This window comes from Tenrec ecaudatus, chromosome X (genome assembly GCF_050624435.1).
Source record: "Tenrec ecaudatus isolate mTenEca1 chromosome X, mTenEca1.hap1, whole genome shotgun sequence".
NCBI lineage: Eukaryota > Metazoa > Chordata > Mammalia > Afrosoricida > Tenrecidae > Tenrec > Tenrec ecaudatus.
In genome coordinates, this window is record NC_134548.1 from 60,985,811 (window position 1) to 61,057,899 (window position 72,089).

Sequence of the window (72,089 nt, forward strand, 5' to 3'; positions counted from 1 at the left end):
GAGAGGGAAGCTTGTTGTCCTATCTAGACTGCTGATGCTTCCTAGATCAGAGGATTTTCTTTTTTATCCCTCTGGCCAGTTAGAATGAAATTGTCTCCCACAGTCTCTGGGCTACAGCTCAGTGCTGTTTAAGGCTGACACTGCTACAGCGGGTCTTTGTTATGGTAAAAGCTGCCAGGCCCTGTGGCTGAGTTCTGGCATTCCTTAGCTAGGTTGCTTCTTATGCTGATTTATGTTAAGGGACTCCCCTATGTGGTGCTTGGAGCTGAGCAACCAGACTTGGGTTTGAGTTTTAAACCAATCATTTATGTTTCACCCTTAAAAAAAATTCTACTTGTGATGTGCTCAGATTTGGTGGCTGTCAAGCTGACCCCCAGAGGGGGAGATCCAGCTTATCAGGGGGGTTGTTTACTAGTCGGCCAATTGGAACTAAATTTGCTCCCTGGACTCCCGACTTTCTGCCTTTTTCTCCCACACCATGATCTTCCTAAGGTAATAATATATTTTTTCTTCTACTCTAAATTATAGCTACCCACCACCAACCCCTGACCGTGAGCTCAAGGCATCCAACCGCATGGAGAGCTCAGTGTGGGGTTCCCCTCGTGTCTGAGATTCTGCCCCCTCTCAGGGCGTCCACCTGCAGGGATCCCTGCTCCAGGCAAGGGCATATCTGGCGCCTGCCACTTCGTCAAAATTATAGTGCTTTAAAGCATGCTTGGTTTGCTTTGTGAGTGGAAATCCCACAAAAGAAGGGGTTCAGGAGAAACCCTGTTACCCTAGTTCTAATTTCAGAACTCCACCTCCCCGTTTCCTTCACCTAATTTCCTATTTTTCTGGTCTGGCAGCAGGAGCTCCAGATAGATGGGTCCTATCTGGTCGCCATTTTCTCTGAATCCCTCCATCTATTTTTTTTACACTCTTAAAAAGTACAAAACATTTACTCTACAAGCGCAAACAGATTTTCAAAAGCAGGGAAAAACCTGAACGTTCAGTACATGGTTCAATCGTCTTTTCATCTCTGCACCCTAACTATGCTGAGCTCCATGGAACTGCATGGAGGGGAGCTATTCTGGCGTCATCGAGCCAAGTGAGTGTTTTGAATTACCTCAAGTGAATATTTGACTGGAAAGCATAGGGTGTAAAAAAACCCTGAAATCAGATGGTGCACATCTATCACAAAGAACAGGGCCTTGTACTTAAACCTTTTTTCTGAAAATAAGCAGCCATCTAAGTGAGATGTCAACTAAGTCCGCCCAGAACAAGCAGCACAGCCAGTGTGATGCCAGGGTGATAAATAATAGAATCTCAATCTGCAGGTATGAACAAGAATCAGAGCTTAAGTTCGGAACACCCAGTTTGCAAAAGGACTCAAATGCACAGGCGGGGTGAATTCCCTCTGACCACAGTCCATGGACATGAACAGATACAGTTAAGTTCAAATGTAACACCTCATCATTTGATCTCTTCAGACTAATTTTAATTTGGTTCCAGTTTTTAGTATTTTTCACTTTCTGTTCGATTGAGGTTTTTCTCTCTTTTGTCATTGTTAGTTTTTCTTTTCTACTTGTTTCTTGATTTTGTTTTGTATTTTTTTTTAATACATATGAAATCCAGGAGAGGTAAATCCAGAGAGACACTAACAGAATTAACAATCACCTAGGGACAGGCAGGGAAGATTTGGGGGAGTGAGGGGGGGGGGCTAACAAAAATGAATATAAAAGAAGGAAATGATGTAAACCTGATTGTGGTGACGATTACACAAATCTTAATATGACTGAAGTATTGAATGATATATGTGAATTATATGAGAATTAAAATAAAACAAAAGCTGAGGTCAGAGATAGGGCAGCAATTTAGCCCTGAATCTCTTGGTGAAGATTGAATGTCATTTTGTGCCAAGAGCCCATTTTTCCACTCATGAAGTTTGGGGAACCGGCCATGCTCCTTCATCACTTTTCTTACCTCAATAAATGGGTACAGTTCACTCTTCTCCCTTTTCTTCTCTGTCACATACTTTGCAGCAGTCAGGGGAACAGAACTTACAGTCCTGAAAGGGATCCATGAGTGTTAGTCCAGGTAGACTAGAGAAACAAATCCACACTCATATGTGTATAGGAAAGACCTTTATATACAAGAACAGTTGTATATTGAGAAAGCATTCCAGCCCAACCAAGATCAAGTCCATAAGTCCAATATTAGCCCATGTCTGATATCAATCTATAATGTTCTCTTCAGACTCATGAAACACCTTCAATGACCCCAAATGCAGGAAGATCACAGGTCAGTAGTTGCAAAGTCTTCTGCATCCAGTGGTGGTAGAAGCATCTCAGCTTTGGCAGGGTCTCCATGTGGCTCCTCCAGTTCCCAGGGCATGGGTTCTATCAGTGTGGTGCCATGTGTCTTGTTAGTAGGACATCTCTCAGGGAATGAGCAGAAAGATAGTCTGCTGCCTCCAAGGAGGAAATACCAGATTTCCCAGAACCCTGACGGGAAGGCCAGGCCCACAAAGAGGCCTCATTGGCCATAACCCAATAGAGAGACTAGAGTCTACCCCTTCACTCTTAATCCTCTCAAGTCCCAAGTTGACACCAGATTGTATAACTACAACAGACCACCCCTTGTCCATTTGACATTTTCACAAAATTCTTTAGCCGTATATAATTTCAAAACAATAATAGAATCATATCAGTATCTAACAGTATAATATGAAAATGCATACATTTCACTCCGTGCCACCCTCCTTTAAACATAATATTCTGTAAGTGATGAAACAAAAATATCCTATGCTTAACAATTGCAGGTAAGGTACACCCACATATTAATCCTATAATTCTATGAATATATTCCAGTATCTATGAAATCTTGTAAGCTAGCCACTTCACGCCTTTATCTGGCCCATTTTGGCTATCCAGTTTCTCTACTGCCTACTTCCATCAACCCAGTGCTCTGAGGAGACCATCATATTCTTCAATATAAAGAGTCTTCATGCCAGTTGGAACCTTGTGAAGTCCACATCCACAAGAAAGTCAAAGCAGGACAGATCGTCTATACAGTCTGCAGCAGTATATACCAGTGCACAGGCTCAACATTCTTCTCTTCATCTGGTCGGGTTCGGGTCAAGTCAATGTGGGCTCCCTCTCTTGGCCTCACCTCAGTGTCCATTGGTCGCATTGCCTTTAGGCCTTGGCCCCATCACCAATTCTCCACAATTCTAGTCCCCTCAGAGTAGGTCATGGACTTCAAACCAGTCAACCTGCTCTCATCTTCTTCTCTACTGCCTGTAAACCAGGTCCACGAGTGTCAGTGGTCAGAATGAACCCACTGCTCTATTGCTGCTATTCTGCCACTTTCACTCAACAAGCAGATCCAGGTGGTCACCTAGCAATCATTTCAGGCTTCTACAGGCTCCCTTGAATGTTCAGTACTAGAAAGGAGTTTCTTCAGGCTTTGAGATTTTTTCCAGTTTCTGACAAAAACCACTATTCAAAATTCAAATATTACAAAAGTTCCCTTTTAATGCACATGAAGCTCTTCCTCACAGTGGGAGCAGTGCACAGAAACGGACCTTGATGCTGGGCTGCTCTGTGCGTGCTTTGGTCAGTTGGGAGCTGCTGATTCACAGATTCACTTCACGTGGATGAAGATGCTTGTTTGCTTCCCCGTGAGTTTATCGCGCTTCAACAGAGAAGAACCCTGTTCTTGGGTTTTGCCTCTGCCTTGCTCCTAGCACCGCTGGAATAGAAAGATTACAAATGATTTTTTTGTTGTTGTTTTAAAAAACAGAAAAGAAATGCCGTGTACCTGTTAGGTAAGTAGAGGCAGAACTGAGGGTGGTCGCTGTGCATGCCAAACCTCCTCCCCATCACAGACAGTTGAAAGCTGCTTCAGGCTGGAAAGATGCACACATTTAGGTCCTTGTGACAGGAAGCAGGTCAACCTGGGCGGCCCCCATCTAGACCAGGTGGGCTTAATTCAGTCAATGGGGTCAAACAGTACCGTCAGCCATGCCTACCAACAGGGTATGGGTGGGGGCCTCAAACCAGCTGTCATGCAACCCAGCGTGCGTGGGCTGTCCAGTCCGCCCCCACCCCCCACGAGCATATTTGCCTCTTCTATCCTTTATAAAGTCACTTGGATCACAAACTAGGTTTCTGCGTCAATTGGTTCTTGTGTGAAGCCAAGGACAGAGGTACATTTCTCCCAGAGAGAGCCCTCACATAACCAAATCAGATTATAGCCTTCAGTGTTAGTGTTCCAACGAATTTTGGGGGAATATCTCAAGTGTTAGTGGTAAGGACACAACTCAATCCATATTATCTCTTTATTTTGCTCAGCCAGATGCTTGCCCTTTGAGCCTGAATTGTTGCAAGGCTTATTACCCCATCAAGTGTTCCCAGAGCAAGCCCTAAATGGGCAGTAGTCACACACAAGGAAGATTTGCAGGGGACACTGTTAAGAATGATTAATGCTTAAGTGTTCCTTGTCTCCCCAAATGTACCATTTGGCAGAAAATTTGTTAGATCTCTCTCCTGGGAGAGATATACCTCAGCTCTTGAATAACTCTCCTGGTCATAGAAGTCAAATTCCAAGCTTTTCATCCAACATTCATAAAGCTAAATAAATGTTACATAAACCTAAGTTCTCTATCTTGGATAAGACAAAGTAAAACCATGACTTGAGAAGGTTTTCATTGAGGACAGAGACAACTTCAGATATTCTAAGCCTATGAAATTGGTCATGATTCAGGCAACTTGCCAAGGAAGCACGTAATACCTAGGTGGGAGGTGGAATGAATAAGAACTTGCACTAAGATTCCATTCCATCAGGCGCAGCTGGTGACTTTGGAGGCCCAGCAGGCAGTGGGAGAGAGAAGACCAGTGCAGGGGAGGGATGTGATGAGCTGGAGGGTAGAGGGAGGGATTATGTGTTGTCCTGCTGTCACCTCCCACCCCACTGTGACCCTTTAGTGATGTGGGCCCAGGTTTGTGATGCAAGTGGGTTTGAAGCCAGAGGGGACTCAGAGTGCTCAGTTGCCTGAGTGCAACCGCTGTATCCAGTAGATGGAGGAGATTCTCTTTCTGCTGGAACAGAAAAGTGCTTCCTGGCTGACCTACCAATACCCCACCTGGTTCACTGTTTTGACCTTGGGCATCCTGTATGGAGTGGGTTGCTTCTTCCTGGTCCTCCCCTTCCTTCCAAATACTCCACCTGTGCGACCACCCAGGAAAAGGATAAAGGTAAGAAATTCTCAACCCAGCCATAGGAGAGATTGATTTTTCCTTGTTTTATAAATTTTTCCTTTCGTAATTAATTTCCTGATAGGGGAAATCTCAAGAAAGAAGAGACCATCAGCCCTGGCTTTGGAATGTTGATGAGGGCTGGTGCGTCCTTACTCACTGTTAGGACTTTGTTCACTGCATTGGTATCATTTTATCCTTGCCGGCTTATGTTGATTTTCATTATTTCTGTTGGCTTTCCCTGTTTGTGAAGCACAGGAGGCGTGGATGCATCATGATCATGGACACAAGGGTTGACAGAGTTGCAGGTGGAGAGATCTCATGGCAGAGGGAGGGATTGTGAGATCAGCAGTGTGGAGAACTCCCCCATCGGGATGCTAGGGAGTGAAGGGGGATTGATTTCAAGACGAAAAAATGAAGGAGGCCAGAGGGGACAGAGAGCTTTAGACCTGACTGTGATTACACAACTCCTTTTGAAGGCAATTTAACCATGGGGGGGGGGTGTTGTTCTAAAATGGATATGGTAATCATTGATTGTACCATTGCCCTTGATCTGATTGAACGACTGAACTATTGACTCGTATGATATGTAAATCATTTGCCAGTAAGATGAGCATTCAAAAATATTTCTCTTTGAAGATCTCAGACCTCCCATCTCTAGTTGTTATAGAGGGCAATAGGTAAAAATCCCCAATATAGTGACGCAGTGGCTAAGGACTAGATGACTAGACGTTTCAAAGGGCAGCTCTCATCACTGGGTCCTCAGTCTCTTTCCTTGAGCTCCAGTCTCTGGGCCAAGGCTCCTTTTCTGTCTGGGCTAATTGAGAAAGCATGGCTGACCCCGGGGAGGAAGTGGTCAAGGGCTGGCCCAGAGCTTCAGCCTCCATAATCAAAATCTTTCCCACCAGAACACTGAGTGCTGAGAGTGTGTGCTCTCCGTGAGCAGAGGAAGGCTGACGGAAGAAATGCACTCTAGGTCTCACACAGAAGCTGGTTTCTGGGCTTTAGTCATTCCATGGAGATTGTCATTCTTCTAATCACCAGTAAATGCCTGCAGTTTGTCACAAAGAACAGACGCAGGATTGGATTCCAGCCTGACTTCCTCTCTTGTGCCCCAGCCTCAGGTGGAGACAAGGAGAAGCAGCAGGTCAAGGGACAAAGGTGACGCTCTGAAAGGTAAGGTTCTGCCCATTCAACCAAGCTCTGTAAGCTCTCCTGTCCCCTCCTCTGCAGGATGCCAGTGGCAACAGCCCGTCTCTCTCAGGTAATAATCCTGAACAAAAGGATACTGGGGATGGAAACAGAACCCAGATATTTCCCAGATGTACAGGAGGGGCCTAGGATGGGATGAAGGCTGGCCAAGGTAGGACCCAGTAGGGAGCAGTGGGGGTGTCAGGAGCAGATTCTGGTGGATTTGGAGGTGGAACATTGAGGGGTAACAGCGATAAGCTGTGTAACTTTGCCAAGGTTCAGATTGCTCACTGAGACCCCACAGACAATATTGGAAACCGATGCTCCTTGAAATGCCAAAGCACCTCCTGCCCGTGGGAGTAAGCTATCATTTGACCTTGAGCTCTGGAGAGTCCAACGTCCTAAGTGCACAGCCCGTGTGACATTCCTTTCGGTCCTCTGGGAGGGCTGCACCATAACGGTTCTCTTGATTTCCAGTTTTCCGAAGTTTCCTGCAAGAACTACATGGCGCTCAGAACCTGCGTTTGCGTCTTAGGCAGAAGTAAGTAACCTTCCTGCTTCACCGCGGGGTGCATCTTCCAACCAGGGTGCCTGTGTGGCCTCGGGCTGCAGAGCAGCTGGGATGCGCTGGTTTGGGGGACACTTTCAGGGATGGGCAGAGAATGACAGGAGTCCCGGGCAGTGGGGTGGGGCAGGAAGAGCAGGCCATCAAGGCTTGGGGAGGGGCTGAGCTTGCACCGACCCTTGCTAGCCTGCTAGGTCTCTTGCCCCTTCAGTCCTGGCTGTAATCTGGTCCTTCTGTCTCCTGCAGCCACTTGGGAAACCCACTTGACACTGGCAGCTTTGGTCAACAGAAAGCTCAAGCCCTCTCTGGTAGCTGGCGAAATAGAGGTACGGCTGAAGTCCATGTCGGTACGCGCGCCCCACACGGTTCTGCGGCTCATCCATTCTGGACACCTAGGTCTCAGAACTCCACCCTTCCACGGGCCCAGATGTGCATCTCAACTTCTCATGTCTTACCCGCCTTGAGTCAATCACCAGACTGCGCACATTCCCGTGAACCTGACAGTCTTTCACCCACACCACTGGCTCTTCCCTCACCCAGTGTCAAACCCCCGGATTCAAAGGCCTACCTGCAGCCTCCAAGCACTCTCTGGGACTCACCAGCCCCGCACCCCACAGGGACTCATTCTCAGAATGACTTGTTGGCAAGGCCCAGGCAGAGCCCATCTCCACACAACCGCTGCTCCACACCTGCCATGGCAGCCATCACAAGTCAGGATCCCACAGGCCTCCCTACTGCCTCCCCACCCCAGTGTTGGGCAGCTGCCAAGAACTTACAGCTTCCCTCCTTGGAATACTTTGGGTCTCTGAAAGAGCACTCTACCTGGCACCCCCAAGAAGACACCTTTCGGGAAGGACCCACAAAGAGGCAGGGGGAAGTAGGGAGGCCCACCTTGCTCAACCCCAATGTCCACAAGCTGCTGGAAATAGAAATCACAAAGGCAGAGAAATGGAATATTTGGGAAGAAAAAGGAAAGGGTGTATCAGAATACCATCTGCAGGCCTTAAATATGTTGAAGGCACTCGATGGGGAGCAGATCACTGCACCTCCCCAGCCCTTCTGGAATGCCAGCATCAAAGCAGAGCAGATACCCAGCCCTCAGAAGCATTTTCCACAAAAATTCAGTGAGTTTTTCTGGGGTCTACCTTTTCTGCACAGCGAGTCTCTGGCAGCTGCTCTCAGGGTCTCTGGATCCACCCTAGAGTTTCCCACTGTCTTATTTAATGAAATTCCTAATACCTTACCAGCTCAAATGCAAGCTAAAGAGTACCCACTCTTGTTGCAACGTCACTCCTTGCCCTACACTGAAGGCCGATTCCAACTTTTACTTCCAACTGCATGCCAAGCCCAGGCCCCACCGCCGGCTACAGTCCTGACTCCGCCCGGTCCACAGCCCCGTGGCCCACTCGCAGTACCTTTTCCTCCTCCTCACAAGAGTCCCTGTGATGAATCCTGTCTTACCGTCCACACTAAGTCCCAATCACGCATTCCAAATTAACTTCAACAGCTGGAAAGCCGTTTTTTAAAGAAACAACAGGAAAGTGAGAGTTCTTTACCCTTTATGATGCCACGACCCCAGGAAGCTTTTTGTCTTCGCAACCCCACTCATCCCCAGGACAATCAGAAGGTCCAGACCCCAAAGACAGACCCCAAGCTTCCTGGCTGCTTGAAGCAATCGGAGCTCCACCGCCAAGAGAACTTCCCTCAATTGCAGGGGCCCCTCGGCAATGGGACTCTTGAGTCTCTGACACTAAAGCAGCCTCAGGAAAAATGGCCAGGGACTTGTCTGGATATGAAGCAGCCCGAATGCTCCTGCTCCACACCTGGAGACAAGCAGGGGAAGAATGTAATGAAGACGGTGTCCCCAGGAAGATGCACACACCCTGGACCGTCACTTGCGTGCTGCAGAGCCGGTGTCCAGCTGAGGAACAACTCGGTCAATGGACAAGGGAATTACTTGAGGAAAATATCCAAATGTAATCTATCTATCAATGGATCAGGAAACTACTGCCCAAAAGGAACTCCGGGAGCCGACTCAAAGGAGTTAAGTGATTTGAGGATACACAAGGGGATTAACGCAGGAACTTACACCCTAAGGGTTCCAAACAAAATCCTACTGGAAAACACCCTGAATGTCCACATGTGCAGGAAGGTGGAGCAGATTAGAAAGGATCAGATCCCTGGCATTGTTTGCCGTTCATGTCTTGCAACCACGCATGCTCTGTCTATTTCCCTGACCCACCCACATGTTGTCAATGTGGCCTCCTGGGGAGAGCTGGAAGATCTCCTGAACACAACGCAGAGCCTTTCCTTTCTCAGCCCGGGCACTCAACAGGTGCTGGACTCGCATATCGTAAGGCTCCAAATGAGGCAGAGGTGGTGCATGCCCCTCAAAGTCCTTGAGCCCACAAACCTCTGTAGGACAAGAAAAGACAACGCAATGTCCTTTCCACAGTCCACCTGCTTAGCCACCCCTAAGTCTTCAACTAACCCAGTAACTGAGGCTGTCAAGGTCCTGGGAGAACCCTGTCAGGCAGACTGGGGAGAGAGAGTGACCCCAAAGAAATCAAGCCCTACCCTGAAGAGTCCTTTTGCTGATTGCTCCCCTACAGAGGAGCCTGTTCAGGGAACCCCAGCCTACCCCCCACTTGATAATGACAGTGGATGCTCATTGGCCCTCAGGCAGCCGTTTCCAGCCTTCATGCCCAGTATCCTTGGCAGAACCTTCCAGAATGAAAGTGTCCAGAGAGAGAGCCTAGAGCAAACCTCAAATCCAGTACTGACCAGCAAGGGGTCAAGGAAAGAGGGTGCTAGTTGTGCCCCAGGAGGCCCCAGATTGGAAGTGAACTCTGAATGTCCATCTTCAAGAGCCAAAGAGACAGGGTTGGTGGTGGTCAAGAAGTCCTCTTCAATAGAGCTAGACGATAGAGACACTTTCAAAACCAGTGTGCTGGCAAAATCTCAAACCTATCATGTGGACCGGGGGTGCTTCGAGGCTCTAGGATGTAGTAAAAGTTTCCTGCTACCTGGAAAGTGTGCTCCAGTTCCTGAAAAGCCAAGCCTTACAGCACGAGTGTGCAGTGAGATTAAGCTCCAGGTGGAGGTAGAGGCAGAGGGTGGTTCTCCATGCTGTCCTGTTGACGGGCTCCTTCAGGACTGCACCACTGATGTGCTCACTGCCACCAATGTTTTGCCTTCTCAGGTGGTCCATTGCCGCCCCCAGCATTTGTTCACTGGGGATAAGCCAATATGTCAAGGGCCAAGTGGCTTCGTGGTGGCTAGAGCAAGTTACATGGGGCAGCAGAAGCTCAAAAGCCCCAACCTTCAGGACCCCTCGACAAGGAGAAGGAAGGATGCTGTTCCCACTGACAAGAGGGAGACTCATAAATGGCCCAATCCAGAAGAGCATGGAAAAGGATTAGCGGGAAGAGGCATCTCCCAAGTCTGTGGGTTAAGCCAGCCTGTGCAAGACAAGGCATTGGCTGAGTGCCTTGAGATCAAGTCCTCACAGCTCCCACCAGAGAAGGGACAGCTTCCTGCTGAGGGCCACTGCAAAAAATGGAGGAAGCACTTTGTCCAGTGGATTTGCTCCAGCAAAAAATCTACAGGACACGGTGATCCTTTGCAAAAAGGAAAGCCCGTATTACCCTGTGGTCACAGCCTTGGGCCCCTTCAAAGACAACCAGTGTCTCCTAACAAGGTCACGGAGGCTCAGGTGCTCACGACAGATGTTGGCCAAGTCCTAGAGGGGACACCAGGCTGTCATCAGGAGTATCTTGCGTCAACGTTATGTCCACGAAAAGAAACGCAGGCCTCAGTTAATGGATGTTCCTCCAGCTGCAGGGCTCCTCTCTTTGTAGAACACAGGAGAGTGGCAAGTATGAGACCCTGCCTCCACCAGGCGATACCTGACTGCCAGAGCCTTCCCACCACGAGCACCTGTATCAGGGATGTATTCACAAATTTCTGTCCGTTCAGGGGATTCAGTGTCAGAAGCCACACTCAGCCATTGCCCCCCAGGGTGTTTGTGTGCCCAGTCAGCTTGCAGCAGCAGAGGCGGAGGAGGTGGGCTTACTCCAGTTACCCTTACCACTGCCCACGTCACTGTCTTCGAGAATATGTCTTATCTGGCAAATTAGAAGACGCTTCTTCTGCTCTGATTAGTAGGAAAGTATCCATGCCAGCCACTTTAGCCTGTTCTGCACAGGCTAATGGCTTCTCTCAGCCATGATATTCATTGTTCCATAATAGAGATTTTCCCCCTCCTACATTAAAGTGTGACTTCTGTGCTGCATGGCGGGATCTAGAGGGGGTGTCATGTGTGTTAGTCTGTGTAGACTAGAGAAACAAAATTCATACACTCATATTTTATGAGTTTTATATAAAGGTTAAGTGAACATTGAAAAGCATCCCAACCCAGTTCAATCTAAGACCACCAGTCCAATAGTATCCCATGTGTCTGACACCAATCTACAAAGTCCTCCTCACAATCCAAAAACACACGGGGAGACAATGACTGCAGGAGGAAATTGTAGTCCGTGCGCTGGCAGGTTCTCCATGAGGCTGCTGCAGAAACCAGGGCTGCAACAGGGTAGGTCCATGCGGCTTCTCCTCAGGGATCTCCCAGGAAATGAGTCTTTCCAGCTGCTTTAGGGACCTAGCAAATGCATATCCACCCTGGTGGCACTATCAGAGAGCAAGAGACCAGAAAGGCTAGGCTCACAGAGCCATTGATCTCCCTGCCCTTCAATTAACCCCACATGAGTTCATTGACGAGGTTGGCATAATATACCTTTAACTATGTTAGATACTGCGTCTCCTTCTCTGAGTGCTAGCTTTGACTTCTCAAAGGGCAGGGCTCTGGAGGAGGTTTTCAGCAGTGTTTCCCACCCACTTCCATCCCAAGTTCTTCATTTTGCACCTCTTATGATTTATGGTAACACCCCTACTGTGAAAACCTCAGAAGGTCCCAACACAGTGAAGAATGTTCCCTGGTGCCATTACTTTGTCTTCAACGTTATGTGGCTGCAGTTGATAGGTTTTGAGAGGCGCAATCCAGCCAAGAAATTCCATCGCAGGCTCCAGAAGAGGTTTAGACCAAAGTAGCGTCTCATGGTACCAAGCAGGCATGAGACATGTGGCGGCCTGTCTAAGTCCCACATGTGCATTTGATGAAGGCTGCCAAGTTTGGCATGGAGGTTCCGCCTCAATACACCTGTCACAAAATGTGCAATGACATATTTTGCTACCTTTGCCTCTCTCCCAGCCTAGGGTAGCCTCCAGGATGGAAGTCCCAGGTCTGACACATGTGGGTGGGAACTGCTAGGGAGGCTGCCAGCGGGGGACTCTGCTCACCCACTGCACCAAGGGAAAATGCGGTTCACAGCTCACATGCCTTCCTCTGTATATAAACCCGGAGAAGGAGCAACAGCTTAGGCTGAGTGGTACAGGATGAGCGTCTGTGTAATAACCACTAATGGTTAGGCACCATGGACACAGGGTAGGGAAGGATACAGTGAAGAAGAATATGAAGCGTTGGACGTAGCAAAGGGGGCCAAAGAGCATGAGGATCCCCAGAAATGATGCAAGACACAAGCGGAGCTAACACAGGCTTACAAAGGGGAATCGGCCAGGTGCTTCACCCCAGCTTTAGCTAGCTGCCCCCACAGCAGAACTTTATCTCCTACAGAGAGCACTGGGTTGTATAGCAAAGGCACAGCTTTCAAGCAGGGAAGGTTACTTTCTCAATACTATCTTTAGTGGGGCGACAAACTGTTATTTTACTTGATTTCCATCTCCTGACTGGGGGAAGGATGAGTTGATAGCCAGGGTGGGGTAGAGTGGGGATGAGTCAATAACAGGGTGCCAGGACTCAGGAAACATGACCCCAGGCTTTTGGGCTTCACACATGCATACACACACGCGTCCGCGCTCTAGGAATGTTCTCACGAAACATGACCCCAGGCTGGTGGTCTTCACATGCACACACACGCGTGCGCACACACACACATACATGCTCTAGGAATGTTCTCAGCAAACATGACCCCAGGCTGGTGGTCTTCACATACACACACACGCACACACACGCACACACACACACACGCTCTAGGAATGTTCTCAGGAAACATGATCCCAGGCTGGTGGTTTTCACACACACACTCACGCGCACACTCTAGGAATGTTCTCAGGAAACATGACCCCAGGCTGGTGATCTTCACACACACGCACACACACACACACACACACACACACACACGCGTGCACGTGCTCTAGGAATGTTCTCCGGAGAGAGTGGCTTCTAAGGATTGAGTGCTGCAAAGAAAGTCACAACTGGGAGCAGCCTTCCCTTCCCCTAGAGACTCCTGGGAAATCAGGATGTGCATGGAGATTAGACATCACCTGTCTTGATAAGGGAAACCAGTTCAATAGTGGTCAGTGTTTCCTCTGTGCTTCTAACACAGGGTTTTATTTCCTGGGCACCAGATTATAGAAGGAGGCAGGAGGGCCCCCCAAAATATGATTAGTTGATCCGCTAGAGTAAATTCTCATGTGCTTAAAAGAACACCCCTGGTGGGCCAGGGTTTACTGTTTACTGAACTAAACAGTAAAGGATGGCGAGGAAGACATCCACTGAGCCTTGACCTCCATGCCTCAGTCAGGACACCAAGTGTGTGTGTGGGGTGGGTGGGGACTGACACCAATGGTGGAGGAGGGAAGTGGACATAGGCCCCAGAGACTGCTGGTACAGCAGCATGATGTTGTTTCTGGAGTCCTGATTGTGCCAAGGCAGCCTCTGGAGTGACTGTGGCAGTAAAAAATCAGATTCTGGATCTGCAGAGCCTGGATCTGGGGCCTCTTGGGTAGCAGGTAGCTTGGGTGTGTTCCTAGAGAGAGTGAAGAGCTGGACACCGGACTACCCGCTGCTGAACCCTACCGTTCGTGCTAGGTAAGTGCACGGAGATGGAGAGAAGACCCTGAAAGAACAGCAAGGGGTGCATGGACCAAGCCCCTTCCCTTTCCCCTGCCACCAGGTCCTCTTATATGGTGCTGTGAGGTCAAACAAAGGGAAGCCCACTCAGACCTGCAGAGACCTCAGCGAAACAACTGCCCCCCACCCCCCACAATTCAGCAGACATCTCACAAGGACACTCACACATACCCGAGAGAGAAACCTCACACACATACTTCCTTGGAGACTTCCAGAGAGACTCAGAGGCCTCGCACAGAGACTTCATATGAAGTTCTCAGCATCCTTTATGGAGACTTCTCAGAGACCCCACAGGGACCTCACACAAAGCCCTCCCACATAGCTCACTGCCAGCACGGGAGAATTAGCAGCCGCTGTCCACCCCTGAGCTCCTGGAAACTTTCACACATTGTCTGCAGTGCCCCCCATGCTTGTGCATCTTTGTCCTCATAGCCTTGCTTGGGAACAACAGAATCACAAACTGCACGTAGTTGTGTGCAAATTTTTCCCACGGAAACGTTTTCACTAGCCTGAACTCTGAAGTGTAGTTTACAATTGAAATACAAGTAAAACTGCCAACACCAAATGAGAGTGTGATTTTAGATGGTGTGCAGTCAAATGTCGTACGCCACACTTTTACTTTTGCTTCGGACAAATTCTCTAATTGGTGGGGAAGTGACTGACTACTTTGGAAGCAACAGAACAGTCCATCAAATGGGCTTCAGGACTCAAATATATAAATAGACATCTGATCTGAACTCAAACTCATTCCCCAAGGGGCTCATGAAACTAATTTTTTTGGAAGAGTGAAGGAACCCACATGAAAATAACAAAATTTACATCACATTGTGTCTGTCTGGCTTAATTTCTCAATGAAACAGCTGTCATATCTGAAGATATTCAGGGCAACATTCCTTTTACAGCTCTGTCGACATTATAATTAATATGATTTTTCTGTGAAATGTAATATTTCTAAGTTATGCAAAGTCCTAATGTTTATCTACCACAACAAACTGATAATATTTCGAAGGATTAAGAAATAGATGAAGAAATAATAATTAATGAAATACACATTTTCAGGTAGTACCATTTACAATAGCCAAGCGTAAATGAAAATATCTATATCTATACTTGAATAAAAAAACAACAGATTTATATGAGGAAAACTACAGAAATTACAAGAAATCAAGAGTGACCTCAGCAAATGGGATAATATCCCATGCTCCTTGACCAGACGACTCAATGTAGTACAGTTATCAGTTCTACTCAAGGCACTAGACAAGTTTAATTCACTCCTGATAAAATTACCCTCATCTTTCTTCAAAGAATTGCAAAAACACTGATTACTAACTTCATATGGTAAGGGCATAGGTCAGGGGTTGAACCTACAAACTTCTCCTTGGTAGAAAGATAAAACTGTTCTCATAAAAGACTTGTAGGCTGGCTTTGAGTTGGAATTTTGGGGTCATTTAGGATTTTTTTGTGGCATGTGATTTTTAGGGCTTTAAGGTCATTTGGGGTCATTTAATTTTTTTGCGCATTAGGGTGGTTTGGGCTTTAAGGGTGTTTTATAAGGTTTAAGGGAGTTTTTAAGGGATTTAGGGGTGATTTTTTGGAGTGTATAGGTATTTTTTTAGCAGGTAGGGGTGTTTTTAGTGATCTTACAGGGTTTCTTAGAGATTTTAGGGTATTTTAAAATATTTTATGTGTTTTTCCCCAGCATTTTATGTTTTGTTGGGGCTTTCATGTTGTCTTCAGGGCATTTATGTGGTTTTGGAAGTTCATGGTTTGGGGATCTTCTAGGGATATGATTTGGAAGTTCCACATGTTTTGGGAGGCATTTAGTGTGTTATTTGTGGCTTCAGAGTGTTATTTGAATTTTAGGGAATATTATGGCTTTTCGGACATTTTAAGGCTTTTAGGGTGATTTTAGTGTTTAAGGGTGTTTATTAGGCTTATATGTGTTTTTATGGCTTTTAGTGTTTTGTTAAAATTTTAGGATGCTTCTTAAGGCCTTAGAGTGTTTGGGGGGATTAGGTTTTGGTTTTCAGGGCTTTAGGGTTTTGTTGGATTATTTTTTGCTTTCATGGTGAATTCATGTCTATTAGGTTGTTGGACTTTTACAGGGTTTTATAGTGCTTCGGGTTGCTTTGTAGGGATGTTCTTGGGGTTTTAAAAGACTTTTAGCGTGTTTTTAGGGCTTCACGTGTTCTTTATTTTGCGTTTTAAGGCATTTGCATAATATTAGGGCATTTATTATGTTTTGGGGACGTAAGGAGTTTTTTTTAAGACTTATGGTGCATTAGGGTGTTTTAGAAAGGCTTTTACCATGTATTTAATGGTCTTAAGATGTTTTAGAGAGTCTTTTGGGGTGGTCTTAGCATTTTAGAAATATTTTAGACGTTTTAGGGTTTTTAAGGCATTTATAGTGTTTTTACGACTTTTAAGGTGTTTTTAGAACACGCCTGACAGGTACACACTATTTCAATCAGGCTCTGGTTAGTGCCTCTCAATCAATTGGTGACATGGGAGTCTGGATAATGGATTACCTTTACTATGCAGATGAGAAAACTCACTCAAAAAGACACAGGTGTTGACCCACAGGCACACAACTGGTTAACAACAAAGACATATTCACAACCAGTGTTGGGAGCCAGAGCCCTAAGCCCCACATACCTGTCCCCAGCCGAACAGTCAATCTATCCTGAACCATCAAATGATCTGAGCAGATCCTCCCACCCAACTCCCCTTCCCATGCCAAATATTTTATTTCAGAAGGTGGCAGTGAATCTGCAGCTCTGAGAGAGGGACATATCTGATCGGAGCACATGGAGCAGATGAAGGGGGAGGAGGGGAGTGTGGAGCACATCCTGGCACACCAGGACTTGAGGATGATGTTCCCACTCAGAGAATCCAGTCCACATAGAAGACCACATGGCCAGCCCCACGATGAGACAAGACACCCCTCAAAGACCCATAGCCTTAGAGGGGACAACACTGAAGACACAGTGTGGGAAATGCGCCCGAACTAATCCTGCCACACCGAGGCATAACACTAAGGGGGTACAGCAGAAGAGCAAGAAAACGAAGCATCAAGGTCCCCAGGGAATGCCAAAGGATGACTTTGGGGCCAGTACTTGGTACACCAACAGACTGGACTGGAAAACACTCTTAAAGGCCAACAAACTTGGACTATCTAGGTTAACGAACGGTCACTTGGACTATGTAGGTAACCTAACGGGCACTTGGACTGTCTAGGTTACCTAGCGGGCACTTTGACTATCTAGGTTAACTAGCAGACCTTGGACTATGTAGGTTAACTAGCGGGCCCTTGGACTATGTAGGCTAACTAGCGGGCTCTTGGACTATCTAGGTTACCTAGCGGGCACTTGGACTATCTATGTTAACTAGCGGGCACTTGGAATATGTAGGTTAACTAGCGGACACTTGCACTATGTAGGTTACCTAGCAGGCACTTGGACTATCTAGGTTAACTAGCGGGCACTTGGACTATCTAGGTTAACTAGCGTGCACTTGGACTATGTAGGTTCCCTAGTGGGCACTTTGACTCTGTATGTTCCCTACGGACACTTGAACTAGGTAAGTTAACTACCGGGCACTTGGACTATGTAGGTTAAATAGCGGGCCCTTGGACTATCTAGGTTACCTAGCGGGCACTTGGACTATGTAGGTTAACTACCGGGCACTTGCACTATCTAGGTTTCCGAACGGGCATTTGGACTATGTAGGTAACCTAGCGGGCACTTGGAGAGTCTAGGTTACCTAGCGGCACTTGGACTTCTAGGTTAACGAACGGGCACTTGGACTATGTATGTTGCATAGCAGGCAATTGGACTCTCTAGGTTAGGTAACGGGCACTTGAACTATCTAGGTTTCTTAGCGGGCACTTGGACGATCTAGGTTAACTAGAGGGCACTTGGACTATCTAGGTTAACTAGCGTGCACTTGGACTATCTAGGTTTCTTAGCGGGTACTTGGACTATGTAGGTTAACTAGCGGGCCCTTGGACTATGTAGATTAACTAGCGACACTTGGACTATCTACGTTAACTAGCGGGCCCTTGGACTACGTAGATTCCCTAGCGGGCATTTGGACTATATAGATAACCTAGCGGGCATTTTGACTTTGTAGGTTACCTAGCGGCACATGGACTATCTAGGTTACCTAGCTGGCACGTGAACTATCTACGTTATAGCGGGTTCTTGGAGTATGTAGGTTACCTAGCTGGCTGTTGGACTATCTAGGTTACCTAGCGGGCACTTGGACTATCTAGGTTAACTAACGGGCACTTGGACTGTGTAGGTCCCCTAGCGGGCCCTTGGACTATGTAAGTTCCCTACCGGGCACTTGGACTATGTAGGTTCCCTAGCGGGTATTTGGACTATATAGGTTACCTAGCGGGAACTTGGATTATCTAGGTTACATAGCGGGCACTTGGACTATCTAGGTTAACGAACGGGCACTTAGACTATGTAGGTAACCTAGCGGGCACTTGGACAGTCTAGGTTACCTAGCTGGCACTTAGACTATGTAGGTCAACTAGCAGGCCCTTGGACTATCAAGGTTAGCTAACGGGCACTTAGATTATGTAGGTTACCTAGCGGGCACTTGGAGTATGTAGGCTAACTAGGGGGCCCTTGGATGATCTAGGTTACCTAGCGGGTAACTGAACTATCTAGGTTAACTAGCGGGCACTTGCTCTATCTCGGTTACCTAGTGGGCACTTGGACTATGTAAGTTCCCTAGCGGGCACTTGGACTGTCTATTTTAACTAGCGGGCACTTGGAATATGTAGGTTAACTAGCGGACACTTGCACTATGTAGGTTACCTAGCAGGCACTTGGACTATCTAGGTTAACTAGCGGGCACTTGGACTATCTAGGTTAACTAGCGTGCACTTGGACTATGTAGGTTCCTTAGCGTGCCCTTGGACTATCTAGGTTACGTAGCGGGCACTTGGACTATCTAGGTTACCTAGCGGGCACTTGGACTATGTAGGTTAACTAGAGGACACTTGGACTATCTAGGTTAACTAGCGGGCACTTGGACTATGTAGGTTAACTAGAAGGCACTTGGACAATCTAGGTTAACTAGCGGGCACTTGGACTATCAAAGTTAACAACTGAGCTCTTGGACTATGTAGGTTACCTAGCGGGCACTGGGACAATATAGGTTACCTAGCGGGCACTTTGACTATGTAGCTTACCTAGTGGGCACTTGGACTATCTAGGTTAACGAACGGACACTTGGAATATGCAGGTAACCTAGCGGGCACTTGGACGGTCTAGGTTTCCTAGCGGGCACTTGGACTTCTAGGTTAACGAACGGGCTCTTGGACTATGTAGGTTGCCTAGCGGGCACTTGGACTATCTAGGTTAGGTAACGGGCACTTGGACTATCTATGTTACCTAGTGGGAACTTGTACAATGTAAGTTACCTAGCGGGCACTTGGATTATCTAGGTTACCTAACGGGCACTTTGACTATCTAGGTTACATAGCGGGCACTTGGACTATGTAGGTTAACTAGTGAGCACTTGGACTCTAAGTTACCTAGCGGGCACTTGGACTATCTAGGTTACCTAGCGGGCACTTGGACTATCTAGGTTACCTAACGGGCCCTTGGACTATGTAGGTTTCCCAGCGGGCACTTGGACTATCTAGGTTAACGAACGGGCACTTGGACTATGTAGGTAACCTAGCGGGCACTTGGACAGTCTAGGTTACCTAGAGGGCACTTGGACTATCTAGGTTAACGAACGGGCACTTGGACTATGTAGGTTACCTAGCGGGCACTTGGACTATGTAGGATCCCTATCGGACATTTGGACTACTTAGGTTAACTAGCGGGCACTTGGACTATCTAGGTTACCTAGCTGGCACTTGAACTATCTACGTTGCCTAGCGGGTTCTTGGAGTATGTAGGTTACCTAGCGGGCTGTTGGATTATCTAGGTTACCTAGCGGGCACGTGGACTATGTAGGCTCCCTAGCGGGCCCTTGGACTATGTAAGTTCCCTAGCGGGCACATGGACTATGTGGGTTTCCTGGCGGGCATTTGGACTATCTAGGTTACCTAACTGGCACTTGGACTATGTAGGTTCCCTAGCGGGCACTTGGATTATGTTGGTTCCCTATCGGGCAGTTGGACTATGTAGGTTAACTAGAGGGTATTTGGACTATGTAAGTTACCTAGCGGGCACTTGGGCTATGTAGGTTCCCTATCGGGCACTTGGAGAATGTAGGTTAACTAGGGGCACTAGGACTATGTAGGTTACCTATCGGGCACTTGGAGAATGTAGGTTAACTAGGGGCACTAGGACTATGTAGGTTACCTAGCGGGCCCTTGGACTATCTAGGTTACCTAGCGGGCATTTGGATTATGTAGGCTCCCTAGCGGGAATTTGGACTATATAGATTACCTAGCGGGCAATTAGACTTTGTAGGTTATCTAGCGGGCACTTTGACTATCTAGGTTACCTAGCTAGCACTTGAACTATCTACGTTACATAGCGGTTACTTGGAGTATGTTGGTTACCTACCGGGCTGTTGGACTATCTAGGTTACCTAGCCAGTACTTGGACTATCTAGGTTAACTAACGGGCACTTGGACTATGTAGGTTCCCTATCGGGCCCTTGGACTATGTAAGTTCCCTAGAGGGCACTTGGACTATGTGGGTTCCCTAGCGGGCATTAGGACTATCTGGGTTACCTAACGGGCACTTGGACTGTGTAGGTTAACTAGCGGGCTTTGGACTATGTAGGTTACCTAGCGGACACTTGGACTATGTAGGTTCCCTATCGTTCACTTGGAGAATGTAGGTTAACTAAGGGGCACTAGGACAATGTAGGTTACCTAGCGGGCCTTGGGACTATCTAGGTTACCTAGGGGGAACTTGGACTATGTAGGTTTACTATTGGGCACTTGGACTATCTATGTTACCTAGCAGGCACTTGGACTATGTAGGTTAACTAGCGGGCACTTGGACTATCTAGGTTACCTAGCAGGCACTTGGACTATGTACGTTTCCTAGCGGGTACTTGGACTATCTATGTTAACTAGCGGGCACTTGGACTATGTAGATTCCCTATCGGGCACTTGGACTATGTAGGTAACCTAGTGGTCACTTGAACTGTCTAGGTTACCTAGCGGGCATTTGGACTATGTAGGTTAACTAGCGAGCTCTTGGACTATCTAGGTTAACTAGCGGGCACTTGGACTATTAGGGTCCCTAGCGGGCATTTGGACTATATAGGTTACCTAGCGGGCACTTGGACTATGTAGGTTAACTAGCGGACACTTCGACTATCTAGGTTAGCTAACGGGCAATTGGACTATCTAGGTTACCTAGCGGGCACTTGGACTATGTAGGTTCCCTAGCGGGCACTTGGACTATTTAGGTTACCTAGCAGGCACTTTGACTATCTAGGTTAACTAACGGGCACTTGGACTATGGAAAGAAGTGCCTAATGGTCACCAGGACCCATGGTTAATCCAGGCGTGGTCATCTGATTCCAATCGATCAGACCTAGCTATAAATCACTTATATGTCTGGGTAATTAAAAGCAAATATAAATTTTCAAAAAAAATAACGTTGCATGGGATAGAAAGAGAATACATAACAACATCAGACATAAATATGCCTCAAGACAAACTCATTGTGCACATCCAGAATACATAATGGCTCTTGCTAAGATGCATTTCCCACTAGACCCTACCCCAAGCCAGTAAAAGCCAGAAACTCTACAGTAAACTGTGGATTGTACTACTCTGAAATGGGAGCTGTGTCTCTAGACCTAATTTGGGGCTGTTCGTGCTGAGGACTCACCAATACCTGCTGCAGTGACAACAGTCCAGGTGAGAATAAGGAAATCTGGATGACAGCCAGGATATAGGAGCACTGAGACCTCAAATTGCTTCTAGGCGAGCATGGCCTAATGGGCTTCCATTTATGCACCTCTGGCAGGAGGAGTTTGTTCTGGAAAGTAATGGTTTCTAAGGAAGTATTTCTTAAACTTTCACATGCATGCACTTACCCAGGTTCCTGGAAATCGGGCTGGGGGGCAGATTCTGATTTTGTGGGTTCAGGGTGGGGGGTCTAGGATCCAGCAGTTCTAGAGGCCCTGGTACTCTTGGGCTGTTAACCACAAGGACAGTAGTCCTAAACCACCAGCCACTCCTTGGGAGAAATATGAGGCTGTAGACTCCGGGCAAGAGTGACAGTCTGGGAAACCCACAAGGGCAGTTCTACCCTGTCCTGTAGGGTCACTATGAGTCAGCATCAACTCGATGGCATTAGCATGGGAGAAGCTAATGCTGATGTTGCTGGTTCCTTGACCTATCATACTTTGAGTGGCAAAGTCCCAAGGGCCTTCCCGGATGTGATGGCCAAAAGCAGTAGTGTTCACCCTTGGTCATACTTTGGAATCCCTTAGGAGCTTTCAAGCCTCCCATTGGCCTGGCGCCATCCCAGACCAATGAAGCAAGACTTAGTGGAAGCAGGATTCAGGTCACGGTCAGTGAGAAAGCCCCCTTGGCAATGCCAACGTACAGCCAGTGCAGAGTCGAACTGGTCGACGACTCCACATGACTCCATATACTTTGGTGAAGCCAGCTGTTTGGGCAAGGTTTTCAGAGTTACCACCCATGTAGACTTGTTGGTGATAGTGCATTAAATAGAGCACATGCAGTGCATTGCATGAGTGTCCTATGTCATGCAACCACACCAGGGGTATGTTGAGCCAATTTCTCTGGGAGACCAAGGGTGTTGGCTCCATCCTGAACGTTGGCAGGGTAATGGACTGACACAGAGGAAACTCATTCTCTTTGTGGTGGTGCACTAATGGGTTCTTCACAGAAGGCCAAGTCCATGGCTGCAGATGCTCACGGGGCTGAGGGAGCAGGTCAAATCCTAAGTCCGAGGTGGGTGTTTGCATATTTACATGCCCTCACTGCCATCAAGTCCATTCCAACTCACAGGCCCATGGGACTGAGTAAAATGGCCCCCGTGGGTTTCTGAGACTGTGATTCTTTAGAGGAGTAGAAAATCTCCTCTTTCTCCAGAGGAGCGGTTGGTCATTCAAACTGCTGACCTTGAGATTAACAGTCCAACTCCTGACCACTCTTGCCGTCAGAATTCTATTTATTTACACAAGTATATATATATCCTTTCCCAAAAGAACTCCACATTTTCAAATCATTCTTGACACTCATGGCCTTTTTTCCTTTATAGCCATGCCTTTGGTTGAAACACAGATATAAGAGAAATATTTATCTACTTATAGGGGTACAAAAGTAGCTTTGGTGGCATAGTGTTTGCATGTTGGGCTGCTAACACCAAAGTCAGCACTTTGAAACCACCAGCCACTCCGTGGGAAGAAGAGTCTGTCTACTCCCATAAAGAGTTACAGTCTCAGAAACTCACAGGGACAGATCTACTCTGCCTCATAGGGTCACTATGAGTCAGCATCACCTCCCTGGCAGTGAGGTAGATTTTGGTTTCATAGAGATACAAGTCAGTCCTGAGCTGCTAAAGACAAGGTTGGCAGTTTGAACCCACCAGCTGCAGAGAAAGAGGAGGCTTTCTATTCCCATAAGGAGCTACAGTTTCAGAAATACCCACAGGGGAAATTTTAACCTCTCCTGTAGGATCAATATGAGTCAGAATCAACTTATCGGTGGTGAGCAAGTGGAGGGGACCCTAAACAGGTTCCGGTGGACCTTAAGAGTTCTACTAATTGTGCATGCTCTGTAAAATGTAAACCAAGATTTTACTTTTGCAAACATTATTTTTTCTAAACACGTCTAACTGTGAAACTATACTCGCATGCGGGTCTTTGAACCTGGTCAGTGGTCTGGGGAAGTGAAGGGGCCTGACATCCTTTGTTGTTGTTAGTGCTGTCCAGTCATTCTGACATCACAGGGACCTTCTTTGCAACACAAGGCAGCACTGCCCGGTCCTTTGCCAGCCTCAGGGGTAGTATGCTGGAGCCCATGGTTTCAGCTACCGTGTCCTCCAGTTCACCAAGGAGTTTCCTCTTTGTGCTGCTTACTAAACCCGTTTCTAAGGAGTCCATTCCAACTCACGGTGACGCCGTGTGGGTCAGCACCACGGGACCCCACATAATGCCTTATACCATATATATATATATATATATATATATATATATATATATATATTGTGCATAATGCCTTATACCTGGTCCCTTTGGCACCTTGTGATCGCACAGGCTGGTGTGCTTATTCCATGTGGGCTTTTTTGCTTCTGAGCCAGATGGCCGTTTGCTCACCTTCAAGCCTTTAAGACCCCAGACACTATCTCTTTTGATAGCCTCTGGCCTTTACTTTGGGGTCTTCGGTCCCTGCAGAGTGGACACATGCCTGCTGTGCGGGTATGGGACGTGTCGGAGCGCAGCCTGGTGGCGGAGCTTCAGGAGCATAAGTATGGCATGGCATGTGTGGCCTTCTCATCCAGTGCCAAGTACATTGTCTCAGTGGGCTACCAGCATGACATGATCGTCAATGTCTGGGCCTGGAAGGTGAGTGGGCTGCTGGCCTCAGGACAGGCGGGGCCGGGAGGGGAGCCAAGAAACTGCTGACCGGTGGCCTTTACTTCCGCCTGCTGGCCTCAGTCCCTTTCTAGAGAACTCTGAGCAGAAAGGAGCAACTGGGTATCTAGGATGCTGAAGAAGGGGCAGAAGGAGAGGTCAAGTTCACAGCTTGTCTAACCTTCAGTGTGTAAGTTTCTTTTCCCTCAGCTCCTAGAAGCAGAGCCTTGATTTCCCTTGACTTTCTCTCCAGAAAAACATTGTAGTGGCTTCCAACAAGGTGTCCAGTCAGGTGACAGCAGTATCCTTCTCTGAGGACTGCAGCTACTTTGTCACTGCAGGCAACCGGCACATCAAGTTCTGGTACTTCGATGACAGCAAGCCCTCAAAGGTGAGGCAGCAAGTAGCCACTAGGGTGGGGTCTGCCCAGATATGTTCCACCTGCGCCCCCTTCTGCATGCTCAAAAGCCCCTTGGAAGTCTCAGCTGGGCCAGGTGCTATGTCAATATGCAAGGGAAGCCTTCTCCCTCCCTCCCCAGGGCCTGCTTTCCAGGGGGTAGCCTGCAGGGTGTGTGGGTGGCACCTGTGGTGGGTCTCCACAGGTGAATGCCACTGTACCCCTGCTGGGCCGCTCCGGGCTGCTGGGGGAACCTGCGGAACAACCTGTTCACTGATGTAGCCTGTGGCCGCGGGAAGAAGAGTGACAGCACCTTCTGTATCACATCCTCAGGGCAGCTGTGCGAGTTCAGTGACCCGGAGACTGTTGGACAAGTGGGTGGAGCTGAGTGTAAGTGAATGCTTTGTCGGCACCCTCCCGTCTGTCACCTCCGGGCTCCAGGGCACCTGAGTCTGCATGCACGCTGGGGGAGGCCCCAGGCGGAGGAAGGTGTTTGGGAACCTCTCTGCTTGCTCGCCCTCTCTGTCTCTGCCTCTTCCTCTGCTTTCCTCTTCTGCTCAGCACACAGACAGCATCACAGTAAGTGTGCTGGCCCTGTCCGCTGCCTCTGCTGCCTTTCTCTGGGCCGGCCTTTTCTGGGTGTGTCTTTGCCCAAACCTCAGGTGCCTTATAAGGAAGGCTTGCTGACTCCTTCCCCCTAATTGCACGGGGCTGTGGGCCCTCTGGCCAGCTGCTGTTAGAGGGAGGGGCATTGAGGGGCTCTGCCCAGGGCAGCTGGCCTGCCTTGCGCTTGTCCTTGCCTCTTGGCTCATGGCTGTTGAGGTGTCCGGTGAAGGAGTGGACAGACGCCCTTGCTGACTGTGGCTTCTGTGCTCACAGACCACAGTGGCCCACTGCATCTCGGTGAGCCAGGACTACATCTTCTGCGGCTGTGCTGACGGCACCGTGTGCCTTTTCAACCCCTTCAACCTGCACTTCCTCAGCACGCTGCCCCGGCCCCATGCCCTGGGGACAGACATTGCCAGCATCACAGAGGCCAGGTGAGCGGTGTGGGTGGGCCCCTGAGTCCTGTCAGAGCCCCACTCTGTGCCAGGCCGTCCCTGGCATGCTGCAAGGAGAGGAGGGCACACATAGACCTCTGGGAAGACCCTTGCAGTCAAGCACAGGTGGGTCTTTTAGCATTTGTTGCTCACTGTGGGCAACCGTGGTAATCTGAGTCTGCAGTGTGGTAAAGCATTGTCCTGTAAACACCACAGCTAGGACAGACGGGCAGTTCCTTAGGGTTTCTGAGAGAGGCTGGAAACCTGACGGAGCAGGCCTTTCTCCCTCAGGGTGGTCCTGGGTAGCAGCTAAGGTAGGAGGGTCTTATTGTAGCCTCGGGCCTTGGGTTGGGTGATTGCAGGAAGTGAAGTTTTGCTCTGGTTTCAGTGCTGTCAGGAAGCGGGGCAGTTCTGCAGTTGGGTATATTAATTTCTCATTCAGGGAAGGAGTGGGCTAAATCTGCAAATGGCAGGAAATGATATATGACCATGACTGGTTTGCACAGTGCCCTTCCTTTTCGTCTGACGTGAGTCTAGAAGGGCCTGACATCTGCTTGGCTGCATCACGGCCACACACTGTCCCCGCCTGATGTTGGGGGCTATGAAATAGCTTGTGTTCTTTTGCAGAGCCCCATGGCAAGGAATGCCAGGCCAGCCGCTGCGTTCTTTCTCCAGTGACTGCTGGCCAACCTGCTGCTCCTCCCTTTAGTGCCCCTTTTCATTAGCGCTAACTCACCAGTTTGCCCTGTCTGCCCTGGACACCCTGACCCCCTCTTTCCTCAGTCGCCTTTTCGCTGGAGTGGCCAATGCGAAGTATCGGGACACCATCACCTTGACCTTTGATCCTGCAAATCCGTGGCTGTCTTGTGTGTACAATGACCATAGTACTTATGTCTGGGGTGTGAAGGGCCCCAAGAAAGTGGGCAAGGTGTATTCAGCTCTGTATCATTCCTCCTGCGTCTGGAGTGTAGAGGTACGTGGGCCAGGTCTGCTGAGACTGACCGTGTTTCCTGGCCTACCATTAGGAGCTGGGGTTCCTCAAGTGTGGAATTTGTTTCCTCCAGCACCCTTGCTCCCCAAGCTGTGCCCCTGGGTCCCTTCGTATCTGTTAATTGGCTCTGAGGATGGGAGGGGATTTTAGTGCTGACTCATCTCAGACGTTTTTCAGTATGCCCCTGTGCAGTCTTAGCTTGGCCTCTTTGGACATGTTCCTGAACTTGACCAAACCTTAGTTTCTGCAATTGTGAAATGACATACCTGATGCATTTGATTTTTACGAACAGGAGACAATGTAAGTGGGAGATTTAGAATGCCTAGTACTTACTAGGTGCTTGGTTAATGTATATTCCTTTACTTGTTAAAGACAAGAGCTAATCATTATGACTTGCTTGCTATGGGACAAGCCGTTGCCTCCAGGGGACAGGATGGGGGAACTTTAGGCCCCCAAGGACAGAGGTTCAGGAGGGTTTAGCTGAAAAGGGTTGGGGACAAAATTTATTATCTCCAAGGGAAAGATACTAACTTGACAATGAAGAAACGGCAAAACCCACCCTTAGCCAAGTCATTAAGGTTAACATCCCGTGGCAGCAGCATGAATCTGGTGAGAGGGTACACTGAGAGGTTTCAAAATGTTCCCAGAAAATGTTATGACTCTTAAGAACTCCCAATAAAATGTTGAACAACAACAACCAACGTTGATGGAAAGTTTCTTTTAGTTCTGTTTTTCCATGCAGCCTCCTCCTAGCATTGTGTCTGGTATTCTTGACCCAAATGTATAAGGAACTTAGGATAGTCATGAGGAAACATCAGGCAACCTTCATTTGAGGTACACCTGCCAGAGTAACTTATCACACTCTCCCAGGTGTCAGGGTAGGAAAGACAAGCAAAGACTGAAAGCCGTTCTAGACTGGGACAGATGACACCCATGTGCCGTGGGGGCTCCTGGGATCCTGGAGCAGAAGAAGTACATTCGTGGGATAAACAAACAAACTCATTGGCATTGGGTTGATTCCAACTCAGAGCAACCCCCGCTGGTGACATTTAAATAAAGTCTAATAATGTTGTACCAGTGTGACCTCCGTGGTCCTTATCACTGTGTACTGTAGTGCATAAAACATTAATACGAAGGGAGACCAGGTGAGAGAGTTGAATGTGACATATCTTGACTCATTTTTCTAAAGGTTCAACCCAAAAGGTAAAGTAAAACAGCTCTTGATGGAGAGGAAAAGGTGGAAGGGGATGGGTGATGATTCTTTCCCCCCGCTGCCTGGCACTGAACGGCCTCTCCTCTCTTCTCATTTTGCAGGGTCCACGAATTGCAGTTCCTGAGTGAAATGCTGAAGGTGGAGGCCCATGAGTCAGAGATTCTGTGCCTGGAGTACTCGAAGCCAGACACAGGTACCTGGCCCTGGCCTGGAATGGCCTTGAGTGAGCCCCTCCAGTCTGGCCAGAGCCACTGATACTTGTCCTGCCTCTTGACTATGGGGCTGATCGTTCTTTTGGCTACCAAAAGAGTTAGTGATCCTTCTTGATGTCTCTGAAGGCTTCTTGTTGTTTCTGAAGGCTTTGGGGAGGACTGCATCTCAACTCTGCCCGACTCCATGGCTCATGTGGCTTAAGGATGTGGGGCTCAGTTTCTCTGGGTGCTCTTTGCTGGGCACTCATGTTGGGCTGCGATCCACAAGCTCAGCAGTTTGAAACTACCAGCCGCTCTGCAGGAGAAAGGTGGGCCTTTCTACTCCTGTAAACAGTTACAGTCTCAGAAGCCCATAGGGGGTATTCACTATGAGTCAGCATTAACTTGATAGCAGCAGATTTGATTTTTGTAAAGTCTTTTTAAAGCCAACCAAAAGCTGAATCAGTGAAGAAGATCTGCTTTAGACATTGTGCTCTTTTAAAGAATAATCTGTCTGTGATCAGATTGACACAGGAACTTGGAAGGTTAGGTGAAAAGTTTAAGGGGCAGTGAGCTTATGTGTGTGATGGAAATTTGGAATTGGAAAAGGACAGTGAGAATGGCTACATAATTTCAGAAATATAATGAATGTTAGCAAATTGTACATGTAGAAATGATCGAATTGGTATATATTTTTGTGTGCATTGTTTTAGATCAGGGAGAAGACTCGAAGTTCAAATATAATTTACAGAGACCCCCTTGTTAAATCTTGAATGGGACAAAGTCCAGAAAAAACAAATCATCTGGTTGAGGGAGACCGTAAGCATGAGGCCATAATGGGGACTGAAGGATTCACAACAGCTCGGTCACATGGAAAACAAAGGAAGCCCCTTTAAAAGTCAAGTTCCCAGCAGATCAGACCATCACAGTTGGAAATGTGACTACAGAAATGGGAAAGGGACCATGATTGGAGTAAATACATTATTGCAGACTAGAAAAGTTTACAGGACTGGTTCAGGGCCCTCCAACCATCTTGGTCAGGGCATGAACGTGCAACCTCAGTACCCCAATTCCCATCAAGGGCATACTCAGGCAAGTTCTTGAGGGCTAGACTACTCCTCACCAGGCTGGCCAGAGGAGTGGGTGGAAGCAAACAAACTCTGCCTGAGGGCAAAGCATTTTACGTTGCTAGTTCAGAGTCATGGAGCTCTAGTGCCATAGAAGGTTATGGGTTGGGCGGCTAACCACAAGGTTTCACTCTTCAAAACCACCAGCCAGCTCCAGGGAAGAAAGATGAGGCTTTCTACTCCAATAAAAATATATAGTCTGGAGATAAAAAGCCCCAATGTAAGTTAACTGGGTTGATTCCTACTAGAGGGATAATGTGTGTGGGCCAGATGCTTGCAAGGTCCCTCAAGGCAATGCTGCCAGACTGCAGTCTCTGCTCCCTGCTGGTGGAGACAATGGATTGCTTTTCTCTAAAACTTGGAACCATTAGCTTGGTTCCAGTAGGTGGAGTTCACACCCTACTGATAATGGTTCATATGGAGATCCAGAAAACAGGTCAAAGTTAAGCTGCCATTCTAAATGTAGGATCCGCCCATTTTGTCACCTGTATACCCCCAATCCCTCCTCTTCCTATTGCATGTATGCCCCTAGACCACCCCTTCTCACCGCTGTATAACATAGTCCAAGTCCTTCCTGTGATGTATGTCTTTACCCTCCCGTTTCCAATTCCCCTTGTCCTCCTTCCCTTCCCCCTCTCTCCATGTGGACCACCAAGTGGGGCTGAGGCGAGCAATGCTACCATGATATGTGTGTGACTGCATTATTGTAAGATCTCTTCTATCTCTCATGCTCCCAATGACTTTAATATTTATATCTCAACCCTTTATGTTTCCAGGGCTTTCAATGACATTAGGCATCTTTTCAATGTTTATGAATCATGCTTATGAACCTCTCTTCTGTTAGTTGTCTGTGTGTATGCATTGCCTGTATTAAAAACATATAGAACCGAGCAATTTGTCTGGAAAAATAATTTATAGAAACTTTATGTTAGATTGCCATGCGTTTTGCATAGCCAATTGTTCTTTTAAAACACTTTTCTTGTCATTGTGATACCATGCTAAAAGGTAAAAACATCTGTATATAGTCAAATAGCTTTATCTTTCCTTTAAAGACATGAACCTTCGTGTCTTGCTTAAAGTTTCCACCTCACTAAAGCTAAATTGCTACCCTCGAAAATAAATCCCTCTAAGTTTTTAATGCTTTGAATATTTTATCGCTCTAATCCTCCTGGAGTTTATTTTTGAATGTAGTATGCTCCTTCCTTTGATTTCTTGTAAATTCAGCCAATTCAACCACTCATTAACCAAAGTATTCCTTTACCACTGGATTGTTTTGCCACCTTTGCTTTGCATAGCATATAGTTCTAAATTATATCCCAGACTACTGAATTATTTGCCAGAGTGGCTTTACTAATTGTACACTGGCATCACAACACGCGGGAGCTTCGGAAAGATCGTGGGAGAAAGGAATGAAAAGAGAAGATAATTTCCCATGAATTTTTGAAGCTTCCTCGTACAGGTGCTTTACAGTAAGTCGACATTAGGGTTTATAATCAATAAAAAATGCAACTGTGATCCAAGAATGAGGGGCGTGACATTTCCTGGTTGAGACAAAAGCGAACAGGCGAGCAGAATACGAAAAGAATTGGTTAACCGATGAAACTGCAGCCAAGTGTTAGCTGTTATCACAAAAATGAACACACAGAATATTCTTGAACTTGGAAGTGGGAACTTCAGCCTTTCAACGGCCATCGACGGTGCGGGGCAACATCCCCGCACTCCTACGCTCAGGAAGGGGGTTCTGGGGTCTGCGGCGCCGCGGGGCACAAGTGGGGCGAAGGGCTGCGAGGGAACGCCAAGGCAGAGGGGTCCCCGCGAGGCGGCTGCGGGCCGCTCCAGAAGGCAGGGGTCCGGGGGCTCTGCGGTCCCTCAGGACCCTCCAGGAGAGGCTCCAGAAAGGCAGCTGGAGGCCCCGGCCGGCCGTGCAGCTCGCTGGGAGGCGCGGGCGCACGTGCTCCGCTGGTCCGGGCGGCGGGGGCGGCTGAACGGGCCCTGGCCGTGGGCGGCGGGCGGCGGGCGGGCGCAGTGCGGCGCCGGGCAGGCGGGAGGTGACCGCGCGGGGCGGTCGCGGCGGCTGGGGCTACTGACGGCACACGGATCCGGAGCGCACTGCGCGGGGCGGGGCGCCGCGCAGGTGAGAGCGGCAGCGGACCCGGATGCGGCGCGGCTGAGGGCGGCCGAGGGCGGGGGGTCGCGGCGGCTAGCTCTTGGAGATCCCGGCCGGAGGCTCCGGCGCCGGTGCTGCGCTTCCTGCCGGCTCGAAGAACGAGCCCGAGCCTGGCCGCCCTCGGGATGCCTTGCTGAGGCTCCGCTGGACGTCCCCAACAGGGGGCGGGCGGGGCGGGGCGCATTGGGGCGCCTCCTGAGGGCGCCTCAGCGGAGAGCGGCGTTGGCACCGGGGAGTCTACGCGGGCGGCCCAACCCGCCTGCCACTCAGGTGTCTTTTTGCACGGAAGTGAGTTTTAGGAGCGGGAAACCTGTGGTGGGCGTGACTGACGTGTTTTTAAATCATTTTCTATACATTTAAAGCTGTAAAGGCAAAACTTCATGATCCAATTAATATAGCCAAAAATTCAGGCTTGATAGAAACATTTAGAATCCAGCCACTGGGGGTAAAGTCCCCTTATTCCCATCTGTTATTGGAGGAAGGTATGAGAGAGATTGGATACTGCGGTGGGAAGAAATAGAGCCAAATAGGAATGTCTGCTTCTATAGGGAGAATGTATCAGCCATGCGCTCACTTTAAGGCAGCACAGCTTTAAGGGAGAATCTGTGGAAATGATAGATTACCGCAGGAACATGAACTAGGAGTATATCTCCAACTAACAGAGTGGTGGTCTTCCAGCCATGGAACATTAGTCTCCCAGATTCCCTCTGTACCAGTCAGGGAATAAATCCCAGTATTATTTCCCTTGGTGCTAGTATCCCACATTTCCCCTCTCTGCATTATGTTTAAGATTCAATAGTGTCACGGAGGCAACATGGTCTCTTTTCATATCTATTAGCTTCCTATAGAAGTGACATGAGACTGCAAGCATCACAATTATGATAAAAAACACAGTCAGACTGGAACTTAAGCTATGTGAAGTACTTTGCCCCCAAGCTCGCGGGTCCAACCCTTCCATTGCTACTCCTCAATTGCTTAATCACATCAGAGCCAGGAGAAGCCTCAAGCTTGTCTTTGAATGTATAGAAAATATCCTTTTTAAGCTGATCAATATCTAATGAAATGTTTCCCTTAAACCCTTGCAAATGTTTCCTAATCAAATTCCAATCATGCAATGTCTTATTATAAGGATAAGTGGTTATACAGAAATCAGTTACATTCCAATCACATTATAGCATTGACAAATTCAAAATCTTGACCTTTCAGCAAAGCAGTCTGCAGTAATATTCCAGTCACATTGTATAAAATGTTCAGTTATGATAGCATCCCAGAGTGTCTCTTAGACAGCGTCAGCAATGGAAGAAATATCTCAGCAGTCAGCAGTCGCCATTCTCAGGAATCTTCGAGGTCTTCTTGCCGTTTTGAATAACTTCAATAACAGTGACCCGCTTTCTTCTGGGCCTTGCTGGCTGAAGAGAAATCCACCTATCTCCTTTGCCTGTGAAAATATAAAGAAATAGCCCCTCTCTTTGGGGTATCATTAACCTGAAAAAAGGATTTATGATTAATATTGGTTGGCCTCTCCATCTCTTCCTTGTCCATCTTTCTCCAAAGGTGGTTGCGTCCTTTTAAAGGGAGTCCATCAGTTTTATTCTGTAAAAAACATACATGCATAGCCTTTTCTCCAGGTGAATGGACCTGGATCCCAAACACAGTTTCCATCATCCTCAGATTTCTTAGGATCAATTTTCTCTGTAGAATTGAAAACGTGTTTATCTTCCCTAATTTTATTACAAGCTTTTAGTAAGGAGAAAAATTTTTTAGTTAAAATGAGTAAATGAACTTTGTCACACATAAGATTCCTCTTCTCCTCCTTCTGTTTTAACAATTTAAATAGTAAAGCATTGCTAGATCTTGAACCAGTAAAAGTACTAGTTAGATAACCTTCATTGTTATGTAAATACTGGCTCCCATCCCTCAGAGAATTAAGAGAGCTAACTAATTGGGAGAACTTCTTATCATACTTTGAAAGACTGAAAAAATTCTTAATAAATTTGTTCAGCTGATCTTGAAGTAACTTACCAAGCAGACATTTTTTCTCCAGGCTTACCAATAAGGTTATAGGCTCAATTGAGCCGTTTTGCCTTTCAGGCTTCTCACACTGTATGATTTTACCTTGCAATATTCTGTCTTGGTTAACTTCACTCATTCCCTCTATGCTGGCTTTAGGGGAAGTTAATGGGAGGGCCTTAGGCCCCCCTGAATGCCCTAAGGAAATGACCCGGCATCCACAGTTAACAAACCTTTTTCCTTCCATTTCTAATTCCATGTGGGGGCGCTGTTTCTCCACAACAGCAGTCCAGAAGACTGCTTGATTTATAGGGTGGTCAAACTTCTCAAGTACTCTTTCCTGATAGGTATAAATTTTTACTCTAGAAATGCAAGGAAGGGAAAATTGGCTTAAGCGATCCTACATTTTTACAAACCATGGTATATCAGAACTCATTACTGCCTTAATTTCTTCTTCACAATCCTGACCAATAACTCCAGCAACACCTTGAGAATTTATGTTGGACTTTCTTTTTTTTTTTTTTTTGGACTTTCTTAATAAACTTCCTATAGTTCTTTTAGGTAGTGGACCCCAATTACTGCTCTTCGTTTCTGATTCAATCACAGTTTTGGGCTTTTTCTTACAACTCTTATCAACTCCAGTATCAATTTTAATTTCTTGAGTACTAAGGTTAAATCTTCCTGATAGAAACTGTATTAATCTTTCAATAAGAGGTCCCTGCTTTTGAGGATCAAGCTCCTGTGAAGGCTTCTGAGCCATCTCTTGGTTATTCAAACCAACTGCAGTGAGAACAGAGACTAGGTTTTTGCCTCTTTGGCTAGGTCTGTTCTCCTGCTGTGAGGCTGCTAGATAAAGGCGATTTCTCTCAAAGATCTTCTTTGCTCCAGTAGGCAGACACCTTGCCTACCACGCTCTGCTATGAGGGCTCTGCATCAAGCTTCTTCCACTATTTTCCCGCCGGGAAGTCTTTGCTAATGGCGACCCTTCACTGTTGATTTTTGAACGACATTGGCTCGCCCAATGAGTTCCCTTCCTACAATGGAGGCAGAGTTCAGGTTCGTTTAAACCCGATCTCCATGGTCCTGGCCCATGCTCTGACATTGGCCGCAGCCTGCTCTGCCTACACTCTTTTGAAGATGACTTGTCTTCCCACAACTAAAGCACTTTCTTCCAGGTCTGATATAGTTTGCCAATGAAGCTGCCATGAGGTCTGCCTTGTATTCCTCTGCCTCTACATTCCTGCATATCCTAAAATAACCCAGCAAAGTGCCCTGTTCGCTGTAGGGATGCAAGGCATTTTTACAGTGCTTATTAGAGAAATCATAAGATAGCTTGTGCACTAGGTCTCTTACTGCCTGAACATTCTTCACACATTTGGAAATAGCATCTTCCAGTCGGGACACAAAGTCAGCGTAACGCTCATCATATTCTGTTGTCTTATAGCCCTGTAACGCGGCGTTCTCTCTTCTGATGGAATTATCTTTTCCCAGGCCCTTAAGCAAACCTCATGTATCTGTCCTATTGTCTGTTCAGTAAACTGTAGTTGAGACTCAACTGTAATATAATTTGCATCCCCTAGCAATTGATGAATTCCTATATCTATCCCATCCTCAGCATTCTTCCCAGCTCTTGCAAGGGCTGCTTCCTTCCATAGCATTTGATATCACAAGCATTCTGAAGAGTAAAGACAAATTCTCACTAAAGCTTTCCAATCTGTAGGGGTCCAGCTGTCAGACTCTGCTAGAGCCCTTATCATGCTAATTACAAAATGTGAGTCTGGGCCCTAGTCATTGATTGCCTGCTTGAGATCTTTTAGCAACTTAAAAGGCAAAGGCACTGTGAATTCCTTTTGGTTCTAACAGGATAAGACATCTTGCATTCTAAATCTTCTTCTGCAATCCCTCTTCCTACTCTGGAGAGTAAAGGTGCTTTCCTATACTTTGCTTCTTTACGTCTATTCTCTGAGCTACTCTTTTCAATCTGGATATCTTGGAGTTCCACTTCCTGAACTTCACCTTCTGTGCTAGCTCTCCTAGTTTGCATTTCTTTGGAGCTAATCTCTCTACCTTCAGGGCTGGCTTGCTTGATTGTTTTACAATCTCTGGCCTTTCTTACACTAAATTCCAGCAGGAGAGCAGTTGCTTTTACTATGTCCCCTTCTGACTCAGGCTCATTCTTTTAGCTCTGCCTAAAATCTTCTCATCTGCCTGAAACCCGTTCTCACTGCTTCTCATCTGATTTAAATTTGGGCATCTTAGACGTTGCCTGTTCTGCTTCTTGGCTTTCTCTACCTTTGAAAGCAAGGGAGCTTCCTGGGATTGTTTAATAGCCATGCTTTGGATCTTGCAATCCACTGCCTCTAGTACTGTATCACCTTTAAACCTTCGGAGTCTGCAGTCTCGCGAGAGCATACAGGCTTTGGCAATGAGGTTCTGTTCTAGAATTGGAGGCTTTAGATAACAAACCAATCCCTGCCTTTTCAGTTTTTCCTAAAGTTTCATAACCTAAATCATGCTTATTCACAGACACTTTAGCTTGCTTTTCTAGATTTGAATAGACACAAGACTTCTCACTAGACTGTTCATCCTTATTCTCTTCCCCTCCTGCAAAAGTTTTAAAACCATCTTAACTTGTACCCACAGAGACCACTTCTCCATAGGGATACTCTCCCCATCTCTGTGCTTCCTTTAAGTTGACAATGACCTCCTCCCAGGTCTCTAAATCAAAAGTTCCTTCCTCTGAGAACCATGAATTATACCTTTTTACTACTTTTAGAAAACATTGTATCTTTTTCTTCGTTACTTTTACACCTTGTCTTTTCAGTAAGTAGAGAGCATGGTACCATAAGTTTCAGGTTTACTTTTACCTTGCTCCCATTATCCTCTTTAAAATTCTAATTCACTATTTCCACTACTTCTCTGTCAATCCCCACACCGGATCCTCACTTCGCACAATTTTCAAATTCACTCTACGTACCAATGGGGCCATATAATTGTTATATGGGATATAACTCATATTGTCCCACGTTGTGCGCCATTTGTCTGGGGAAGCCCGCCTTGTGCTGGGGCTCCAGCCTCCAGCCCAGTCCTTGAGCCTCCTGCCTGGTCTCCATCCCACCTCCCTTCGTCCACACTGAGCGTGGACCTGGCTGGTAAGATCATGGCCATCCAGGAGGTGAGCATGCTACCATGAATTGTGTCTGACTGCATTATTGTAATGTCTCTTCTATCGCTCATGCTCCCGGTGACTTTAATATAATATTTATATATCTCAACCATACAATTGTGCTTATTGAACCCAAGATTACTGGTGGGGGGCTGGCACCCCAACTCATACCACAGTACATACCATTTGTCTAGTTCTTCAATGCTTCCTCTCCCGCTCACTCCCTCCAACTATCATGACCTCAGCTCTACCTTACAAAGCCGGCTAGACCAGAGCATGTACACTGGTACAGATAAGAACTCTCAACACACAGAATCCAGGACAGATAAACCCTTCAGGAACAGTAATGGAAGTAGTGATAACATGAGGGTAGGGATGAGATAGAGGGAACTGATAGCAATGATTGATGTATTAACGCTCACACCCCAGGGGGACAAGCAACAGAAACATTGGTGAAGTGAGACCTTGGACATTGTAAAATATGAAAGTATAATTTATCAAGGTTTCATGAGGGTGGGAGAGTGGGAGAGAAGGGGGGAAAAGGAGCTGATACCAAGGGGTCAAGTATAAAGAAAATGATGATGGTACCGTAGGTACAAATGTGCTTGATACAATTGATGTATGCATTGTTATAAGTGGTGTAAGAGCCCCCGATAAAATGACTTAATTTTTTAAAAGTGTTTAGGTAGATCTTGATGGAGGATAGATTGAGAAACAATAGTTTCAGAATTTGATAATTTTGCTTAATAATCAAACTGAAAACTCACTGCCATTGCATCTTTTGTGACTCACAGCAACCCTGACTTTCAGCAACCCTATTGGACAGGGTAGAGCAGCCCCTGTGAGTTTCTGAGACTGCAACTCTTTACAGGGGTAGAAAGCCCTAACGTTTCTCTCTCAGAGCGGGTGGTGGTTTTGAACTATGTGGGTAGCAGCCCAAGTGAAAACCACTATGCCACCAGGGCTCCCTGTGCCACATAGCGGGAGCTGTTGTTTTCCCAAACATTCACTTGGCTATTTCTTTTATAAGAAGCCAAGTAATTTGGCAGCTTATTTCTGTTCCAGTTTTCTTATATAGAAAATGTGGTGACAGTGTGAACCTGTTTGTTGTAGTTTATGTGAACATAATTGAGTGATCTAGACCAAGTGAGCTAGACCAAGTGAGCTGACTGGTCAAAAATCAGACCTGTGGATTGCCAAATTGGTTCTGCTGAGATTGGGGCTTTCCTGGATCCACAGGCTTCCTCCAAGCTGTGTCCGAGAAGCTCTGCATTTTAGAGCTACATTTTATAGTTGAAAGAGAGGCCTAAGGAGGGAGGGAGTCCTTAAGCTCTAAGACCTTAATGCTGTCATTGCTGTCCTCTTTTAGTGTACCTGCAGTTTCCACACTGCAGTGGGAACCATTGAAACAGCTGTTCTCATTCTCTGAGATGGTGTGCCACCCCACTCCATACCACCACCACCTCATCCCTTTCTCTTATTGTAGAGATAATGCCCCTTCCATATGTATCTCAGATATTCAATTAATGAAGAAAGACAAAAGTAGGAGAAATGATTTAGATGAAGGAGACCATAAGCATGAGGCCATAATGGGGTCCAAAGGCTGTGTGGCCATGTCGCTAATTATAGAAATGGATGAAATCTGCCACAAAAATGTGATTGGAGGCAGAGCAATTCATCACTCTCTCAGGCAGGACTACATAAGTGAGAATGGGGCCATTATGGAGACATGGAGACGATCACAGATTAGAAAGGCTTACTGGATTTGTTCTGGGACCTTCCGACCACTATAACTCATGACCATAGGGTCTTAGACTTTCCCAATTTCCATTGAGGACCTTCCCAGGGAAGTCCCAGAGGGCAGATTGCTCCTCTCTGCTCTGGCTAGTTGTTGTTGCGTGCCATTGAGGACACTTGGACTCGTCGTGACCTCACATACAACCGAATGAAACACTGTAGGGTCGTGCACCATCCTCACAATTGTTCCTGTGCCTGAACCACCGATGAAGCCACTGAGTCCATCCACTTCTTCGAGGACCTCCTCTGTTTCATGGCTTCTCCACTGTACCAAATAGGATGTCCTTCTCCAGGGACTGGTCTCTCCTGACAACATGTCCAAAGTATGTAAGATGGCGTCTTGCCATCCTTGCCTCTAAGCAGCACTCTGGCCTTATTTCTTCTGATACAGATTGGTCAGTCCTTCAGCAGTCCATGGTACTGTCAGTAGTCTTCTGGTGGACCACAATTCGATGCATCTGTTCTTCTACAGCCTTCCTTATTCAGTGTCTAACTTTCACATGCATATGATGCAATGGAAAATAGCATGGCTTAGGTCATGTGCACCTTAGTCCTCAGAGTAACATCATTGTTCTTCAACACTATAAAGAGGTTTTCTGCAGCAGATTTACCCATTACAATACATCTTTTGATCTCCTGACTGCTGTTTCTATGAACATTGATAGTGGATCTAAGCAAGACAAAATCCTTGACAACTGAAGCCCTTTTCTCTGTTTATCACCTATTGGTCCAGTTTTGGGGATTTTGGTCTTCCTTATATTGAATTGTAACCCATATTGAAGGCTGCAATCCTTGATCTTCAGCAAGTGGTTCAATTCCTCCTCACTTTCAGCAAACAAATGGTGTCATATATGCACACAAGCAGGCTCCCAAAAGTTAGTGGAACAAGGAATCAAAAGAGAATGGAATTTTTCAGGGACTTTTTGAAATACCAGTGTGTGTGTGTGTGTGTGTGTGTGTGTGTGTGTGTGTGTGTGTGAGAGAGAGAGAGAGAGAGAGAGAGAGAGAGAGAGAGAGAGAGAGAGAGAGAGAGGAGATGTGGGCATAAAACAAACATCAAGCAACATAAGGGAGAATGCTGTTGGCTGCTGTTGAACTGATTCCGGTGCGCATGCACAGTGACCTGCTGTGTGCACCATAGTGACCCCTCAGAAGCAGATCATCAAGCCTACCTTTCAACTGAAATTCTGAGAATTCACAATTTTCAGAAGTATGTGGATAACAGTGAAAGCCAAAATTCTATTTGCACAGTCCCCACGTGGATTAAGCTTCCAGTGAATTCCTTCAGACCATTGACCAGGGATGTGAACACTCTTGCCACCAGGCAGAGGGCATTGGAAAGTGGATTACCCCTTAGGCAGCCCATGGTGGGGCTTAGAGACTTGCCTAAGTGTATCCTTGAATCGAGGCTGCCATTCTGGGCTGCACAGTCATGAGTCATGCCCCCAAAGCCTTGGTTGTTTGGCCCTGGACCACTCTTGTAAACTGTCCTGTTTAACACAGGTCCCAATCCTTGTCCTATTCTTGCTTCTGTAGTCCCACCTGGAACTGTGATGTTGGGATCTGCCGCCATGTCCTTTCAAGTCTGTGAATCTCAGATAACCCTTACATATCAATAAGACCTCTTGCTAATAGTTTCCCTCCCCTCATCTCGATGGCATGTGTTTGTCCTGTTTAAGATTTAATAAATTATCTTTGAGATTTGGGATATCCTCTTACCCTAAAACACAAGGCATCTGTGGGTGTATTCCAGCTGCCAACTTTTTAGGTAGTAGTCAAGAAGTTCGCTGTTATGTCACCCAGGAAGCTGGGGAAAGGATGATCACCAGAACAAATCCATTATTCCCTCCACTCGCTTCCTAGCCTTTGAATCTCCACCTTGGAGGCAACTATGGCCTTTCTGTTTCTTTTTGATGATCATGTACGCATGTCCAAGTAAAGCTTACTTTTTACTCTTTTGTATCGCCTATTTCATTAAATATTATATTTTGGAGATTCTTCCAAATGGATTCATACAGAATGACCTCATTCATTTAAGAGTGCATGCTGTTACACAATACAGCTATGATAAAATGCATCTAACCAACCTTTCTTTTTTCTCTGTGTATTTTACCAATTTTCCTGTCAAAATTGACCATATCTGAGTTTGCTTTCAGGGACACCTTAAGTCTAGTACCCCTTGAATCCTAGGGCCTGGAGTCCTCCTCCTCTTCAGAACCAATCTCTGTGCAGGTGTGCTGGTATGTGAACTGTGAACCCTCTCCCTAAAATCAAAAAATAAAACCCAAACTCACTGTCATCAAGTCACTGTTGACTTGCAGTGACCCTCTGAGTTTCTGAAACTCTGTCTATGGTAGTAGAAAAACCAGTCTTTCTCAGAGCTGCTGGTAGTTTTGAACTGCCAACCATGTGGATCACAGCATAACTGTTAGGTTTCTCGGGTGGGAAATACCTCAGTTCTTGGCATCACAGGAGAAAGAATTCATGTCGAAGACTGATTGTTGATCCAAATGGGTTTGTATTAAGGAGAGAAGGTGATAGAGGAGAAGAGAAGAGAAAGAGAGGAGAGAGGGGGAAGGGGGAAAGAAAGGATTGAGAGAGAGAGAGAGAGAGAGAGAGAGAGAGAGAGAGAGAGAGAGAGAGACCCCACAGAAAAACAGGGAGGTGGTCTCCAGGTTCGGCCTTTAGTGGCTTCGGCTGGGAGGCGTGGTTGACATTATTGGTTGACCCCATTGGCTGAATTAAGCCCACCTGGCCTGGTTTGCACCCACCTAAGTGCACTGCCTCCCTGCCTCATGTGCCTGAATTTGGAGCCTGCCCAGTAGACACCCTGGTCCCAGCTCTAGCTACCTAACATAAAACTACACCATAACACTACTCCCTCCTAAACAGCATAGCTAAAAATATGAGTTGAGCAGAGAAATTGGTTCTTAAAAGAATGCCTTCGCTTACAACCGATTGTCATTTTAAATTTCACTTGATGGTGTAGAGAGAACCAAGAGATCATTCCATCCCTCAGATTACTTGTAAACTACTGCAGAAACCTCAGGAAAGCCAGCAATTGCCTGCAAGACTGAGGTAAGAATCTCAAGGTTGACTCCCAAAACCATACGCATTGCTATAGAGTTGATTCTGACCCATAGCAACCTTACACAGGACAGGGTAGAACTACCTCTGAGTTTCCAAGTCTGAAACTCTCTATTTTTGTAAATCATTTTATTTGGGGGCTCTTACAGGTCTTATAACAATCCATACATCAATTTTGTCAAGCACATTTGTACATATGTTGCAATCATCATTTTCTTTGTATGTGAGCCCTTGGTATCAACTCCTTTTATTTCCCTCCCTCCCAACCCTCCCTACCTCATGAACACTTGATAAATTATTAATTATTATTTTCCATATTGTACAGAATCCGCTGTCTCCATTCACCCAAGTTCTTGTTGTTCATGACCCCCAGTCACCCCCTGGGGAGCGGCGTGGTTATACAGTGATCATTGCAGTCAGTTCCCCCTTTCACACCCCACCTCTCCCCCACCCTCATGGTATCACTACTCCCATTACTGTTCCTAGGGGGTTTATCTGTCCTGAATTCTGTGTGTCCAGAGCTCTTATCTGCACCAGTGTACATGCTTTGGTCTAGCCGGATTTGTAAGGTAGAACTGGAGTCATGATAGTGGGGTGAGGGCTGGGAGAGTCTGTAACTCTTTATAGGAGTAGAAAGCTTCACAGGAAAGTGAATTTGAGGCTGAGACCTTGGGAAAAGTTTGGTCAAGATAAACAGATGTGGAGTGGTGTAGGGAAGGAAAGATTAAAAATAACCTGGTCCAGGATCCTCACAAATTTTAAGTTCATTTGACGCTCCCTAGGGAGGAAGGAGGAAGAGCTATCAGCAGGCAGGCTGTGTCATGCCTACAGCCTCTACAAAAATGCTTCCTGACTCTTCTCAGAAATTCTGCCAGGTGCTACCAGCCTCCTGAGTCTGAGAATGGTTCCTCTATGTTCTTATTAAGCTGAGGAAGGTTGGCACAAAAATATTTGGGAATCCAAGGAGCATGGTGAGGTCATTTCAGGGGGTCATGAGGAATGACTAGTAGGGATTTCAGCCAAATTAAAGGGCTTAGCAATTTGAATACCAGCTGACTCTGACCTTGATCAAGCCTCTTTACCTTTCTGGGTCAATTAAAAAAATTATTTTTTACCAGGTTTCTACTATATGTCAGATATGGGGAAGCAGTAGACAAACCAATAGAAGCTAGGAAATTTGATCCCACCTGTACAGATGTTGCTTCTAAAGACAGCATTCTTTATGTATGAGTTTGCCAGTAGTAATAATTGTCGTTAATCGTGCACTCTTGCCTGAAGAAAAATCCAAGAATCTGTGTCTTTGTACCTCCCTTTTGACACCCTCAAGGAGCCCAGTGGTGCTGTGAGGAAGGCATTGGCCTGCTAACCCAAATACTGGCAGTTCAAACCCACCTGATGCTCCAAAGAAGATGAGACTGTCTGTTCCCCTGAAGATATATCCTTTTGGAAACCCCACAGAGCAACTCTACTCTGTCCTATGAGAGTCAGAATAGACTAGTGAGGACAGTAGATGTGGTTTGGGTTTGGTTTCAACACCTCCTCCCTGATCTACCTCATTACATCACAGTGCCTTAATCAGCTCCCCAAGCTGGTTTGTTTTTATGGCAGATTTTCTTTCTCTCCCCAAGTGCCTGATTGTGGGAAACAGAGGGATTTCTCCCAAGCTGTCTACCCCAAATATATTCCAAACTCAGCTGCTTGCAAATGACTATGCACTTGGAGGTCATCAGGAATAGATCAGGGGTCATTCTCCCTAAGAGTTATCAGCTATCTAGTGCAAGCAGACACCACTGCTTATCCCACAACAAGTAGGATTCACTCCCTTCTGATAAGGATAGTAGTTGTCTGTTTCCTTGTAGGAGACACCAGAGAGGTCAAACCCATCCAAAGATGACCAAGGTTAGGCTGCCATCCTAAAACTAGAATCAGCCCATCTTGTCACATGTATACCCCCCAATCTCTACTCTTGCTATTGCATTTCCATAGACCATCCCCTCTCATTACTGTATCACCTATAGCACATCCCCTTCCTGTGACATGGGTCCTCACCTGTCATTAGGGGGCTTGCATGCCCCCAGAGAATATAAAAACCTGGGTTAGCATCAAATATCTCTCTTTCCACGTAGACCACCAAGCGGGGCTGAGCTGAGTATGCTACTATGAATTGTGTCTGACTCCATTTATTTCAATATTTCTCTTATGCTCTGTAACTTTACTATAATATTTATTTATTATCGCTATACAATTGCGCCCACCGGACTCATAATGATGTGTTAGGGGCTGGCTTCCCCTGACACCTGATGCTTATTCTTCTTCTGTCACCTCTGCCCCCCCCCCCCACCTTTCTTCCCTTCCTTCTCTTCCCACTGTTGGCCACACCATTGCTGTGTGTGTTGCTCGACCTTTTTTGTGCAGGTCTCTGCAGGCAGTTGGGAGAAGAAGGCGCAGTGAAAGGGACTGAACATGCCACTATCTGTGGGCAGGACAGGATGTCTGATGCTTTGCTGGCTCTTTGATATGTGAGACCAGCAGCCAAACCTACCCCTTTAAGAGCCTGGAGATGATGACTGAAGGCCTTATGCAAATATTTTTACCTTACTTTTATTGTTCTTTGTGTAAAGTGAGGGTCTGGGCAATATGTTTTTAAGACTCCAAGCTCGAACATTCCAAGAAAGTAAGCATTCAAATGTTAAATGCAGGAATTACAAATACTCCTTGACTGGGATGGGCGTGCTCTGCTCCCTGCTGCTGGAGACAATGGATTAATTCTCCCTCAAGCTTGCAACCAATAGCTTGGTTCCTGTAGGTGGAGTTCACACCCTACTGATATGGTTCATATGGAGATCCAGAAAACAGGTCAAAGTTAAACTGCCATCCTAAATGTAGGATCCGCCCATCTTGTCACAAGTATACGCCCAATCCCTCCTCTTCCTATTGCGTGCATGGAAGGCGGGGGTCTGGGGGTCCCGGGGCCCTTCAGGGACCCGCCAGTCATACAGCTCGACGGGAGGCGCGGGCGCGCATGCTTCGACAGTCGGTGCGGCGGCGGGGACGACGGCGGCGCGGCGGCGGCGGGCAGGCGGAGTGCCAAGCCCGGCGGGCGTGAGGTGACGAGCGGGGCGGGCAGCGGCTGGGGCTACTGACGGCTCACCGGATCCGGAGCGCACTGCGCGGGGCGCCGGGCAGGTGAGAGCGGCGGCGCGGGACCCGGATGCGGCGCGGCTGAGGGTGGCCAAGGGCGGTGGTCGCGGCGGCGCCTGGGCCCCGCGCTGGCCGGCGGCGAGTTCCCGGAGGTCCGGGCCGGCGGCTCCGGCGCCCGTGCCGCGCTTCCTGCCGGCTTGGAAGACGCGCGCCGAGCGGCCCACAGGACGCCTTGCTGAGGCGCGGCCGGATGTCCCTGGCGGGCGGGTGGCGCGTTCGGGCGCCTCCTGAGGGCGCCTGAGCGGAGAGCGGCGTTCGCGCCATCGCTTCTACGCGGGCGCCCCGGACCCGCCTGCCACTCAGGTGTCTCTTCACGCAGAAGTGTGTTTTAGGAGCGGGAAACCTGTGGTGGGCTTCACGGACGTGTTTTTAAATCCCAGCGCCGCCGAGGAGCCCTGGGGCCTCGCCCCTAACGCCCTACTTTGCCCAAGGGGGTAAGAATGTGTGTCCAAAAGGTTGCCTGGCCAGAGCGCAAGTGCTTGTGAATGGTAGCGACTGGGAAGGCTGCACCTCGCTCCGCTGGCCGAAGCCTGGCTGCTGGGCGGGTCACGTTTATTTCCGAGCTGCTGTGGTGTGGCTGCAAGCTCCGCTGGAGTAGCTCCTAATGTTGGAGCCTGTCGTCGGCGGGTAAAATAGCATCCCGGGGCCCCTTCCTAGAGTGCTTCCTAGCACAAGCACATGGCGACTCGGAATACCTGTCCCAGGTACCTGGGGGCTGAGGCAACCCAGTGAACGTAGGATAATTTACGGGAGGTCCCAAACTTGAAGTGCTTTGCTCTTTAAATAATCTCAAGTGTCACTTTATCACTGGTTGCAGACTATAAACACACCGAAAGTATGAAACACCCACTCCCCGCACCCCCCCCCCCCACCAACTACATTGGTACTTCTAAAGGGAGTGACAAGTGCCTTTGTAAACATCATCTTGGGCTGTTACTGTCTGGTGAAGTCGTCATAATTAAATTAGATGAGTACTTATTTTGAAGCACTGAATGGCTGTTTGGAAGTAGTATTCCTAAAAAAATCATCTCCAGAGAGTCAGAATCGGGGTTTTTTTTTCTTCCAAAAGCTGCATTGTAAGGTTTCAGTGGAAAAGCAGAAGTGTTTGAGTGTAATGTAGCTAGCATAGGAGAATAGAATCTTAACCGAGTTTCCCAAGGCAGGTGTGAGCAAATCTAAACCTGAACCGAATTTACTTCTCTAAAGCACAAGTGATACACAAAATCAACAACTCTGCCTTACATCCCTGTTCATGGGGATGTTCTACTGGCAGGGGTGTTATTTAGAAGTGGGGAAAATGGGAGTTTTCATTTATTGTTGCTTTACACCGCTGACCTGTGTTTCTTGGAGACTTATCCATAAAGATTTTAGATCCATCTTGCTATGAATATCAACCAAACCGATTGGGAGTGGGGTGGTGGGCATATGAACCTTGTAGTCTATCCTGTGTTCCTCTTTGTGTTATTCAGACTGTCCTGTAAAAGGTGAAACGCCACAGCGGAAGCATTAATAGGCATTATAAAAGACACTGGTGTCTGAAGTCTGATCTTGGCTCAAGCTCTGGACTGGAGTTTAAACAATGTCACTCCATCTCTCTGTCTTTCTGGATATCTTTTTTTAACATTAATTAATTCAAACTGAAAAGGATACTTAATTAGCTTCCTTTCCTCGGGTCTTGCTCTCTTGGAATTATTTAAGATTGCTTTCTTTTTTCTTGTTTAATCATTTTATTAGGGGCTCTTACCGCTCTTATCACAATTTCTGATTTCTTTCTTCCACTTTCATATAAGGTATATGAATATAGCGACTTTGTTTGCCTTCTAGAGTATCCCCAGCATCCAGAGTAGTGCCTGAATCATTTAACTAATGTTGAATATGAAATGAATGCCATGTGTAATAACATCTTCTGGTTCCACATATAGCATGTATTGAAAGGTCTCAGATTTGTACAACTGAGGAAATAACCAGGAGACCTAGAGTTAACCTCTTAGGTGTTCTTACTCAGTCTTCATTAACAGCTGCCACTTTTGTCTTCATAAAAGTACTCTATCCATGAAGAAGATAAGCATTTAGACGCTGTCCTTGATTACAAAAGCAAATGTGAATTTCTCAGTCATGCTCATGTATACTAGATTATTAGCATTTTGGCAGCCAAGGGACCAAACAAGCTTTATCAGTTTTGATTTTTTTGGGCATCAAATTTTGGTCTTGACAGTGGATTGGTTCTAGAGTGTGGTAATTTGATCAACATCACAATCCTATAGGAAACTTCAGATTTTTGCAGGGGGTAGATTTAGTTCACTTTCATTGTTTCTCTTTTCCATCTAAAAATTACCCACTGTGTGTGTATGTGTGTAACTGTGCTTGTGCACCTATGTATCCTTGGACCCACAGCCATTAAGGTGGCTCTGGTTCATAGCGACCCGATATACGAAGTGCTTCTTTGAGAGCTCTGTTTGGTTATAGTAGAGGCCCTGTGCAGCACAAACATGTACCCACTTAGCTACTACTAACTAGGCTAAGAATGGAAAGATTGGTGGATCAAACCAGTGGGAAGTGACTTGCAGGAAAAGGCCTGGCAGTGTACTTAAAGAGAATACAGTGATTGAGAATCATATGGAGCAAAGTTAGGAAGCTCACTGTGAATCAGAATCGACTTGTGGCGGTGTGACCCACAGGGGCAGTTCTACCCTGCCCAGTAGGGTCATTGTGAGCGGTAGCACTGAATTTGGTTTGTTTTTGATTCAGAGGAAGATTTAAAGAGGCTATCTACTTCCCTTTACAGTTACAATCTCAGAAACTCACAGGGGCAGGAGTTCTGCCTGTACAGGGTCCAAGTGAGTCAGCATGGACTCAATGGCTGTAAGTTTATATTAATTTAAATCAGGATTTTGATCCGATTCAATCATGTCTGAAGAAGCAAAATAAAAGAGACTCCACATTTTAAAATTTGGATGAAGTCGAAAGAAAACCGGAATGGGAAATCTTGTAGATTTTATCCCTGGATTATAGGATTTGGCAGAGGGTTAGGGAGTCCTTTTAGGAACCTAATTTAGGAGATTGGATGGGTGGTTAATACACATTCAAAATGGTGCAGCTGCCATCTTTGAGCATGGCAGTGCTGTTTCTGATTGCAGGCTAAGAGATGTGGTGGCTAGGCGTTGATTGGGCTGCCCTTGTTTTCTAAGAGGCAGATTAACTTTCCAAAAGAGCATAGACAGTAATTCTTTCCAGTCTGTTTCAGTTTTGCTTCCTTGGTTATAACTGAACTGTGAAGACGGTTTCAAATCCCTGATTAAAAGTGTTATTTTTAAAATTTTTATTATTTTTAAAGTGTTATCTTAAAAAGTGTAATTAATAATCACCGTTTTCATTTTATGATACATATATATTTGTAAACAGGAAGGACTTTTCCAGTCAGTCAGCAACTTTCTCTCTGTCACCACTGTTAGGTTAATTGATCCATTTTTATAGATAAGAGTTAAGTAATAAATTAGGCATTTGATGTTAGTGTACCTTTGTTTGGAAGTATGATCAGCTTTCTCTTTGTTTTGGCCCGACTTTAAAAATAGAACGACTGTTTTAATGAATTTGTATATATATGTAATTAAGGAAAATGATTAATGTATGACATGATGTAGTTACATCTTGTAAGTTGTGTTGCTCATATGTATAGAATTTTCAAATAAAAACGGTCTAACCCAGTGGTTCTCAACCTGTGAGTCACCACCCCTTTCAGTGTTGAACAACACTTTGACAGGGGTTGTCTAAGACCATGGGAAAATACATGCTTCTGATCTGGTGAGAAAAAAGCTATCGCAAGCATCACATTGATGTTGGCCTTTTGTGCATACTTTTGCAAAATGTAGCATTTTATTTTACTTTTGGCACCCATGATATACCATACTTCAAGACAAAAATTCATTTATTTGTCATTAGAAAAAATATTTAGCAATATATAATTACATATTTTTGTGATTAATCACTGCTTTAATTATGTTTAATTTGTCACAATGAAAATATATCCTGAATATCAGATATATACATTATGATTCATCAAAGTATCAAAATTACAATTACAAACCAACAGGGTAGATGTGGGCGCTCCCAGCCATCTTGCTTGGCGGAGCCGCAGCACACCACTGTGTCCCAGTCTTGGTGCAACAGACTCCATTTTGAGGCCTGCACCTCCATCTTAGCTCTCAAGACTGACCCCTAACCCACCTCCCCTCCCCTGCTCTACCCCAAATTCCTGGAACCAGCTCGTCCCAAAGCCAGAATGTTTTCTGAATATATGGTCACTCCAACCCTCCCTCACATATAGATAAGATTAACGACCCCTCTGAAGCACCTATGTGCGCAGATCCTCCCCAGCCATGATCGAAATACTCTACGGACAACCTTTTCTTTTCTCGCCTCTTCCTGCAACTGATTGCCCTCTGCTAGCTTCGTACCTTCCATACTTGTCCTTGCTCCGCAACCTTCTTAGACAACACGAAAACTCCCCCATCCCTGAACCATCTCCGACCTCTGCTGATCACCAAAAACCAGTGCATCCTGGAAAAGCTGTGTTAATTAAATCCCTAGCACCCAGACCCTTAGCACCCCGGTGGGAAGGCCCTTACACCATAGTGCTCACCACTCCCTTGGCAGTCAAGGGTCTTGGAATAGATTCCTGGGTACATTTGTCCCGAGTCAAGGCAGCAGTGAACTCTGACCATGGCTCCCAGTGGTCTGGCTCAGTCTACTGGTCCTATGTCTCTCCGCCTCACTCGCCTCACCAAGCCAGCCAGCTAAACCTAATATAATTTCCCCTTTTGCTGGCGATTTTACTTGACTGAAAACTATACCAATTACGCCCGCACTAAGCGTTATGATTATTTGCTGGCCACCGCTGACTGCCCACCCACAGGGTGCAGAACACCCATATACTTAAATTTCACTGACTTTAAGCGGCATCAAGGAAAAGCTGATCCCATCATTTGCTACCTGTATGACCAGAAGGCAACTACCCAATGTGCAAAAAGGTGAATACAGAAAAATGTAGGGTGTCCTTGGTCTTCCTGCCAGATACTTTACCTTTCCCTTTGTCCCCAGGGATGATTCTACTACCATCAATCTAAATACACTCTCACAATCCCAGACCCCTGGGATAGCCGGTGGACACCTCTGGTTCCAGGAGCGTGGTACGCCACTCGCCGAGAGAAATTTCCAGACGCCAAACTCTATGTATGGAGGTCGCTACTCCAGGTCCAATCCACCATCCACTGTAATATTCAGATCCAAGACCTTCAACTCACTAAGCAAATTTCTAAACCTTCTGAGTCTCCCTTCTCCCAGCTTACCCTGCTACAGCAGGGACTGGCCATCGCCACTTTGCTGGACTAGGCAACCTCTCCACCTGCTGCATGTGTGCAGCCCTAGAACGCCCTCCTCTGGTAGCAGTACCAGGTCCTGCCCTGTCATTTTCATCCAACGTAAAGACCACAAAACCCATAACCATCCCCAATATTCCTCTGTACATCCAACCAGAAAACACTCAAGTGCCCTTTTGCTACTCCAATCCATCGACACAGACATGTAATGTCACCCAAATCCCCTCCAAACCACTAACAGCGCCAGAAAAAAATTTTCTTTTGGTGCAACTATACACTAAGCATTTAAACATCAGTTCTACCTTACCCTTTTGTGCCTGCCCGTCACTCTGGTTCCGCAGCTCACTACATACACTCCGGCTGAGGTCCAGGACAAATACATCCAGGTATACAGTCGCCAAACTAAAAGAGCAGTTTTTCTTCCGATAGCAGTGAGAATCTCCTTAGCCTCAGCAGCAGGTGCAGTAGGACTCAGCGGCGGGACCCTTAGACCCTCTATCACCACAGCAGACAAGTTATCCACACGCTTCCAGCTGGCAGTCGATGCCTCTGCCAAATCTCTAGCCTCCCTGCAGAAACAAACAACCTCTGTTGCCCAAGTTGCCTTGCAGAGCCGTTGCACTTTAGACCTCATCACTGCTGAAAAAGGAGGAACCTGCTTATTCCTCCAGGAGGAATGCCGTTATTACATCAATAAGCTGGGAATTGTGGAAACTAGAGTCCAGACCCTCAACAAGCTAAACCGTGAGCTGCAAAACAACAGATTCAGAACAGACGGATCCTCTTCCTGGTGGAACTCTTCTCTGTACTCCTTCCTAGCCCCCATACTAGAACCCATAATTTTAGTAGTAATTTTGCTCTTAATTGCTCCTTGTCTCATTCAGCTCCTGCAAAGTCGACTCCGCGAAATCACCCGTATAGCAGTCCGCAAAATCACCCGTATAGCAGTCCACCAGCAACAACAACCTCTCCACCCTGTGCCAGGCCGCAACTCCCAGTACTCTGCCTGGAAAAGCCCCTCCCCTTGCTCTTCGCCCACTACCCACAGGAAGCAGTTACAGAAATGGACTAATGTTGTCCCTTTTCCCTATAGGGTCAGTCTAAAACGTCCTGTCTTGGCACAACAGACTCCATTTTAGCTCTCAAGACTGACCCCTAACTGACCTCCCCTCCTCTGCTCAACCCCAAATTCCTGGAACCAGCTCCTCCCAAAGCCAGAAGGTTTTCTGAAGATATGGTCACTCCACGCGTCCCTGACATATATAGGTAAGATTAACGACCTTCTCCCTTCGGAAGCACCTGTGTGCGCAGATCCAACCCCCCCCCCCAAGCTATGATTCTCCCCAGCTGTGCCTGCCAGCAGTGGGCATAAAAACGCCGCCAGGATTTTTTCCCTGGCGTGGCTTCAATAGCTCAATACCCTGAGTTGCTGAACCCGCCACAAGTTCGCAATAAAGCCTGCTTCTAAAACTTAATTAATTGGGTCTTTGATTCTGTTTTCGAGTCCAAATAAACTTTTACACTGAGCCTCGAGAAGGCTTTGGGAGTCCAAATCCTCCCAGCCTCCAGGCAGCAGCGTCCCAGCCCCCTCCCAAATGCAGCCCGGGAAGGCAGGCACAGAGAGGCACATCAAGTCCCGCACACCAGCAAGGAACGGCGCAAAGACCGACACCAGCAAGAAACGGCGCAAAGACCGACACCAGCAAGAAACGGCGCAAAGACCGACACCAGCAAGAAACGGCGCAAAGACCGACACCAGCAAGAAACGGCGCAAAGACCAACACCAGCAAGAAACGGCGCAAAGACCGACACCAGCAGGAAACGGCGCAAAGACTGACACCAGCAAGAAATGGCGCCAAGACCGACACAAAAGGCTGGGGCTGCGGCAATACGCTACAAGCGTCCCCAGGGGCCTCCACCGTATTGGGTGGGGCGCCACTTGGATTGGCTCACCTAGGCCAGGTGAACTCAACCCAACAATTCTCCCAAGGGTGGTGAGGTGAAAGGAGCCCAGAGGGGCCCACAACCCGTGAGACCAGCATGGGAAGGCCCACTCCTGGGGCCGGCTTACCTCATAGCTTCCAGTCACACAGCACCGCTTCTGTTCGAACATCACCGCTTCTGTTGGACCTCACCTGGGGCAGGTGTGCCTCGGTCCGCGGCTCCACGCCAGAAACAGCTCACGCCGAGGCCTGGTTTGGGATCCTCTTGAGTTTTGTGAGCGGTTAGGGAGGCGTGGTCGATGACGTAGTTCGACCTCATTGGCTGTATTGTTGAATTGAATTCACCTGGCCTAGGTGAGCCAATGCAGGTACAGCGCCCACCCAGGCGTAGCTCCCCCTGCTGGCTGGAAACCTGAACTTCTGAGCATGCAGTGAGCCTCTACTTCATGAGCCGGTAGCTCAGACCTCTGAGCTTGTGTAATGGGCCTGCCAGTCCCTATGCTAGCTCCCTAACAGGTTTTCCAGCCAAAGGTCTGCCTTCTGGGGCTGTTCTACAGAAAGCACTTGGTTCCTGACCCCTACGCATTCGGGGTGGTGGATGCCCTTGCTTCCATGCTTGCTTCTATGTAATTCTGGAATGGTCCTTGTTTCACACGGTCGGCGAGGTCAGGACTTCTGGACTGGTTGGCTACCAGGCACAAAATAAATAGCCAACGGATTGAAATCTCAACCCCTATATTGGTTTATTATGGACCACACAGACTTGTCTTCTGGAACTTCCCTCCTCAATTTCTGAACCCTTGAACTCCTTGCCACCTCTACGTGGAAAACAAGGATTCCAAACTCCGATCACCACATCTGCCTGCCCCCCCCCCCCCAGTCCCTCTGTGGTCCCCCTTGTCTTCCAGAGGTGCATTGTCAACCAGCAAAGTCGGGCCTCTCCATTTCTCAGAAGCTGCAGATTGTTACGTGACATCACCCTGTGTTTAAATGTTAGTGATTATGCTATCTAAAAAACAAATCTGAGACAACTGGGGACAAACAAAACTCATTTCAAACACCAGCTCTGTCTCCCATAAGGTCCCGTGTACAACTGCTACAACACAACAGTGGGTCCTGCTGGGTCTCCACTAGCATCTGGGAGGAAGGCTATTTATTACCGGGAATCCTACCTTGGTCCCTTGGTGTTAATTGCAGACTCACTGGGTGACGGATTGTATCTGACACGCACCATGTTTCCCGCAGCAAACACAACACTTTGTCAAACTCCGTTTGGTATTGCTCCATCCCTCCATCATTCTCCCTAATGACAAAAATAATTAACACATTCATATAAAAGCACAGGATGAGGAGAGCTTTAATTTATTCATCTAGTTCAGGGTCATCCCTGTTATCAATATATGACAAGTTAATGTCATATATTAATTAAAAAGCAACAGTGAAGCAATTTAGGAAACTGAGGGATTGTCATGGGTCCTGGTTGTGACAGCATGTTTTGGGCATCATGGAAGATTACAGATTTGCCTTCTGTGGTATCTCATATCCATCATCCAAAAACTACCTGCTCTTAAGGGTAGAGAGAGCGAGCTTGTCTTTGAAAAAGGTGCCTGGGTCTCTTTTCCGGTTGCCGCAGCGCTAGGAACCATGAGTACCAAAGTCTCTGGCGACACCCTCTACGAGGCGGTGCGGGAAGTCCTGCACAGGAACCAGCGCAAGCGCTGGAAGTTTTTGGAGACGGTGGAGCTGCAGAGCAGCCTGAAGAACTACGACCCTCAGAAGGACAAACGCTTCTCTGGCACCGTCAGGCTTAAGTCCACCCCGCGCCCCAAGTTCTCAGTGTGTGTCCTTGGGGACCAGCAGCACTGCGACAAGCGAAGGCCGTGGAGATCCCTCACATGGACATCGAGGCGCTCAAGAAGCTCAACAAGAATAAGAAGTTGGTCAAAAAGCTGGCCAAGAAGTATGATGCCTTTTTGGCCTCAGAGACCCTGATCAAGCAGATTCCTCGAATTCTGGGCCCGGGCCTGAACAAGGCCGGGAAATTCCCTTCCCTGCTGACCCACAATGAGAACATGGTGGCCAAGGTCGACGAGGTGAAGTCCACCGTCAAGTTCCAGATGAAGAAGGTGCTGTGTCTGGCAGTGGCAGTTGGCCATGTGAAGATGACAGATGATGAACTCGTGTACAACATCCACTTGGCTGTCAACTTTTTGGTTTCGCTGCTGAAGAAGAATTGGCAGAATATCCGTGCTTTGTACATTAAGAGCACCGTGGGGAAACCCCAGCGCCTGTACTAAGCTACGGTTCAATAAACTTTATTGTTCCTGTTAAAAAAAAAAAAAAAGAAAGAAAAAAGTGCCTGGGTTTGGTAGCTGCTCACAGGATGGCAGGTGTAACGTATTATGAGAATTTAACAAGGCTCTGAGAAGACGGTTATTGGAAGTTCTGGCTGGAGGGCAAGGCCATGACTCCTGAAAGATTCTGGATCCAAAAGTCAAGTCAGAACTGGATGCCACAGACTTTCTCAATCCAGCCCTCTTTGCCCCTCCCCTAAGGCCAATACATTTCTTTTTTTTTTTCTTTCATTCTTTATTTATTTATTTTAATCGTTTTATTGGGGCTCATAAGGCTCTTATCACAATCTGTACATACATCAATTGAGCAAAGCACCCTTATACATTCGTTGCACTCATCACTCTCATAATTCACCTTCCACTTGGGTTCCTGGAATCAGCTGGGTTTCCCTTTTTTCCCCCCCATCCCCCTCCCTCCCCGATCCCACCCCTGGTCCCTTGATAATTTATAAATAATTATTATATCTTATCTTACACTCCCCGGCGTCTCCCCTCACCCGCCTCCCCCTTGCCAATCTCCCAGAGAGGAGGTAACACATAGATCTCTGAGATCGGTTCTCCCTTTCTACATGCCCTTCCCTCCTAGTGTCGCCACTCCCACAGCTGGTGTTGAGGGGTTCGTCTGTCCTAGATTCCCTGTGCCTCCAGATCCCCACTGCACCGCTGTACATCCTCTGGTATAACCAGGTCCGCAAGGCAAGGTAGGATTGGGGTCATGATGATTGGGAGGGGAGGAAGCGTTCAGGAACTAGAGGAAGGTTTTGAGTTTCATTGTTGCTACACTGAACCCTGAGTGGCCCATCTCCTCCTCACTACCCCTCTGGAAGGGGTGTCCAGCTGTCTACAGGTGGGCGTTGGGTCCCCATCATGCACTCCCCCTCTTTCACGGTGATGTGATTCTCACCACCACCCCACCTTTGATGTTGGAGACCTGGTCTCCTCTGTCCTTCATGATCACCTATGTTGGTGTGCTGCTTCCGTGTGGGCTCGGTTGCTTCTGGGCTAGATGGCCGCTTGTTTGCATTCAAGCCTTTAAGTCCCCAGATGCTATATCTCTCAGTAGCCGGGCACCATCCGCCTTCTTCACCACACTTGCTTATGCACACTTTCGTCTTCAGCCATTATGTGAGGGAGGTGATCACACAATGATTGTTTTTGTTCCTTTGTATCTGCTACATGGTCCATTCAACACTTTGTATTCGCTTAGGCCGTGTGCTTCTTCTCTGTGGGCTTTGTTGCTTCTGAGCTAGATGGCCGCTTATTTGCCTTCAAGCCTTTAAGACCCCAGACGCTATATCTTTTTTTGATAAGCCGGGCACCATCAGCTTTCTTCACCACATTTGCTTACACACACGGCTGTCTTCAGTGATCATGTCGGGAAGATGGGTATCCTGCAATGGCTGCTTAGCAGGGCGAGGTGCTATTGTATTGGGGGATTATGCATGAGGAGGCCCAATGTCCATCTGCTACCCTACTACTGAACCTATTAAATATATGCATATAAATCTATTGCCCCCATAATCATAAATATGTTTACATATGTACATGTCTGTATTTAGGCTTCTCTGTATGCACTTTGCCTCCTACTCCTTTCCTCTATTTCCTTTCGCTTTCCTCCCGACCCATTACCATGTTTAGCCTTCATTCTGGATTCAGTAGTTCCTCTCAGTTACCTTGCTCTTGGTCACTCCCTTCCAGTCCTCCCCTCCCCTCCCTCCTCTGGTTTTGAACCATTCGCTGTTCCCTTGTCCCTGTGTTGGGCGACACCTCCTCCCTTCCCCTACCTCCCACGCTCTCATGTCCCTCCAGGACCGTTGGTCCTGTTGTTTTCTTCTCTCATTATTTGTCCAGCCTATCTTGTCTAGGTGGACCTGCTGACATAGTAATACGTGCATACAAATGGATATGACTTTGACTGCGCCCAAGTGGCCCATAAGAACATGGCTTTGACAGAAGCAACATCGACACGCTGATAAGCAGAAAAGCCACTAACATACAAAATTTACTGGGTAAAAAAACAAAACAAATTTTAAAAGACTAAACAAAAAGATAGCAAATATTAAAAGAAAAAATTGCTAGTAGTTCAAGGTCCTTTCATTGGCCTTTAGGAGTGTTTTCTAGGTGTAGCTTGTGAGGCGCCACGTCCTGGCCCAGAAGACCATCCTTTCTACTCCCTCGGGCTCCCTTTGCTCTGCTTCCTCCGCTGCTCCATTGCATGTCCCCAGTGTTTGCCTCAGTGTGGCGGGGTCAGCTCAGTTGCCCATCCCCCATTGTGTCTCAGGTGCTGTCCCGTGTAGGGCCATGTGTTGGTGCAGGATGTCATATCTCGTAGTGTGGTCAGCTGAATGGTCCTCTCTGTATGATGGGCTCTTCTAGCTGGTCTATCGACTTTGGGCTTGGTGGACCCAGGTGTACTCCACTATGTCCTTTCTCCTTCTTTTGTTTCAGCTTCCTTCTGGATGTGGTGTGGTGGGTCAGTTCCTTTCCCACTCCAGACAATCTATTTTTGTTTTCTGTGGTATTCCCTTCGAGTGTGGGGGTCGGCCTAATTCTGGTTTGGGCCGGCTTGTCGTCCAGCCTCTTTGTGTAGACCTCTGTACTTTGCGTTGTCCTCCTTGTTTGGTGTGTCGTGTTGGGGTCCGTATGCATGTTCCAAATCTGTGGGGACATAACCGATACTCTCCCCCGGGTGGGTTAGTACCCTGCCCCCCCCCCATACCATCCATTCGGATTCTCCCCCTCCCGGTTCTCCCTCTCCCTACCCCACTACCCCTTCTTTATGCTGGACTCTTATGTACCTCCCTAGGTGTGGCCTGTCCTCCCCCCAACTATCTATGCTTCCTCCCGTTTATTGTGGGATGGATGTTTATTCTTCTATTTCTGTCATGCTGATTGTACTTACCTCAGGGGACTCATGTTGTACCTGTCCCTTTGGGTCTGGCTTACCTCGCTTAACATAATTCCTTCCAGCTCTTCCCATGAAATAACGTGTTTCATGTGCTCATCGGTGCTTTTCAGTGCTGCATAATACTCCATTGTGTGTATGTGCCAAAGTTTGCTAATCCACTCGTCTGTCGATGGAAACTTAGGCTGTTTCAAAGTCTTTGCCATTGTGAATTGTGCCGCAATAAACATTGGAGCGCATATGACTGGTCGTGTTTTATTTGCTGCTTCAACCGGGTATATGCCCAGTAGAGGGATGGCTGGGTCATGAGGTAGATCAATTTCCATTTTCTTTAGGTATCGCCAGATTGCTTTCCACAGTGGCTGTACAAATGTACACGACCACCAGCAGTGGAGGAGGGTTCCTACTTCACCACAGCCCCTCCAACACTTGTTGCTCTCTGATTTACTGATCTGGGCTAGCCTCAGGGGTGTTAGGTGGTATCTCATGGTTGTTTTGATTTGCATTTCTCCTATGGCAAGGGACTTCGAGCACTTTCTCATATGTTTATTGGCCATATTGATCTCCTCTCTAGTGAAAGTTCTTCTCATTTCTTTTGCCCACTTCCTTAGGGGGTTAACTGTTTTCCTCTTTTTGCAGGTCACGATGGTGTTGTAGATTTTAGTAATGAGCCCTTTGTCTGATGTGTCATTACTAAAAATCTTCTCCCAGTCTGTTGGTTGCCCTGTCACCCTCTTGGCAAAGTCTTTCGAGGTGCACATGCATTTTATTCTTATTAGATCCCATTTGTCGATTTCCAATTCACCTGTGTGTGTCCCCTTCCCTGTTGCAGTGAGCCTATGTGCTCCCTGGGCCAGTACTCTGAGATTAGTCCCGATTCCCTCCTTAATGGTCCTGATGGTTTGGGGTTTGACTTCTAGATCTGTGATCCACCTTGAGTGTATTCTTGTGCATGGGGTGAGGTAGACGTCTTATTTCAACTTTCTACATGTGGATATCCATTGTTTCCAGCACCACTTATTAAAGAGGGCATCTGCTTCCCACTTGACATTTTTGGGACCCTTGTCGAAGATCAGTTGTCTATATGCTGATGATTTTACTCCTGGGCTTTCTATTCTTTTCCACTGGTCTGAGTGTCTATCATTGTGCCAGTACCATGCTGTTTTGACCACTGTAGCTGTGTAGTAGGCATTGAAATCAGGTAGGGCGAGTCCTCCAATTGTGTCCTTCTTCTTGAGGAGTTCTCTGCTAATTCTGGGTTTCTTCCCTCTCCATATGAAGTTGGTGGTCAGTTTTTCCAATTCTTTGAAGAAGGTTGAGGGTAATTGGATTGGTATAGCAGGCCAATACATTTCTAAGGGTTATGGATTCTACTTCAGAATCATTCTCAACCTCAATCCCAGGGCCCTCTTCACCATTGCTGGCTAGACCTGTTCACCTCTTGCCATATATGTGTGTGTGTGTGTGTGTGTGTGTGTGTGTGTGTATCACACACACACACACACACACACACACGGGTTTATTGTAAGTCTGGGTCTGTAGGTTTCTCGGGTGGGAAATGTCTCGGTCCTTGGCTACACACTAGAAAGAAATTCACACCAAAGCCTGGTTGGTGATCCGAGTGGGTTTATATACAGGAGAGAAGAAGGTTCCGGCGTTACAGTAAACTGAACACGGGCACCCTCATGACACTGTACACCCAGCCCTGCTGAGCGGAAGGCAGAGAAGCAGCTGAAGGGAAGGTTCCAACCTTTTAAGGGCTTTCAGCTGTGAGGTGTCAATTAAGCTCTCCTGGCTTGGCCTTGAATTGGTGCATGCCCTTTAGCCTGCATTGGCTTCCAACCTCCTGTAGGGGGCCCCCTAAGCATGGAGAGGAACAACCCCTTGTCTTGCTACCTAACAGGTCTACATTCCTGTATGGTTACATTGAGATGGAAGTAGCCCCTTTAGACAGCCTGTGAGGTTCACCAGGAGCCACAGGCCCCAACGTTCCCTGTTACCACCTTAAACCTTAAACTACTGTTGGAGTTTATATTATCTGTGCGGGTCTGTGGACATGGAATGTTTCCATGCCAGACCCTGAAGTTGCACAAATAGGCATCCAGAACAGAACTCATACAGGCTCTAATAAGATGCTCAGATGCTTCTTGCTAGGATGAGAATTCATCGAAGTTTGTGAGCAGTTCAGATCTTGTAAGGGAGAACATGTCAGTAGTGTATCCAGAGAAGAGAGCAAAGGTCAGGGGAAAGGGAGGAGGCCCACAGACATCTGTGCTCTGTGTTTGGCCACAAGACAAGAAACCAGGTCTCCCTGAAAAAGAAAGCAGAACAGCAAGTCCCTCGGAACTAGGACATCTTTAAACCTGACCTATACAACACTCGGCTCAGGGAGGCGCCTTGGAAAACCGTAAAAGCCCAAAAAGAGGGACAAGGAGGAAGCCCAAGTCTTTGGTTTTCCCTGCTGTGCTTTCAGTGTTGAAATGTCTGTGCACGGAGCCTTTGAAATTTCAGAATCAGAGAGTGGATTCATAAGCCAAGCTCCTGCTTTATTCTTCAATGCATTTTAGCCCAACTCCTCCTTGGTGACACATGTAACAGAAATTCTGGACTTAGGAGCCACTTGGTCCTTGGACACTAGGAGATTACAGTGGAATCTGAAACAGGGCTCTAACCACCAACTGGACTGGCCTAGGAAGCCCAAGTATTCAGTCTCCCAAACACCAACCTCCCGTTGCTCTTCATCTGCCTCCACCTTGTTCAGCTTTAGTTGTCCGTGGAAGCGTTTGGCACCCATCTGATGCTTCAGAACCCAGAAAGGAGGAAAGGTAAAACTGGGATTCAAATGAAACAAGTTGTGCCCGGGGCTCCTCGTGGCATTTGTCACCTTCAGTTCCCTCTTCGGACGCAGATGTGGCAAGGTTCACAAACAAGCTTTACCAGAAAGAACAGCCTGCTTCCAAGTGAGAAAAAGTCCTTTACACATGAGTTCCTGAGGTCAGCCCAGCCCTGTGCGCCCCCCACCCCTCCCAGAGTCCCCTGCTCTCCGGCGAAGCATTAAAGCAAGTGGAAGCAGAGATTTGCTCAGAATAAAAAATCATTTTTCACAATAGCATGCCACATTCTGGATGGCAATCACGGCTGCACAAACCGTATCCATCCCCCAGTCATAATGTTGCCGCCTCAGTGACCACACACACACATTGTGTGGTGAGACTCAGAGTCTATTCCATTTGTGATCAATTGTTTCCTCCCTCTCCACACTTTGCACTTAGGAGACATGCTCTCTGGAGGCGGTTGAGGCTTGTCTTGTGGCCAATAATCATCTCCTACGCCTTCCTTTCCAGTCACTAATTTGATGTCTTCACTCAAAGAAATGCCCATAAGTTGAGGTTTCAGAGGAGAGCTCCTTGAGCTCCCCAGACAACAAGGGGGCCGAGTGTCACCGTCATTATCCTGAGCTGGGAGGGAACACTAGTGTTCCGGAGGCTGGGAATCCGTCACTGCCTGCCCATCGCACAGACAGAGCAGGTGCTGGTTATAATTGCTTCTAGACGTCCTGCCATGCTCAGTTGAACGTCAAAGCCATAAACGCTGCCCGACTACAATAAAACTGGAGTACGCAGACATTTCTGCATCATTGCCGGGTGAAAATACACTGAGTGGAGTTGGATGAGATGGCAGCAAGCGCTTAAGGAGGGGGTGCTGTGGGAATACCAACAAGATGACTGCCAGTCTCCGTTTCCTCCTCTCGTCTGCTTTGTGTTTTCTTTCAGGACCAGAAGAAATGATGCATATGTAAGGATAAAAAATTTTTCCATTTCCAGAGGAGTTTTCCACCCCCCAATCTACCCGCAGCCTCCTTTGAGCAAGCCAGTAAAAGCTTTTTTTTTTTTTTTTTTAAACCTGCCTTCTCACTATGGCAATTTCCGGAGCTGCTATGTGGCTGTGTTTAAAAGTCCCCCTTGGGATCCAGAGTGCAATCCATATCACAAAGGCATCCTCCCAGTCCCAAATAGCAATGCGACCTCAATTCAGAAGGTTGTTCTTGTTTCCATAGACCCAGAATGGAGTTTAAGCTGTTGATCTTGACTGTGGTTGTCGCGTCAGCCTCTCATGGGCACCTCATGGGCAGTGGAGCAAACTGTGCCTATCTGTGCTACCACCAGGACTGGGAGAGGAAGCCAACAGTGGTGGGCCATAGGTCAATGTGTGGATGGGGATGATCAGGTCTTTCTTCATTATTCTGTTTCAGTCTGAAAACACCACTGAAGCCTGCTCAGTGTCATAGCAACACACAAACCTTCACTGACAGTCTGGGGCACATTGGCTGCAAATCAAACCCGGGTCTTCCCGGTGAAAGTCGATGAGAGGTCTACCACTGAAGCACCGTGGCCCTCACCTCAAACCAGGGCAGTCATTTCCGGAGTTCAAACCAGACCACAATGCAGGATGACTGAGATTGCCACCAGAATCTGATACTGATGCAGAAAAAAACCTAACTACCATTTTATTGACTCCCAATAGGACAAAGATCTGCCCCTTTGGGGTTTTGAGACTTTAAATCCTTACAGCAGGGGTCGCAACCTGTGGGTCGCGACCCCTTTGGGGATCAAATAACCCTTTAACAGGGGTCATCCAATTCATAACGATAGCAAAATTACAGCTATAAAGTAGCAATGAAAGTAATTTTATGGTTGCAGGTGACCACAACATGAACTGTATTAAAGGGTGGCGGCATTCATAAGGTTGAGAACCATTGCCTTACAGAAATAGACAACCTCATATTTCTCCCACGGACGGGCTAGTCAGTTCAAACCCCTGACCTTGCGATTAGCAGGTTAATGCATAGTCCACTACACCACCAGGGCTCCTAATGATATAATAAGAGATACTATTGTTAGATCTCTCGTGGGAGAAATATACCTCAGTCCTTGGCTTCGCGTGAGAAAGAATTCACTCCGCAGCCTGGATTGTGATCCAAGGGAGTTTTTTGAGAGAAGAAGTTTCAGGTTTACACAGGCACCTCAGGGCCCCTCACCCCTGCACAGCTTGCCTAGAAGCTGCTGGAGAGAAAGTCACTACGTGGGCTCCAGGATCCTGCCTTTTTTTTTTTAAATCGTTTTATTAGGGGCTCATACTATTCTTATCACAATCCATACATACATCAATTGTGTAAAGCACATTGTACACTCACTGCCCTCATTATTCTCAAAACATTTGCCTCCACTTAAGCCCCTGGCATCAATCAAGTCCTCATTTTTACCCCTTCCTCCCCGCTCCCCCATCCCTCAAGAAACCTTGATAATTTGTGAGTGGTGATAGTGGGAGGGTAGAGGGAGGGTGGATTGGAAAGAGGAAACCGATTACAAGTATCTACATGTGACCTCCTCCCTGGGGGACGGACAACAGAAAAGTGGGTGAAGGGAGACATCGGAGAGGTCAAGATCCTGCCTTTTCAATTCCTCCATAGGGAGGCATGGTTGATGGTACTGGTCAACCCCATTGGCTGGATTGAATTCACCTGGCCCAGATGGGCCAATCCAGGTGTAACACCCACCTAGGTGTACCACCCCTTCCTGGCCGGAAGTTTGAACCTGAGCATATGTAATGGATGACCCAGTCCCTATGCTAAGCTACCTAACAGTATTTGCAAGATGCCGAGCAATGTTCTAAGCTTTTTGTATATAATAATTCAATTATTTCACTTAACAAGCCTATGTGTGGACTCTATTCTTGCCTCATTTTACAGATGAAAAATCAGTGGCACAGGATGATAAAGTCATGAGCCTATGACCACACAGTGAGGAAGTGGAAAGGAGAGATTTGAACCCAGGCTGCAGAGTCCATGCCTTGGGTGCCTACAGCGCCACATAGGACACAGGAAAGCATGGAGCAGACTCGGCGTAAGACCTAGCATGTATGTGCTAGCACTGCATGAGAGTAGCTGCTACTCAGATCCAGAAGAGAATACAAGGCTATTGCAAAAATTATTTTTTCCAAGAGAGGGTGGAATTCTGCATCTTGTGCGAAATCCCCCAACCTGCACATGGCACAGCTACTTCAGAAGGTTCCCAACAATGTGTGCTGTGTGGCAAACCAAACTGAGCTCAGGGGGAGCTGGTCTGTGGGTTATGTTACCCAGAAGGTGAGCAGTTTGAACTCACCAGCCACCACTCCAAGGGAGAAAGAGAAGGCTTTCTGCTCCCATGGACTTACAGTCTTTGAAGTGGCAGGGAGCATTTCCATGCAGCCTATGATTAGGATCTAGGAGGGTGAGGGTGGATGGAGTTGGTTGAGACCTGGCTTCAGGGCATTTCCCAGAAGGGCTTCCTGCAGTGACTCTGCCTTCAGGAATGTCTGGTGACCCTGAGGGCAGCAAAGTCCTAAGCACCCTCAGGCAGTGGTTCTCAACCTTCCTAATACAGGTCCTTTTGTTGTGGTGACCCCCCGACCATTAAATGATTTTCTTGCTACTTCATCACTGTAATTTTGCTACAGTTATGAATTGGACGAGCCCTGTGAAAGGGTCATATGACTCCCAAAGGGGTCGCAACCCACAGGGTGAGAACCACTGCACTAAGGGTTCCCCTTCCGGGCAGCTCTACCAGTGTGTGGTGTGCATAGTTCTGTGAGGTGAGAGAAATGAACTTAGTGTCTGCTTCTGGTGACAGTTGATGTGGGTGGGCTTTCTCCCTATGTCAAATCCCTCTCAAGCCATTTGTCACCACAACATAAAGCAAGAAGAGGAGGCAGCATAGCAGGACGGTAAGCAGAACAAAGATTGAATAAACACAATTCACTTCAATCATGAATCGGGTGCCCTTGAGATGTGAGGAAGACCCCAGTCTAGTGACATTAGATCAGGTTTAGGGATTGAGTGACGGGACCCTCTTGGCTCCCCTCAGCCCCTATCTTGCTTTCCCATTGACCCTGCCCCTTACATCGTGATTGGTCCTTATTCCAGCATGATGGTTGGTTTCATAAGCACGACATGTGGGAATGTGTTAGTCGATAGGTTATACAGGCACAGTCTCTGGAATGGGTAAGTGAGGAGGCGTGACTGGTGACATGACTGGTGGAATGGATCATGTGAAGTGATTTGAGATCGTTGTTCAGACCTGATAGGTCATCCAGGCCTCTAGTTGATCCTGGCAGTACTCTAGTTTAAGGAAACAGAATGTTAGGCATTTAAGTCATATTTGAGCTTAAATTTTGAGCAATAGGCTGTGGCTCACAGTGAGAGTCTATGTGGAGAACCTGAATCCATTTTGAGGGGCCACACATTCAGCCACCATTGAGTTCTTTCCTACTGCTGACTGGCAGTAGAAAGCTTGTCCATCAGGCAGTGTGCTTGCGTCCACTCCCCGGGCCAGACTCAGCGATATACGGTCGTGTGCACATCCCAATGAAGGTCCCGCTCATGCTCTCACAGGCCCTCCCGCAACTCCATGAATTGATCCGTCTTCAGGGACAGTTTTGTGACAAAGGTGTTTGTTTTCCATGTCTCATTTAAGCTTTCAGGAGCTCAGGTGGTGATGCTGGATAGTGTTGGACTATTAACAGCAAGGTCGCTGGTTCAAAGCCACTAGTCATTCCACAGGAGAAAGATGAGGTTATTGCTTCCTGTAAAGGTAGCAACTTCAGGATCCCTACACAGAGTCACTATGAGTCAGAGTCAGCAGGACAGAATGGGTGTCATTTTATTTAAGTAACTGTGGCTGTGGGTCCTTCCGACACCATTGGGGCCTCATGCGGATGCCCTCCTTCATCCAGAACAGCGGTTTGTGCCTTTTTCTTGTGTAAAACATAGCAAAGGAGTTCCTAATAAAATATAGTTGAATTGGGAGTCTTTTTTCCCTCAAACAAAGTAAATCCATAAATAGAAATGAGACTATGGTGCTAATAACCAGTTGGAGAGTTGAGAGAGCTGAACTCTCAATCCTGGTAGAAACCCATTGTGACTTTAAAAACTTGCTCAAGGTCATCCATAGCCTATGAGGTTGAGTTGAGCAGACACAAAACAGATGTGTTGGGGAGTAATTGTGTACATTAAGTAAACAATTTATCTTTCTAAAGATTCTGTCTAAAACTTACTTTAAATAGTAAGTTTTCCCCTGGGCTAGGGAAAGGTCAGGGAGCTTAACCCCCTAGTATCCACCCCCTCTCAGCATTCATCATGTTAGGCCAGAGGAGCCAAATCACACCCACTACCCAGGGAGCACTGCTTCCAAAAGCCCATTGCCTGTGCCGGGGCAGAGGGCAGGTACCCGGACCAGAAATGCTGACGGAGTGGAACCAGCGGGCTCAGCCCCCAGCTTCCTGAGAGAGCAGCTGTGATGGTTCACTTTTGGAAAAATGTCAATGCATGACTTGGGCAGCACGAAAAGCAGATGTGCAGAGGTTGTTCGCTGTATTCCAGAAGTTCACACACTCTCCGAAGGCTCCTTGGCTCAATGGCAGGAAGTCGTTGGTGGCTTCCACCTTCAATCCCAAAAGGCCACTGCCGTCCAGTGGATTCCAACCACAGTGACCCTATATGGAGTTTTCAAGACTGTAAATCTTCATGGGAGCCAGCAGTCTCATTGTCCTCCTTGGGACAGGGAGCTAGCAGCCCGTTTCACCTCCAGCACCCCTTCCTCTCTAATTCTGGATCCAGTCCCTCCAAATATCCTGCCCTGCCCTTGTCTAGGCTTCTTAAATGCGTTCCATGCTGCTTATGTTAGTCTGGGTGCCTTAGCGAAACAAATCCACAGAAACGCGTATGTATAAGAGAGAGTTTTATGTAAAGGGTGAGTGCACATCAAGAAAACATGCCCACATTTGCTTATGCACCCGCTTTGTCTTCAGCGATCATGTTGGGGTAGGCTGGTGTGCTTTTTCCATGTGGGCTTTGTTGTTTCTTAGCTAGATGGCCCCTTGTTTATCTTCCAGTCTTTAAGACCCTGGACACTATATCTTTTGATAGCCGGGCCCCAGGGTGCTTAACCAATACACCACAAGGGTTCATTAGCATGTGACTTATCTCCTGCCATTCACACTAGATGCTCAAAATAGCAGGAAACCAGGTTTCTCCTTTGTGGCCACACCAGGTACTGACAGAACCTAGAACAGAGACATGCTTAGTTATATAGCTTGACTATCATTAGCATATTATATGCCAGGCAATCTGTAAGCCTTCGCTCCCCTGACCTCTCACAGCCTTGGTAAAATGAAGCTAACAAAAGTAGTGCTCTCACAAGCTTGGTAGGAGATTAAACAACTCATGTAAGGCTACACAGCCTATCAACGAGGAGGCGAGATGAGGCAGTGTGTGGCTGCTGAACCCACACCCTTCACAACACCTCCATTAAAATGACTGAGGGCTATGAGGAACCAGACAGAAGCAGGTTCACACCCCAGATTGAGTTAATTTAACTGCCTATTGTGCCTGACCCTTCTATCTCTGATCTTAGAAATGGAGTTAACAACAACAAAACACTGTAGAAGAAATGTCCAGCAGATGACAGGCATGCGATTAAACAACAAAAAATAAATCACTTAAGTTGAAATTCGAACTCCTGGAAACCCCTCACATGCGTGCAGAGAAGGATTGAGCCCATACGGTGTTTCCAGTGCCCCCGTCCTTCCCCCCTAAAATGAGCAGTTGATAAGGTAATGCCTGGATTGTTCCAAGCCCAAGACTGTGGAGAACTAAAGGAAAACCCAGCATTATGAATCTTTGAGCACAGCCCTGCTGGGAAACCGCCCTGCAGTCACTTGTTGAAGACTGGAGGAGGGACAAGAGTAGGGAGAAGAACGAGGACTGAATGTGACACATAAGCAGGGGTGGCCTACATTCCATAAAGGAAAAAACTCAAGGTCTGCTTTTCTGGTGCCGGAAAGTTAAAACCCATCTGGTGCAGTTGAAAAGGTGTGTGTGTGTAGTGGGTGTGTGTGTGTGTGTGTGTGTGTGTTAGGGAGGAGGGGCGATGAGTCCAAAGGATGAACTCCATCTGCAATTGTGTCCTCAACTGCTTTCCCCTGCTAGCCACACGATATTTGTGTCTGGCCTGCCCTGCTTTTGTTATCAAGCCCAGAGAGGGCAAGAGACTAGCTCGAAGTCACACTGCAAGTTGGCAGCAGAATCAGGCCGAGAACTCTGGATGCTTAGAAAGCTTCACACAGACCTGAGAAAGTACCAAGGGAAGACCTGTTCGCTAACTGGGCAGCACTCACTGCATGCCAGCGCTGTTCCAGTGCCCCAGCCAGGGCATTGCTCCCTGTGTCCGTGTGTCTTCAGTGATGCACACAGGTGACGGATTGGCTTTTAATAGCATGCTTGGAAGGTTGAGGCCACCCAGCGGTACCTAGAAAGAAGGGCCTGCAAATCTACTTCAGACCAAGCAGCCTTTCAAGACCCTGGGGAGCACAGTTCTTCTTGGACACACAAGGAGGCCAGGAGTTGAAGTTGATTCCATGATGTAGTTGATTCCATGGTTCCCGGTTGTAGCTATACCTAGAGTCACATCCACATTCATGTTTATATCTCTTCACTCCATGGGGTGTTCATGGCTCCAACTCTTCTGAAGCAGACCACCAGGATTTTGTTTAAGAGGCCTCTGGATAGGTTTGAACTGCCAACCTTTTAGTTTGTAGCTGAGTGCTAAACAACTTGTGCCATGCAGGGTGCTAAGCTCAGAAACTCAGTCGGTGCTTCATGATCTCAGTTGGAATTATAGAGAGGGTCAGTGATGACCCATTGACTGCTGGGTAATTGTTGATGTAGTCTCCCTGTGCAGACATGTAAAGTACCTGAAAACTTAAAATCCAACTCATTGAGTGCATCATCCTGCCGTGCGCCAGCCCAGCAGCATGCTCTGCTGGGGACATTTGCCATGCCTGGAGACATTCTGAAGAAGGGAGCCCTACTGCCATCTAGTGGGCTGAGACCAGGGATGCTCGCTTAGCATCCTGGTGCAGGGAACAACACAGCCCCACAAAAATGATGTTGACCAAAATGTCAGCAGAGCTGCCACTGGGAAAATGGTCTAGTCCAAGCGCTGACCTTCATAGAGGAAGAAAGCCAATCCAGAGCAGCTAAGTGACCTGCTGTGGGTTGCACAGCCTGATTCCAAGCCCAGTACTATACCCATAGCTGTTACCACGCCCAAAATTAAACATCAATAGCTGCCCAAAGGCCTCTTAGTTTGAGGACCAAGTAAGACAGTAAATGAGAAAGCCCTTTGACAAATGTGGCATGCTGCACAAACATGAGATGTTATTACCCAGGATCTTTTGATATATGTAAATAGATCTTGTACCAGGTCAGTTAATTTTCCAACTGCTCTATCTGAGCTTTCAGATGGCAGCACCTCTGTCCAACCCAGGAAAGGACTCCTGTGCAGGCTGAGCAGCCCTGGAAAGCCTCATGCCTGGCTTCTCCCACCCCTCAGCTAATCTCCAAATGATTAATAAGGGCTCTCACTATGTTGTGGCTCCCAGCTGACAGATACTAGGCTATCAATGCATTCGTATCACCTCCTTCATGCCAGAGGGACTCAGTTATTCGAGGGGTTCCAAGGAGGACCCAGCCTGAAAGAGAAACGGGCGAGAGAGAGGAGCGAGACCAAGCAGATTCTTGTCAAGGTCTGAGTTTATTGCTACACTAGCCTCTCTATAAAGGGTGAGACAAACAAGGGAGTTCAAAGGGGAGATAAAAAAAAAGGAAGGGCGGGGGTGTAGAGCACACAGGGCAGGCAGCCGCAAGTCTGCAGTTGGAATGTCCGGTGCTGGAGCAGACAAGGTTGGGCCATCTGGTGTGTGTCAGGGTAAGATAAGGTTGAGGTGACGTGGCTTTAGCCCTGCTGGGCAGGCAATATGGCCTTGGTTTTGTCAGGCTGATTATGTCCGGTTCCCAACATGAGAGAAGCCAGGAATATCTCCTCTCACAACTGTGCAGCAAATGAGATCAGATCTCCCAATCTGATTTTCAGCCCTCCTGTCTTTCCAAGTGAAGTGGATGGTCCATTTCACGTTGTCTCAAGTCTTTGCACATTGCATGCCAACATTGCAACACAGGGCGCGGCTGTGGGTCTTAGTAGACAAAGCCGCCACCCAGAACCCTGCCCCCAGAGCTCCTTAGTCACCCTTCACAACGCAGGTCCAGGCCGGGCTCCACACTGCAAGGCGATCAACCCTGACCCTCCAGTGTGGCCGTCCTTACACGCTCCCACATCCACCTAGAAGGACTGGAGATGAGAGATTCCGGAAGCTCCCTGCCTCATCTGCCTCCCTCTCCAGAGTGACAGAGCAACTGTAACTGATTAGGCAGGATGCAGCCTCATTCCCAGTCCCCACCCTCTCTGGGAAAGCAGGGCTGTCTGGCACCTCATCCAAGGCCTTTCCCCTGTGATCTCATTACTGAGTAGCTGCTCCTCTACCACCCACCTCCGTCACCTCATCTAAATACGGGGGAGATGAGTATGTCTTCTTTGCTGCTCCTTCCCTGAGTCCACCCCAGGAGCTCCCTGAACAGATCATCAATCACTTCTCATTACACCTGCAGCAGCCGTCAGATACTGCTGAACAGAGACAGGCGCCTCCCCTGCTGCTGCCAGGCTCCAGTGCACATGTGCACACACACGTGCACACACATTGTACAGGCCCACTCACATGGACACACAAGCATGCACACCCATGTGCACAAACTTTGTTCAGAGGTGGGAATTCTGCCCATTTTAGCCTCTAATATTGCAATCAGAGAGTGAGAGAACAATGAAAGATGAAGGTGGATGAAGGAAGATCTATTTATTCCCTTACTTGTTACATAACCATTCAGGGCTCTTTTTTTATCCGTACAAACACACCACCACCACCATCAACCATCATCAAGTAGCTGTCATGTATGCAGTGCTGCCCTATTCAAGGCAGTGCTCAGTATGTGAGGAGGATTCTCTCTAAAGCACAGCTCTGAGGAAGTCTGTCTCCTTCGCACTTTTACACACACAGGGTGAGGAGCCTGCAGGAGGCTCCGTGCGTTGGGTGAAGCCACACGATGAGTGAGGAGACCGAGGGTGAAGCCAGGGGAGTGAGAGCGCAGAGTTCACCACTTCACCACCATGCTGGTGTGCACAATCGATGAAAGGGTGGCTGCCAGCAGCAGGACAGAAAAAAAGTAAAGCATGTAACTTGTGGTTTTAGCTCTGGCTTACTTCCAAAAGGAATTGTTTTTGTTGTTCTAAAAAGCTTTATACCAAAAAAAAAAAGAAAGAAAGCTTTATACCTCTATAAAAACAAAAGGCTACTGCTGTCAAGCACCTTCAGACTCAAGCCAGAGGAGAGCTCTCCCAGTGGGCTTCCAAGCTGTATATCTTCACAGAAACACAGTACCTCCTGTGGAGTAGCTGGTTGGTTCAAGCCAGCAACCTGGCAGTTAACAAGTACGTCCCTTGTACCTGTAATACCTGTATAAAGTGTATTAAATATGAACTACTCCTGGTGTGTAATTTTAAATTGAATTATTGTGCCTGGAACTTTTTTTTTAATAGCTAAGAATGGTGAAATCAGACTCCTTTAGATGTTATGAGAAGAATAGACACTACACAGGGCTTGGACCCAACCCAGCTTAATTCAAAGGAAGGCAGATTTATTTTCTTCTGCTTCCCAGAAGGTTCCTCAGCAGAACGTGTGTTAAACAAAATTGTTTAGCTATGGAAAAGAGCAATCTCCTCTTGGGAAGATTCTGGTAGAAAGGGGCTTTGGTTACATATCCAGCTCAACCCAGCCCCAGAGCCCTCGTCATGTTTTATTTTGTTTTGCCCTTGACACTGATTGTCTTGGGAACTGTGGCCCCTGAGCAATGGCCAGGAAGTCAGGTCTTCTTGATGTAAATCCTCTAATATCCCCTACAATGATTTTCAGTGCCAATGGTAAGGCCCGCCCAGTGGCTGCCACATGCCCCTGAGCAGACACGTCAGAGCAGATGAGAGCATGAGACAGCATTTAAGAGAATGGTAGGCTGGCCTTGACTTAGCTGTTTGGCCTCTCCTCAGAAGTCATTTGTGACACTGACTGTCATGGGTTTCATTAAGAACAAGTCTATCTCTACCAAAGAAAACTGCAAGGTAAGAGGACTTTCAGCTCCAGCTACATATGTCTCCAAACTTACTTACATATTGTCCTGTTTTCAGAAGAAAAAAAATGTACTCAGTGCCTCCCGGGCAAATAAAAACTTTGGTACTACAACCTACAATCCCAGATAAAGTGTAGGTATCTGCTTTGGCAGCTCCCCTGGATCGGGCTGCTCCAGTAGCTCTCCACAAAAACCCTGTGAAGAGATGATCAGGCAGGGTAGCCTAGTCTGTTCTGCAGAAAGAAGCTACCCCTGGAACCTCAGTGGCTTAAAATCTAGAAGTTTATTCTTGTTCATGCAAATTCTGACACTGGAAGGGCAATTCTACAGGGTGTTTGTCCTGCACACCGTCCGTCAGTGATTCGGGCTGCTTCACAAATATGGTGCCACCAGATCAAAAGGTGGATTCCAGGTCATCACAGAAGAGGAAGAGAGAAGTGGGGGTTGTGGATCAGTCTTTACATGCTTTGACACTTTAGTTGACATAGA